This window comes from Phaseolus vulgaris, chromosome 3, assembly GCF_000499845.2.
Source record: "Phaseolus vulgaris cultivar G19833 chromosome 3, P. vulgaris v2.0, whole genome shotgun sequence".
In the NCBI taxonomy this organism is placed as follows: domain Eukaryota; kingdom Viridiplantae; phylum Streptophyta; class Magnoliopsida; order Fabales; family Fabaceae; genus Phaseolus; species Phaseolus vulgaris.
This window is the reverse complement of record NC_023757.2, coordinates 4,318,985-4,391,073: the sequence shown is the minus strand read 5'-3', so window position 1 is coordinate 4,391,073 and position 72,089 is coordinate 4,318,985. Positions and strand designations below refer to the sequence as shown.

The following is a 72,089-nucleotide window of genomic DNA, read 5'->3' as shown; positions in this document are numbered from 1 at the left end:
TAGTCCTCGGTCATCGACACTAGAGAAAGACCTCAAACATCGGCGCCAGAGAAAGACAACAGACATCGGACATCGGTGTCTAATAGTAATGGTGGGCCACGTAAGGTGGGCCCTAGAAATCATATCAGATACCAATTAAACACCCATATATAAGAAAAAACCTAAGTCACGAGAGGATCATGCATGAGGTATGTATGGTACATTCTAGTACGACACAAGCAAGTGTTCCTTGGAGGCCCTAAGGCCCATTAGGGTTAGGGTTTCCAAGAGAAGACTGCATGCATGGCACGTGAATACTTAGGGCACCCATAGAACAGATGGCCCCGCAACATTGGTGCATGAGTGACCTTGGCGGCCATACTGTTAGTCGTTGCACTCCAGTAAAGGGAAGTCTTATGTTCCAGATTACGCTAAGATTGTGTAATAGCGGCACAAAGACGTTCTCTCAGGAACCCTAGATATGGGTAACAGAACAGAAGTAACCCTAGTTACAACCTATATAAAGGGTGGTAAGAATCCTAGCAAGGTACAACGCTTCTAAGACTGAAACTACTTTATTCACTTACTGTTTCTTTGCCCCAGTACTGACTTGAGCGTCGAAGTGCAAGCGGCCGTCAAGGCGTCATTTTGTCTTTGCAGGTGAGAAGTTCTTTAACCCAAGAAAGTTCGATTCTCAGGTGGAGACAGGCGAGCTAGAGACCGTCGTTTGAGTCAACTGACAATCGAGTCAACCAGCGAGAACAAATATTATTTTTAAAGGTGATGTGATTGATTTTCAGAAATGTCTGCTCTTGTTCAGTTAAAGGTTTGGTCGTGGGTCACCTCCAAGGCTTCCTCATCTTTTTTCACTTATTTTGACTGGTGTCTTGATCCTTTGGTTTGTATGAGGTCAATTTGTTGACAGTTTTATTTTGACAATGTTGGGCTGTTTCTTTTTTCATTTTGTGGGTATTTTACCGGAGTTGTGTTTTTTTGTTGGTAGGAGGTGTTTGATTTTGTTAGGAGGAGGCTTAGGGTTGTTTGTTTTTATTTTGTATAAAAGTTGGATCAGCTCTAAAGTGATTCTTATTAATTTGTTTATTCTTTCATGCTTATAAAAAAAATATATATTGTAATATTCGTATACAATTCCCTGAAATTACTCTAAATAGTTTTGATCTTTTCTTAAAGTTAATTTTTGTTAATCTTGATTTGACTGTATTTGTTATCCATGAAAGAAAAAATATAAAACATATAGAAGTTGTTTCATAATATATTCTCTTTTATATGTGAGATATATATTTGATGCTCGAAGAGATACGATTCAACTTTAAATAAAATTACGTGAAAATAACCATTTTATTTTGTTCTCATGTGAAATTCAATCCTTTTTATAAATAAAATCGTTGATGAAAAGATAAAGACCGATCGTTTTTTTTTTCTTGTATATAGAATATCATATTATCTTAAGTTATACTAAGATTGTAATTTTAATATATATCTTATTTAATTTTTTATTTCTTCAAAAAATAATATCACTAAAACACATATTATTAAGAGTATAATTACTCAAACACATAACAATTTAAAATTAAAATATATTTATATTAAATTAATAATAAATACATCTTATTTATTTAATTATTTTTATTTAGGTCATTTTTAAGGGTGGATTGTGTAATGTGGTTGGTTCATATTCATGTTTCAATAATCACTTATGTGATTCAACCTAGAAACTAGCAGGTAAAGTGAAGACAAAATTAATTTTAAGGACACATCGCGAATAGGAATGGGAATACATATACGATTGTTTGGAAGCTTATGCTCAGATTTGATTAGACTAAAGTTTGTCTATTTCTCATATATAAGAAAAAGTTAAAGTTTGAGTTACAAAATAAAATAAAATATATATTTTGTATAATAAACTCTTATAATATTTTATACAATTAGAAAGTAAAAAGAGGTAGAGATATGTGTGATAAAAAATTAATATTATAAATTTTTAAATAATAATAATAATATAATTCTTCTTATTTATATTCATCTGTAAATTTTTTTATAATTATATTATTAAGAGTTAAATATATCTTTTTCGTCCATATACTTTCATATTACATTACAAGAAAATCATAAAATAGAAACTAATTTTTATAAACAAAAAATAATTAGTTGTTATAGTGACTAAATTAGAGATCATTTTAGAGATTAAATTTTTTTTTATTTCTAAATTAGTTTCTATTATTGTTAAATGGTTTCTAAATTGGTGTCTAATTAGCAACCAAAGTTTTTGCTACCAATTATTTAGATTCTAAATTTGGTAGCAAAAACTTTGGTTTCTAATTAAACACCAATTTAAAAATCATTTAACAATAATAGAAACTAATTTAGAAACCAAATTTTTTTTAGTCTCTAAAAAGAGTTTTAAATTTAGTCACTATAATAACTAATTATTTTTTGTCTCTAAAAATTAATTTCTATTTCATGATTTTCTTGTATTATTATATTAATGTTTCTCTTCGGTTTAAACTTTAGATCTTTTAGATATTTATAGTAAAATAACTATTAAAATAATTTTTTTGTCAGTTTTTTTTCATAACAAACATGGATTAAGATACTAAAATAATTTATGTTTATTTCTAACCAACATGAATATTATAATATTATAATATTATAATATTATAATATAATCTAAGTTGAAAATTTGTTTGTTACTTAAAAAAATAATAAAAAATTATTTTAATAATTTTTTTACTATAAAAAAATCTAAAGTTTAGACAAAAAGAATTTCATAGAATGAAAAATATACTATAAAAAAATAATTGGAAACCTTGTTTAAAGACTATAAATTCAATATTATTTAGAAAAAATGACTTATTAATGACTTATTAATTTTTTATTAATAAAAAAAATTGAAAGTAAAAGATAAATTGATATAAAGAACTTTGATGAAGTAGTAGAGAGCATAAATAGCTTTTGAGGGTGAGTTGAAATACATTTGGTCTGTCTGATTTCCCAGAAAAGGTAAGAAAGCGCGTTGATGCGTTTTATCTGAGGTACACCGTACAGTGTCTAAAGCACAAAAGGGGAGAATATGCCAAACAAAACTTAATCACAATATATCATTTTTAATATTCTCATTCGATTATGAATTGTAATGTATCACACAATCAATCAACTTATACAATATTATTTTTATTTATTTTTAGTTGAAAGTCTATATACATGCAATAACGTTAAACATTTAGAATAAGAATTTTGTCCCTTATGATAATTCTACCACTCTGACATGATCGTTTCCAATATATAGATATCTCATCCATGAAATCTCTAAAAATGTAATATATAATATTTATTTATAATTCACTTCAATTAATTGGGGTGAACAAAATATAAAAAAAAATCTAAAGTAGTTACAAGGTGAGATTAGATGTCACAAGTAGTAAAAAAAAAAGTTACAAGTATTATTTTCGCTCTTTAATTAAATTAGGTTAAGATTATGGAATGTACACTACAAGAAAATCATGAAATAAAAATCAATTTTAAATAAAAAAAGTAATTAGTTATTATGGTGACTAAATTAGAGACCATTTTAGGGACTGAATAAATTTTTTGTTTCTAAATTAGTTTCTATTATTGTTAAATGGTTTCTAAATTGATATTTAATTAGCAACCAAAGTTTTTGCTACCAAATTTAGAATCTAAATAATTGGTAGTTAAAACCTTGGTAGCTAATTAGATACTAACTTAGAAACTATTTAACAATAATAAAAACTAATTTAGAAACCATTTTTTTTTAGTTTCTAAAATGGTCTTTAATTTAGTTACTATTGTAACTAATTATTTTAGTTTCTATTGGATGATTTTCTTGTAGTGGTATAGATAAATATACACTAAAAAAATTATTTAATAATAATTAGTTTAGAGACAAAAAATAATTAATAAATATAATAAATAAATTAAAAATTATTTTATAAATTAAAAAATTATTGGTATCTAAAATCATTTATATTATTAATAAAAATTTATAAATTAATTTTTAAATTAATATCAAACATTAATTACCAAATATTTTAACTATTAGTTACTTTAAATTCTAAATTAATTTTTATTTTTAAATTAAAAAATAATTTAGAAACTAAAGTATTTAGCAGTTAAAACTAAAATTTTAATAGTTAATGTTACCAATTTAGAAACTATTTTATAAATTTTTATTAATGATAAAAATTAATTTATATACTAATAATATTTTTCTTTATAAAATAGTATATAATTTAGTTGTATGATGATTAATTATATTTTATCTCTAAATTAGTTTTTATTAAATCTCTAAAGTTAGTTGTTATTAAATGATTTTTTTTTTAATTATGATGTAAAGTAAGAATAGCTTGTAAAAAATTTACTTTGAAATGTTAAGTCTCAATATTAGAGTGTTGAAAAGTTTAAACACAAACTTTTGATTATACAATATTATGGCATTGTTTCTTTGGATTTTCGGTTTAGTTTTAAATTTATAATGGACCATGTTACATTTACTTCGGTACACTTTTTTAACCTTTATGCATGTTACAAACATCATAATTGAGGTTCTTTTATAAGTTGGACCGAATGAAAGGAAGTGAACTTTTCTCATTTCTAGTTTTGCATGCTTGCAAAATCAAAGGAATAGCAAAGTAATAAATCATAATTAAAGGGCATAAGATACTGAAAAGGATTTGGAGAACTATTCCAATAGAATGAAGAATATATTGTACCTACGAAATTATAAATATTTTACATTAATAATATGGATATTTCAATTGAACTACATGATCTTTCGGTATAGAGTTCAAAGATAAATGTTCATTTTTAAAATTTTATTGAAAAATTTGTTTCGATATGTCTAATAGTTAAATATCATTTAAGAGTTGAAGTCATTGACATTTTAAATATATTTTTCTTCTTTACTCTTCTAGTTTCTGGTATGTATTTTAAAGACAAAATCGTGATAAAACTTCGAACTTCAAAAGCAAATATTTTCATGTGATGTTATCTTCGTGACTTTGAAGTTGAAATATAATTATATAGTGTTGATTGATGCATGCACTAGCTGAAATATCTACAGCCCATATTCTTGTGAACAAGTTTGGCAAAACCCCATCAAATAGTTGTTGAGAAAAGAAGTGGTAACAGTTTAGAACATTCATGCAAAACATATATAGAGAAATGTATAATATGTACATGCGTGCACTTACACATATTTTCACATGTAAAATTAAAAGATTCCATGAGAAATAGATTTTCTTTAAGACTTTATGATAAAACGAAAGCTGCATGTCAACAATTATTAGCATTGCTCATCATTCTCCCATAATATGTCATTATTCATGAAAGTGAGATGTTTCCTTAAGAAATTGACTGGTCTTATTTTAAGATGATCAATTGAATATGTTTGCGAATGAAGGAATCTCCCATGTGCTGTACAAAACACCTTTACATTTCAATGTGACAGGACATTCTGTTCAATTAATACCTATGATTAAACTTTTAATCCAACTAATCTTGTTATGTTGAATTTATTGTAATTGAACAAGTAAGACTTCGGTTATGTCCTTCTCCACTACAAGTTTGGTAAGAGTTTACAACCATTTTTGCAAACTAAAGTTTCATATATAGTTTCTAAATATATTGAAAGTCTCTAAGTTTTTAAGAGTTATTATAAATTTCTACTATTGATAATTATCAATAGTTTGAAATTATTTAAAAAATGTTAGAGATCTCATATCAAGTAGAGATTTTCATTTTATATAAGTGGGTGCAAACCTCACTTCAAGAGCCGGTTTTATGGGGTTGGGTTAAGCTTAAAGTCCACTTTATAATATGGTATCAAAGACATTTCGAGCATATCCTAACAAGTGTCTGTTGGACTTATCAGATCATCCACTATCAGGCCGTAATCGAACCACCTATAATATGTTATCCCACGCACGAGCTGTCACTCTCAGCGTGAGGGGTGTGTTGGAGATCCACATCGACTAGAAAATTGAGGACAATTCATTGTATATAAGTGGGTGCAAACCTCATCTCATGAACCGATTTTAAGGGGTTGAGTTAGACTTAAAGTACACTTCGTAATAAAAAATCATATTAAATATGTATGAAAAAATATTATAATATTTAAAATAATATTTTATTTTAAAATATTAAAAATGGAGGGACTCGATTTTTATGGTTAGAACATGATTTAAAAAATGTGGAAATGGCTTAGGAATGAATTAATGTGCTTGATTTGTTAGGACATAAAACATCCATTCCAAGCATTATTCAATGGCAGACACTCTCTTTATAGTGCACAGGATAGACCCACCATGCATGCCCATTACCTAAATTGCAAAAGGAAATGTAATAAAATTCTTATCTTATGAAAGACACATAATGTTGGAATTGATGTCCTAAGCATACACAGCATTAATTTCAAACATGCTGAGACAACTAGTGTGAAGTATGAACAGAAAGGAAAAAAGAAGGATGTAGCTTAAAGTAGGCAATGAAAACAACACCCAACAACCATTTAATTCATTATAACCATCATCTTAAAGTATTTTCTAAAGATAACAAAGTGAAAATTAATTGAGACAGATCAAAGGAAGTTACATAAAATTAAATAAATAAAAATTATGTGTAGAATACACTACTTGGAATATCTATATGTTACAAAAACAAATTCTATAATTTTTCAGAAATTCACAATAAATGACTTTTAATAATAATAATATTTCATAATATTTATCTATTTCTAATTTATCATTTATTACATGTCCCAATGGTAGAGAAAGATAAAAAAAATACTAAACAAATTTTTATAAGAAATATTTGTACATAAAACTACATAAATAAAAAACAAACATTGGTGTGTGATAGTTTAATAACAAAATATCAATTGAAAAACAAGAAATTCTAAAATCAAAATGAGTAAATTGAGAATTTTAAGTCAAATTAAAATCAATTCACATCATAATCAATTTTCATTCTTACTCTTCCTTCTTTCATGTGCATAAATATTACATATTTACAATTCTTCTGCACTCTCTCTCTCTATATATATATGATAGGAATATATATAGTAATTTAGAAAAACTAAAATCACATAATTTTGTGCTGATTTCATCCTCTAACAAGGGCTGCAAAACGCAAAACTTAATCCAAGACTTGATAAAGTAAATTTAACCCTAGAAAAAAGGAAGAAGTGAGTAAATGAAAAGAGTGTGAGGTATAAAACTTTTGAAGCTATATATGGAAAGTACTGTCCATAAAAGATAATAGTGGACCAGGAAAGAAAGGATAAAAAGGTGGAAAAAGATAATAGTGCAACATGCATTAGATATTTTTGTCGTGTAGTGCATTGGTTGGAGCACAAAAATCACAAGTGGGTAAGCTTGTGAGAGTGATGGCCCCTATGGTCTTGTTGGAGCATAAATTGGTGGTAGGGGCTCTCTATTGCTAATGGAACTTAATTTCTAACCATAACCCAATAGGGTTTACACACGTTTAGATTTTTTTTAAAAATAATTATAACTCATTCAAACCAAATTGTATAACAACCGTTGAGTTAATTCAGCCATTTTTATATAAGTGGCTTCTGAATTTTAAAAAATAGTTTAATTTGTATTTAAAACCTTATTTTCACATTTATGTAAAAAGATGAAAGTTTAACCATTCGACACTCAAGACCTCCTCATTCATAATAATTGATCGAAGCCTCTTGAGTAACGTGGTCGACATAATTCTAAAAGATCAAATAAGTATCTCTCACACAACATGATTAACGTACGTAGTTAAGTACGAAATGATATCTTAATTTTGAGGTTAACATGATAATTTATCCTAATCTATTTATTACTTTCACCTATCTCATACCAAACTCCAACTTAAATATTGGAGTACATTTTAGGATTTGAGGTTTAGGATAAGTAGATAGGTGGATAATGATTAGAATTGTTTGTGATACCTAAAGTTTTATTAAAAATAATATAAAGAGTGAAAGTAACGATTTATTGTTTTGACTAATTTTAAGATAAAATTAACTAAAGATAAATTTGATTTAATATAATATAAACTCCTATTCAAATACTTTTAGATTATGAATTAACATTTAACTTAATCTTAAGTCAAACTTAACTAATCGTTGAATGAGGGATTTCGTATTTTAAAATTTATTGTATTAAAATCAATATTAGTACAACGTTATATATATAATGAATGCCTAAAAGTATTTGAAGTATAAATGTAATGTGCAACATTCTTCTTTCGTACGTCTATAGTTTAGGAAGAGTAACAATTGCGGTGGGGTTACTTTCCATGTCCATATATTTGTTTTTTTATTAAAATAAAATTTTATATTTATTATTATTATTATTATTATGAAGTAGACTTTAAGTGTAACTCAATCTCATAAAACTGATTTATGAAGTTGAGTTAGGCTTAAAGTCCACTTCAAAATAGGGTATCACAGCCAGAGTTTATCCTAGCGAGAGTTTGTTGGGTTTATCAAACAATCCGCTATCAGGCCGTTATCAGACCACTCATAATATGTTATCCCACGTACAAGTTGTCACTCTCGGTCGGTGAGGGGTGTGTTGGAGATCTCACATCGACTAGAGATTAAGACATTTCATTGTATATAAGTGGGTGCAAACCTCACCTCATAAGTCAGTTTTGTGAAGTTGAGATAAACTTAAAATCCATTTCTTAACATGGTATCAGAGTCATTTCAAGTATATTTTAGCGATTGTTTGTTGGGCTTATCAAGTCACTCCCTACCGGGCTCTTACCAGACCACCCACAATATATAGTCGAGTTTTTGACCATGATGAGGTTATTTTTTTTAGTTTTTACCAAAATGGGGTATGTTTAAAAAAAATTACAAATTTAGGCAAGTCGTGCCAATTTGGCACGACTTCATATGTACAAATCGTCCCAATTTGACACGACTTTGCCATGTCATACTGAAGTCGTGCCAACTTGGCACGACTTCTGTCCTGTCATACTGAAGTCGTGCCAACTTGACACGACTTCTGCAACGTCATAATTTTAATTTTTTTTAAATTTTATTGTTTATATATTGGGTAGTAAGTTATGTAATGTTAAAAATTAATTTGATACATAATTTTCTAAGAGTGTTAGTTTTAAGGAACAAAAAAATTGGATAATCGTGTATCATAATTATTCATTTTTTTTTCTGAAGTTTTAATTTTTTTTATCACAATTCAAATAATACATTTTTAAACCTGTTTATTTTTTTTAATGTCATTTATATTAAAATATAAAAAGGTATAAGTACTATAATTATTTTGAAATAATTAAATAATTTAAAAATAATTATATAAATTTTAATTAAGTCAAATAATATAAATAATTTGTAATTATTTTGAAATAATTAAATAATTTAAAAATAATTATATATTCAATTTTTTATTTCTTAAAACTAACACTTTTAGAAAATTATGTATCAAATTAATTTTTAACATTACATAACTTACTACCCAATATATAAACAATAATTTAAAAAAATTATGACGTGGTTGAAGTCGTGCCAAGTTGGCACGACTTCAGTATGACGTGACAGAAGTTGTGCCAAGTTGACACGACTTTAGTATGACATGATAGAGTCGTATCAAATTGGAACTATTTATGCATATGAAGTCGTGCCAAATTGGCACAACTTGCCTAAATTTGTAATTTTTTTTAAACGGACCCCATTTTGGTAAAAACAAAAAAAATAACCCCATCATAGTCAAAAACCCTATATAGTCACACACACAAGTTTGTAGCATCAACGTGAGGATGTGTTGGAGATTCCACATCAACTATAGAATAGGATATTTCATAGTATATAGTTATCCAATTCTGAACCACAACTAGGTTATTTTTTAAGGGGAAGGAGATTGAGTTAGTAGGTAATTTCTTTCTCTACCTCCATATATTTTTTCTGAATCCTATAAACATAAACAACAATTATTTTGCTTTTTTGGATTATATAATTTATACTTTAAAAATTATTTTTAAAGTGTACAATCCAAAAAGTTTTTTTTTTTAAGTTTTGAATTATATAATATAGAAATATTTTTTTCTAAAATTTTTTAGATTGTAAAAAAACATTATTTTGCTTTTTTGGATTATATAATTTGTACGTTAAAAATTATTTTTAAAGTGTACAATCCAAAAAGTGTTTTTTTTTTTAACTTTTGAATTATATAATATAGAAATATTTTTTTAAAAAAATATTTAGATTGTACAATTTTAAAGTTTTTTTTTAAAACTTTAAAATTGTATAATATGAGTTGTTTTTGCTTTTGAATTACATAATTTATAGTGGTACAACTTAAGCTAAAAATAATTTTTAAATTATATAATTCAAAAATCTTGTTTTTATAAAAAAAAAATATGATTTCTCAACTGTGTAATCTAGAAGTAAAAAATGACTTTCAAATCCTGTAATTTATAAAAAAAAATAAAAAAAATGAATTTAGAATTATATAATTAAAAAGGACAAAAAATGAGAATTTTTATATTTGTGGGATTGAAAAATAAAATCTATATAGATGTATGAAGTAATTGCTTCTCGCAAATTCTTCCTGCATCTAATCATATTTGAAGTTGGATCCAATTTTTATTTGAAATGATAAAAATACCCTTAAATAAAATGGGGAGCAGTCCGAATTTGAATTTTCAAAACATTTTTCTGAACTCTATAATATGTTTTCAGATTTTTTTCTGAAAAAACAATTCCAAAACATATTTTTTATTATGAAATTGTTTTTTCCAGAATTTTGATTTTAGATTCTATTTTATATTTAATTTCGAGAACACAATAATATATTCCAAAATTTTATTTTTTTGGAATATACTTTTTGGAAATTAAAAAATACATAAGGTGCAGATACGAAAAAATCAGGTGTAAGAAGAATTTGCCTACCAGTAAACAGTAATGGATAATCAAAACGTCCAATAACTTAATGGGCTTTTAAGGGTGTCCAATTATTCTACTTTACTCCAGAAACCCACCAATTAGTAGTTGGATTTTGGTCTAGAAAGTGCTTATATTTATAAAGTATTTTGGCATTGGATATTACAATATCATGTTCATTTATATTCTCAGAAAACAATATGATTAATTATCAATCTTAACTTTATAAAAAAAATTATGAAAACTAACTGAAAAAATAAACATGGTCTCATACATCATATATTTTCTTATAAAAGAAATTTGTATATAAGCATAAAATAGTGTAATAGTTTCCATTTATGTGTTGATGATTAGTTTCAAATGTTATGAGTGTAATTCATGTAATGAATAAGCTGTATTCTATTACTGGTGAAAAACTCATCCAAAATCGCATTATCGATAAGAGAAATTTTAGTCTCAAGACTAAGAAAAATTTGTGTTAAAGCAAAAATATGACTATAATCAAAACTAAAAAACTTAATTTGCACAATCAACATTTAAACCAACCCATACTATATGTTTAAGATATTTATAACTTGTTTTCAATTAATTTAAACTCTTGTAAGTTTTATTTATAAATTAATGATTTTAATTGTACTTTTAATTTTAATTATTATATTATTGTGTTATTAATCATATACCCTGTCTTAAAATATTTTGATAAATTTTAAAGTAAAAATAACATAAAAATAATACTTCTATCATATGTGTGTGTTTCTACTTTGTTTTAAAAGCATAAAACATTTATTTCATAAATGTTATAATACATATATTTTTTTTATAAATTAGTGTTTTAAAGAATACGACTTCAAATATTTTTTTTTAAAACAAGTTAATAAAAAAAACTCTGTCGAAAAAATTGTCATAAAGAATCTCATTACAAAATAGTTATAGAATGAATTTTAAGTGTTGGTGACACAAACTTGTAATGGAACAAACTCAATCACAAAATGATAACTAAATGATTAATGACATTTTTCGTCAAAACAAATATATATATATATATATATATATATATATATTAAAAATATCTTTATAAAGTAAATAACTAAAATAATTTCTATTATTAATAAAAAATTATAAAGTAGTTTTTAAATTTAAATTTAGCATTAGCTACCAAGGTTTTAACTACTAATTATTTTAGATTCTAAATTAGTATTTAATTAAATTAGTAATTAATTTAGAAGCTGAAGTAATTAGTAACTAAAACCTTGGTAGATAATGTTAGATATCAAATTAGAAACTACTTTATAAATTTTTATTAATAATAAAAACTACTTTAAATATCAATAATATTTTAGTTTATAAAAATAGCATCTAACTTAGTCAGTATAATGATTAATTATTTTTTCTCTAAATTAGTTGATATTTAATTATTTTCTTGTAGTGTTGAGTTAACAATGTAAGTGTCCCTAATTCCATTTTTAGTTAACTTTCTTAAAGTGACCATTAAGTTACTCTTAAGAAAAGATGCTTAAGCGTTCATAAATTTGATGAAGTGCGTTAAGGCACAAACGGGTTTAGTTATAATAAGACACAAATCTTAATATGAAAGATGTGCCCAAGAAATCCATGTTTTGATGATAACAAACAAGTCAATTTTAGTAAGTCTAATATTTATTTAAAACAAGTATATTAGGAAAAACTCAAGGCAATAAAGGATATATATTGAAAAATGAATAATGAACAAAAAATCCCATAACATCACAAGATGCAAGAAGTTTATAAAAATCAAACACACAACACAATCTATATGTGTGTATGCACCATATGAACGCAATCCAATTTTGCTCCTTGTTGACTTGGATGTTTCCTTTGAATGGAGCTGGATGAATGTTTGTACAACTTTTAGAAATCTCTAGGCTAGTCACTAAGTTCAATTGTAAATTTGGCAGAATTTCTTTACTCATTCAAAAGTTAAATTTCATGTACAAGACACTCTTCTTTGTAGGAGATGAAGCTTGCAAGAGAAGCTTCAAACCCTAACCCTAACGTCTATGATAAAGCTCGCAAGAGAAGTTTCATGTAGTTTGCATAGCAAGCTAAGGCTTTTAACCTAAATTGGTGCCTAAGTTAGGGTTTACTTTGAACTAACTTGGTGCCCAAGTTAGGGTTTATACCTTAAATGACATTACATCCTACACAAGATTAGGTTATTTGACCTATTTTAAGTTTGGTCCAAATACAAGGCCCAAAATGAAATTCTATGCTACTTGGCCAAAATAAAAAGGCCCAATATAATTCCTAAAATAGTATGTACAATTGTTTACAAGGCTAAAACAATTGAGTAAGAAAGTTAGTATATTACTCTCCATAAAAGGAGAGACTTCTGAAGCCCTTCCTCCTCCTCTAGTCTTTTAACCATAGCCCTTGTCAAAGATTCAATATGTTTATTCTCAAATGATCCTTCATCATATCACCTCTCTTGAAGAGGATTTGTCCTTAGATCTACTTCGTCAATATAGTCATCACCATCCACAAAAGGAAGCAAATAACAAACATTAAAAGTGGTTGTGACTCCATAATCATCTGGAAGGTCTAACCTATATGTATTATCATTTATTCGCTGAACTACTTGGAATGGACCATCTCCCATGGGACTAAGTTTTTACTTTCTTTGGTTTCAAAATCTTTCTTTTCTTAAATGTAGTCAAACCAAGTCCTCTTTCTCAAATGTTATTTTCTTTCTTACTTTATTGTTGTATTCAACATAATTTTGAGTTTTTTTTTTCAATATGGTTTTTAAATTTCTCATGGAACTTCTTGACAAACTCCACTTTAGAAACTCCTTTTTATGAAGTAAGGAAGTAGTTTCTGGAAGTGGTAGTAAATCAAGAGGTGTGAGATGATTAAATCCATATACAACCTTAGGAGAAATGTTAGTAGTTCTGTTGACCAAGCAATTTTAAGCAGACTCTACTTGAGAAAGATATTCATACTAAAACCTTTTATTGCCTTTTAAAAGTACTTGAATAAAGATTTGTTTACTACCTCAGTCGATCCATTAGTTTGACGGTGACATGTGGTAGAAAACAAAAGTGTATTTCCAAGCCTAACCCATAAAGTTTTCCAAAAATGGCCTAGGAGCTTCACATCCATATCGCACACAATAGTTTTAGGTAGACCATGCAACCTGATAACTTCTTTGAAGAATAATCTTGATATGTAGCTAGCATAATCTACCTTGCAACAAGGAATAAAGTGAGTCATCTTACTGAAACGATCACTACAAGATTAGACATCTACATGGCATCCTACATGGTGCCAACCAAGCAACCAAGTAGGCACCTACTCCTTCCTTTCTCCAAGGGCGATAATTCAAGTTCTTCCATGTCACATGCTTCTTAGTTAGGCACCTCCTTCCATGCCTCTTCAACAAACTTGTACCACTTGGCTTCATATGAATATAGACCTCCTTCAAGACATGGATTGCCATATGGCAATCCACCAATGGAGAGGATTTCTTGATGACACATGGCACTCCATGAATGGAGAGTTTCTAAAAGATCCAATAGTCATCTTTAGGAGACTTATGGCTCTATAAAAAGGGAGCTTGTCTAGTAACATTTTCATACTGGAATGGTGTAATGAATTTCTTCCTGTTTAGTTTCATAATTTTCTCAAGTTTCTATTTTCTCTTTGATGTGAGTTGATTTTAGGACTGTTCATTTAGGTGACACTTTAGATTTATGATTGAGATTGTTAGACAATTAATAGTGAGTAGATGTGAAGAAAGGCAAAAGAAAAACACAATTATAATGTGAAGATGATGACAAGATATGGTGAGGAATTAAACAATGAAAGCAATAACAAAAGGAAATGACATAATAGAAACAAGGAAGCAAAACAAGAACATATTTATGAATTGAATGGAATGACAATGGAAGGAAAAAATGAAGGAAAAGGAAGCTTATGAGAAATAGAGTTTGAGATGATGAGCACGCCACTTGGATGATGAAATGACTCCAAGATAAGTGTTGGAAGCCGCCACTTGAGAGCTCTCAAATTCTTACAAGATGAGACTAAAAGACTAAGAGGAAAAGCCTCACTAGCATCTCACACAAAATGTGCAAAGTAACTTTTCTCTATTTCATTCAACCTGTAAAATACACTAGGTAGGCCTCCTATTTATAGGTGAAGGAGCCTTGGAAAACAAGCTAAAGGGGTAGGATGGGAAAAGGGAAAAAATGGGCAGCCTTAAGGTTTGACTAAGTCAATCCCGCATCCTAAGCTTGTCCTTCTAGAAACTATGTCAAAATGTATTCAAATGGGCTAGGAACAAGCTAAAATGTTATCCACATCCCCTATTATGCTAAAGGAACCTTATTCTAGCTTATATTTTCTATTTGGACCCCCAAAGTGAGCCCAATTATTTACAACATATTTGTACTCATTTAAAAAGACCAGCAGGAAGAACTTTTGATATTTTGGTTTATAGCTTCTTCTTTTGCTTATTCTTTCTCGAGGCTTGGTGGGGCCTGACTTTGTATCTTGAGATGACTAACCTTTTTGGAAGTGTTTGTTGTGTCCTTAGTTACCTGTCGGTTTGTATCACTCTTGCTCTCACTCTTTAGTGTAGAAGTCTTAGAGATAGCTAGAAAGTTGGTCTAACCTCCTTCCTAACACCATTCTCATACAACACTCCAAAACCTATTCCATTTATTACCCATTTTGATCATATATTCCACTATCATGTCTTCTCCTTCCATCAAAATCATTCCAAATTGAAGAACTTAAGAGGGAACCAAGGAGAACTCCAACAATCAGTTTATTTGACTGTTGACTCTATCAATACTAGTAGTTGGGGTGACTTTCAAGAATACATTATCACCTTCTTAGAACTCAAGGGGTATTCTCTAGCATAACTTTTCTATCTACTCAGAGTTGTTTTCATTTTTTCGTAAATAATTTTTAATTTATCTCTGGTTTGTTGAACCATGTAAGAACCCAAAAGTGTTATGCACTTTGAGCCATATAATGCTTCATAAGTTTTCATACTTATACTAGAACGGAATTTTTATTATAAGTGAACTCTATTAATGATAAGTATTAGTCCCAATTATCTGCATATTTTTTATCACACACAATCTCAACAAATCTTTTAGATATTGGATGGTCCTTCCAGATTGTCCATCCGTCTGGTGGGCCAAACATATACGAAGTTTGTTTCTAAGGCTTGCTATAATTGTAAAATCCCTATTGGTTTTTGGTGTTCCAATTTGGCTTTTGACAAACTAAACAAGATGTTATATATTGAGATACTTATCTCTTCATCTTAGGCCACCAGAGCATTTTCCTAAGGTCCTAATACTTCTTTGTTAATCCTAGATAAATGATTAGTCTACTCTTATGTGCCTCCTCCAAATGTATCCTCTTAACTTCTATATTATAAGGAACATAAACTCTATCATTAAATCTTAAGATTAATTTCTTATCTATGTTAAATCTTTCTCCCCTCCCTTCTTTTGTCCTAGCAACACATTTTCCTTATGAATGAATTTATCCCTTACTTGAGTCACTTAGATTCTCTTTTTGTAGGTCACTAACAATCTAAATTCTATTTACTTCCATCCTATCATAACTTATGATAACTGACAAATTCATATCTCTAGATTTTTCTATCAAATTCATTTCTCTAAATTTTTCTATCAAATTCATTTCTTGTATCATTAATGTAGAGACTAACTCCGGACTAAATAGTTTAATTAATCCTAATTGAATCTATTTGACCGGGCTATGATTATTGAGACAATACATATTCAATAAATTCGACCAAAAAGTTGAGGAGCAATAGAAGCACGATTGTGGTTATTTTGCAGTGGAAAAACCAGTTGCCTATACTGACTAAACCATTTCCATGATTTAATGTTACAACACTATTTTAAAAACCCTAGACATATTTTTATAGAAAGGTTCACATTTGAAAGTTATTTTTCTGAGTTCATAAAAAAAAACCTTCACTTAAATCACTTCATTCAAACCCACCTTTAAAATCCCTTGACAGCAGATTATGCACGTTTAGACACAAAATATATATATGCAGTGACATGATATGATGATAGGTAGGTAGCCCTTGGATTGGGGCATGTGTTTGTGGATGAGTGTCGTTGTCTCATTGACCCTTGGTGAGTTTATGTGGGTAATGAAAGTAAGAGACAAGGTTGAAGGAATTCACGTTTGTGACAGAGGGAGAAGAGGAGAAGGTGTGTTGTCGAAATTTCCCGATATGGATAACAAGTTTGGGTAACAATAGATCAAATGATTGTGTCCAAATAAGTTAATGAACAGAACTAAACGTAGGAAGATGGTGCGAAAGGGTGGCGGTGTGGTGTAGGGTTAGGATTTCGAAAAAGACAAAGGAATCTGTAACCAAAAGGGGTTTGATCTGTTTAATATGAGGAGAATGAAAGATGAGAAAGGTATTTAAAGGAGTTAGTTTGGGAAAAGCAGGGTTTGATTAAAGAAGAATGGTTGAAAATGAATTTATGTGGCATGCAGAAGAGAAGAGAAGAAAAGAGAGAGGGTCATTCATCGGACTAGGTAGGGAAAGTGGTGTGCATTTGTTTATACAAGGATAGAAAGGTAGGGGCCTGAAGTGAGGAGATAGATTTGTTTCCTTGTTTGGGAAATTGTGGAATCGTCCCATCACAAAAGGACACCACAAAAGCCATCCCATCCCATCTCCTGCCATCACCAATTCACATGTCACTCTCCCACCTGTCACTTTCATGTTTCCTCTTCAAGTGCTGCACCCACAAAAAGAGGCCTTTGCTCACAGGGCCCCTTCCCTTCACTATCTTTTCTCCCTTCCCCTTTCCTCTCTAATTTCACCCTCTTCTCTCATCCTTCAACTCCTTTCCTTTGCCCTTTCCCTCCTTTTACATCTATCCAATCCAATCTTCCTCTTAATTGCTTCTACCCAACCAATGCCCTCAAACATAGGAAACCACTTAAGTGTATATAGTCCTCCTTCATCCCTCCACTTTTCCTCTCATTCTTTACTTCATTACCTTTCACTTCTCCTCACTTTTCATTAATCACTAAATATCTCTTTCCTGTTTTTCACCAATCTCCACCTTTTAATCAACCTCTTACATATATGTTTTCAAGTCACATAGCAACCACTTTTCATTAGGAGGGTTTTAGGATCAATTTTGTAGGTTAGAAAGCTTGATTAAGAGTTCTAGGCTGTAAATTTTATCACAGACTTTTTCATTTTTCTGGTTTTCTAAGCTAAAATACCTTAAGATTCTTTTTTAAACACTTGTACTTGTTTATAATATCAAATAGTAGAAACTATATATTATGTTTCAAGAGCCTAGTATGTATGGTATATCACACATGCACGTATATAGTGAGAGACAGGAATAATATAACCTAAGATATATACTCGTAATTTCTGCTATTAATTAATCAAGATGGGTAGAAAAAGTTAGAGAAAATAAACTGTTTTGTAATGAAATTTTATCTTCACTGAATTCTGGCTCTGATTCCCAGTGTTTTTTTTTTTGGTGTGAAGTTGACTTCTTTACACATACATAATTGGTAGTTTATTGCGATATTAATTTGGAAGTTGTTGTCTGAAACACTTTTCATCTTCTGTTAGGAAGTGTGGATTTAATTGAGGTTACCATATTTACAGGGTGGGCTTCTAATTCCAATGAGGTTCATTACCATTCACTTCAGTCGCTGAGAGCTGGTGCAATCACTGCATCTGAAATGCAATGCATTTATAATAATGGGACAGTTCCTATACTTTATTTTCCTTATTTGAGATGTGGAAGCATTATGGGTTGCAATTTGAGGGAAAAATAGTGAATAACTTGCAGAGAAAGTTATTTTGGAACGGTTGAATACTAGGGTTACTTAAGAAGTGTGTGTGTGAGTGTGTGTAGTGGTGAAAAAGAGGGGCCAGCATGTTTATTCATGCAATGGAAGTTTAGGGTTAGCTTCTAAAGTCATGAAATGTTCAACTGCACTTTATGATGTGAGAAGATTTAGGTGTAACCAAACAAGAAACCTCTCTTACTACATGCTCATTGTGTACTGCTATTCACTTCTGTGACTTATTTGCCTCCTCTACTTTAATTGCATTTTATTTTTTTTATGTTATATGCAATCTAATACACTCTATGAATGGTATGAATCACACCTACACATTATAAGGGTTAGGTTTGGTGGAAAAGGGTGATTTTCCTATAATGTGATAAACTGAGATTGGAATTTTTGTTGAAAAAACTCCTCACATTTAATACCATTGTCAAATAGGATTCATTTTCAAAGTCAATATATATGTGTGAGCAAGAACCATGCATAAAAGGAATATACACCCATCAAATTTTATACTATCATCTCACAATTACATTATAAGAAAATTATGAAATAGAAACTAATTTTAGAAACAAAAAATAATTAATTGTTATAATGGCTAAATTAGAGGTCATTTTAGAGATTAAAAATATTTTTGATTTCTAAATTAGTTTCTATTATTGTTAAATGGTTTCTAAATTAGTACGGTTTAGCAACCAAAATTTTTGTTACCAAATTTATAATCTAAATAATTGGTAGTTAAAACATTGGTAACTAATTAGATACCAATTTAGAAACTATTTAACAATAATAGAAACTAATTTAGAAACTTTTTTTTTAATTTCTAAAATGGTCTCTTAGTCACAATAACAACTAATTATTTTATCTTTAAAATTGATTTATATTTTATGATTTTCTTAGTGTTCGTTTTATTAATTTTTTATGCAATAACTTAATTTATATTTTAATTAAATAAATTAGTTTATTTAATCTCTCTGGCATCACATAATTTGTAAGGTTTTTTATTTTGATTTTTTTTATAAGGTTGGAGCATTCTAAAATACTTTTTTTTTTTAATGAAAGTTTTCATGTTAGGCATCACTATGCAACTTGACATCTCAGCTAGGCTGACACCTCAAGTAACAACAATCATCTGCCATCACATGAAAAAAGTATTATTAAAAAAAAGGAAAAAGAAAGAAAATACAAAAATATGGGGGGACTAGACCAAAACTCACATGTTAACAAAAACGATACATAGGTAGACTATACCTATTCATAAAGAATTCTAAGAACAGACTAGATGGAAGTCTATTATACCAATGAAATGATTGTCTATGAATGAACCCTAAATTAGCCAACTTATCAGCACATGCATTTCCCTCACGAAAAATATGAGTAACCCTAAACCTAATTGTCCTTCACTTCATCTAAAATAATATGAATAACTTTATCTAAAATACTTCACTTTAATTCATTTTATGTTTTATTGATAATTTTTTTAAAATAAATTAGTTTAATTTTTTTTATTAGTATTATTTAAAGTTGTTAAATGGTTATTTTCAGAAAATATGAGTTGTTGAAATAGATTTTTCCTAAGATAAATCTTAATTACACTTAAAGAATGATTTTTTTTTGGTTTAATAGGGTTAATATATATTTAGTTTCAAAATTATCTATTGTAAATATTAGTTACACGATTATTTTTTAATGAAATGATTTAACTTCATCTTTATTTTAGATAAATTGAACACGTGTTTAACACAAATATTATTGGTCACGTGACCCTGTAAGATAATGTGACATCTCATCAACGTGCTAATTAATTAACGTGGAAACAAAAGTGAGTGTCATGTCAATATTTATATTTACATTACATGTCAAGTAAATAGACTGTTCAAAATTATACAATTAAAATAGTTAAATCCAAATTCACGCAAAAAAAGAAAAAAAAGAAAAGATAAAAGGAATTTTAACAATAGTAGAGAAATTGAAAGGGCATTGAAGAAAAAAAAAACTAAAACGTATAAAAAGTTATACACTATTTTTTACAAGTCATTTCTCTCCCGTTACATTACATACATGAATTATAAGAACTTTTGTAAAAAAAAAAAATATGTGAGTGAAACTATTCAAAATAAAATTCTATAACGGAGACATCTAAAATATTTCTTATAATATATATCAATTAATACCACCAAAGTTCAAAATTTGAAGGGCCTGTTAAAAGTTAAATATGCTACATTTATACACTATGAACATCATTCAATTAAAATCAATTTTAAAAACTATAAAAATAATGAGTTACCGAAAATAAATAAATAAAAAGTTACTATATTATTTAAATTAGATTATAGAGATAAAAAATTATTTGTATTTTAAGTAGTTTTTATTATTAAAATAATTTTTAAATTTGTATTTAATTAGCTACCTAGATTTCAGTTACCATTAATTTTTCAGTACTTTTCAGTACTATAGTTAGTAGCTAAAACCTTGGTAGTAATTAATTATTAAATTATAAACTATTTATTAATAATAAAAACTACTTTAGATACTAATGATTTGTTTAGTCTCTAAAATAGTATCTGATTTAGTCAATATAATAACTAATTTTTTTTGTCTATAAAATTAGTTTATATTTAATGATTTTCTACTAGTGATAGAATTTTAAAAACAGAATTATACACAATGCAGAAAAAAAAAATTTCATGATTGAAAAAATAAAAAATTGTAAATATATTATTCTGATTCAAAGTTTAAATAATTTCGAAGGATAGCATTCAAATTGAGTCTCCTTTCATAATGAGAGATATATTTTACAAGGTATAGTTAGTTTTTTGTTATCCTCTAAATTCTAACTAATATTGTCTAATATTTAAAGTTTGTATATTTCTCAAATGATTTCAAGTATCACAATCCCTCTATTCTTTACTATGATTTTGTGTAGTTTTATTGAATCTACCGGTTATTGATTAATAGGTTCTAAAACCGACTTTAGATAAGTTGCATTCTCTCCTAATAAGAGATAAAACTAACTACCAGTATACACGATCTCCAGGTACACGGTTTCCAAGTTCTAGCAGAGTAGGCGAAGAGGTTTATTCATGAAAAAAAAATTACGATGTAAGTTGTGTCTAATCAATTTATGCCTAAGCATGAAAACATTAGATCGCTAATATGACCTAAGTTACTTAATCAGTTTGTGGTCGTTTGCTCTAAATGTTTTATTGATTGCTCATATTTCAAATTACCATACAAGTTAAGGCTCGATAATTGTCTAAGTTAAGGAAAAAGAGCTTACTTATAGTGTTAGGCTTTAAACAAATGTCAACAGAGTTAGGTTGGTACTACCTGGTAAGGCAAGTCTTTATAGATCTTGTCTGAAAACGTTGACCACCTCATAAGGTTCGTTTTTGTAGATATTGTCTAATAAGATCAGATTTTGGTAGATATCACCTAATAAGGTTGATTTTTGGTATATATCATCTAATAAGGTAAGTTTTTTAATGTTTCACCCGAGCTGGAAGTTGGTCATAGTTAACATTTTAATAATCCAGTCGAGCTGGATATGAGATTGATCACAGTCAACAATTTTAACAGTCTAGTCGAGTTGGGGTCGATGGTGATCACAGTGAGCAATTTTGACAATCCAACTGAATTGGGGTAAAGGTTGATCACACTCAACAATTTTAACAATCCAGTTGAGTTGGGGGTAGAGGTTGATCACAGTAATAAATTTTATCAATCAGCCTAGTTGGGGTCGAGGCTAATCAAAGTCAATCGTTTTAATAATCCAGATGAGCTACGGTCGAGCTGATCAAAGTCAGCAATTTTATCAATCCAGTCGAGAGTTGGGGTCGAGGCTTAGCATAGTTCACAATTTTAACAATCCAACCAAGCTAAGATCGAGGCTAATCATAATCAACAATTTTAACAATCTAGTTGAGTTGGGGTCGAGGCTAAGCATAGTCATCAATTTTATCAATCAAGCTAGGGTTGAGGTTGAGCACAATCAACAATTTTATCAATCTAGTCGAGATAGAGTCGAGGTTGAACATAATCAACAATTTTAATAATTCATTTGAGTTAAGGTCAAGGTTGATCGTAGTCAATAACTTTATCAATCCATCTGAGTCGGGGTTGAGGTTGAGCATACTCAACAATTTTATCAATCCAGTATGGACGGGGTCAAGGCTGAACTAAGCTTAGTTAATAAATTAAATAATCTAGTCAAAATGGGGTCGAGGCTGAGCATAGTCACTTTTATCTGACCCCGTGATAAACATTATTGTTTTGGTTCAAAGTCTAAATGAATTAAACTCAAAACATTCAAATTGAGTCTCATTGTTCATAGTGAGAGATGTATTTTATAAGTTGTAGTTAGTTGTTTATTATCATCTGAATCTTAACAAATATTATCTAAGCTTTAAAGTTTGTATCTTTCTCAATTGATTTCAAGTACCATAAGTAAATATCCATTTATTTTGGCTAATATTTTGGGTAATTTTATTGAATCTTTTTATTAATGATTAATAGACCCTATAACAAACTTTAGATAAGTTACATTCCATTTTAATAAGAGATCTAACTAACTACTAGTACATGTATAATTTTCGTAGAAAGAGTGGAGATGAAATTTTTGGTGATGATAAGCATAAATCACTTCACTTCTAAATCAACTTCAATTTGATTTAATTTAATTTTATGAAATCAAATCCATTGAAATTTAAATTTGCAAATAATCACTCAAATACGCATATATTTTATCAGTATGTTAAAAATTGGGATGAAATGCGCTTTTTACTCTCCAAAAGATCTCAAAATTCAATTTTTGGGGATGATATTATAATGTGGACATTAAGGTTTAGGTTTAGTGGAAAATGTTGGAGATAAGTGGAGTTGAAACTTGTATTTAATGTATGCAACCCACTTGAAAAAGAAAGATCAATCTTTTGAAAAAGATGTCCTTATATGTGTCATTGTGTCTATTTATTTGTTTGTGAAGGTAAATAATTTATGAATATTAAAAAATAATATTTTGAAATGTTTTTTTAACTATTCATAACTTTGTGTTGGGATAAAGAAAATTTCAATGGATTGAAATTGTCTTTTAATATGTTGAAGTTACTTAAAACCTCAAAAAGTTATGTAGAGATGTTTAATCGGTTAAAAATTTGTTATTTAACATGTTTAAATCTCTTTGTTTTAAAGATGTTGTTATTTGTTATGGTTTAGGGTTTAACATATTAGAGATTTAAATTAATACATAGTTATAGTTGTTCCTTTAATTGAATCAATTGACTTAGCTTATAAATATTAAAATAAATAAGGATAGTTTTGATTTAGTTGATGTTAATTTTATTTATTTTTAGTACTTAAATTTATTTAATTTAGTTTCGGTTAAGCTGATTATAGTTTTGTTTATCTTATTATCCCTTTAAGTTATTGTTGACTATGTTGATGCTAATATAATATATTTTTTAATATTTATTTAAGTTGGTCAAAGGTAATTTATGTGTTAGAAATCTCTTTAGATAATGAACAAGAATCATATATTATTTTTTAATCTAAAAATTCAACTTTAAAGATATGAGAAATCTTTCCATTCATAGTTTTTTCTCTCACTTTTATATAATCTTTGCACACTCATTTTCTTCATCCACGTGCATCTTCTTTATACTCATATTTTGATCTTCTTCATTTACACTCAGTTCCTTCGTTTATATTTATCTCCTAATCCACAATGATATTCTTCATCCTATAATTTTTTTCTAATTTTTTGTTTGTATTTAATTTTGTTGAAAATAAAGACGTTCTTATATGAGAAACTTTTTCAATTTAAAATGGCTGAGTTGATAAACTGGTACAGATTAAAAATAAATTTTATTTAGTATTGATTTAGTCAATACTAAATTAAATAAATTTTAAAATAAAAAATATATTAATGTCGACTTTGCTGATATTAACTTATTTTAATTAAAAATTAATTTAAAAATTTATAGTAAATCAGCTGACGCTAATCAGTCTTTAACAATCGACCCTAGTGAATTAATATTTATAATATTAGATTACTGCGATGCAAATCCGATACTATTAAAATGAGATGCTTTTAGTTATGCTCATCTATTTTCTTCTAGTGATAGTAGTGTTTTCACAAAACAATTAGAAAAAATATTTAATTTTTTATTTTTATTTTTAAATGAGTTACTCCTTATATATATATACTTCTTTCAGTTTTTTTATTTCAATATCGTAACTAATTTTTCTTTCTTCCTATTAATTAAATGAAGGGTATAACTAAAAAAATTATATATATTATTTTAAAATGAAAAGAAATGAGAGATACAAAGAAACGGAGGATAACTTTTAGCGAAATGTTACCACCAAGTGCCATAATGAGATTATGGTCAACTAATAAAAAACAATTTTTTTCCTTTGTTTATTGATTTCTTTTTCTTTATTGGATTAAAGTAATCCTAGATTTTATCACTTTTTAAAAAAAAAAATAGTTATGATTTTAGTTTCTCAAATTAAAGTAAATCCTTTGAAAAAATATTTTGATGTCTCAAATTTAAAAACATAATTTTATTTCTTAAAAATTATTGAAAATACTAAAAAAAATATGTTTATAAATTTTAGAAAATAAAAATCAAATCCATCTCAATTTTCAGTAAAAAAAATATAATTAAAAATTTTAAGCATAAATCACTTCATTTATAAATCAAATATAATTTAATTTAATTTAATTTTATGAAACCAAATCTATTAAAAATTAAATTTGCAAATAATCACTTAAATACACATATAGTTTATGAATATGTTATTTAAAGATTAGGATAAAACATGCTTTTTGTTCTTCAAAAGATCTCATCAAATTCAATTTTAATTCCTATAAAAAATTAATTACATTTTTAATTAGTCTCTATATTTTAACATAAACATAATTTCATTTTTCATTGATTATAAACTGAAGCCATATGCCACTTGTTGCAAACATTCGAACTGAACACATTACATCATTTGCATTAGATGTGAAGCAAAACAAACCACCATTTTCTCTCTAAAATTTCCAATGTGATTGTAAGATAATAACACAGATACTCAAGTTTTCTTTCTACAAAAACTATACATGCATACAAAATGACTCATGCTAATGAAATAGTAAATTTCTTAAATCTATGCAGATTCATAGATAGCAAAACCTAAAGACTGAATGCCCCTATAAACTTAAACTAACAATAAAGGCATTGATGATTAAGAGACTCAATAAACTTGTTAAAATTTAGCTAAAAGTTACTGTTTTTGTTTTCATTAATGGAAAAGCCACATAAAGAACAAAACTTGATTATCCACATCAAGGTACATTGATGATTAACAGAATCAGATAAGTTGTATTTGAAATAGGATTTTGTGTAGCTCATGTTACTGAGTGTAGATATATATATATATATACATGTATATATATATGTGTGTGAGATAAAGTAACGATATTTTGGCGATTGTAGATGGTTAATTAGTGTCAGTGCTCGGTGCAGGTCATGTCTGCAAACAAAGCGTGCAATATAATGCTGCAGCAAATTGTACTACTACAAGACCAAGTGGTAAAACTACTCTTCTTTTTGACGCTACCCCACAACACAACACAACACAACACAGCACAGCACAACACAACTTCATCTATCTATATATCTTCCAATTCCTATTCCTATATATCACCCACTGACCCTTTCAAGTTGCTATCTTAAACCCTACAACTGCAACATTTTCCTCCCTCTGCTAAACCTACTTACTCTCTTTCACGCTTCTCCTCCTAACCCTTTGTTCCTTCGAAATATGAACCACGACGACAAACTCACCATGGACCTGGTTCCACCATCTGAACACCTCTGCTACGTTCGTTGCAACTTCTGCAACACTGTCCTCGCGGTAACTTCATCTTTAAACACTGCAAAAATAACACATCAACCATCACTCATGCTCTTATTTATTTTATATACAACTTCTATGTATGATACAAATACATATCCAAGGTTTTGAAAAGGGTCAGCAAATATGATTTCGTTTCAACATCAAGGTCTGTGAGACCATTTGTATATACCTATTGGAAAATGATTGTGAAACATTTTATGAGGAAAACTAATTTGTTAAAAGAAGGAGTACAAGCAGTACTCAGAAGTACATTAAGAAAAACAATGTTTCCTAAAATTGAAAGAGGGGACTAGAAATATTTACATGTAGGGTCATGTTGATGTTTGTGTAGGTTGGTATTCCATGCAAGAGGCTGTTAGACACTGTAACAGTGAAGTGTGGCCACTGCAGCAACCTCTCCTTTCTGAGCACCAGACCCCCTAATTCTCAAAACCAAAGCATTGATCACACCCTCAGTCTCCAGGTTGTGTACCCTCAGAATTAAATATTAATATCAATTCATGAACAACCATGTACATTCTACACTATTTAATACTTCTGTTTCAGTTTTGTTCTTCTTGTTATGCTATATTTGTGCGTGTGTATAGGTTTTTCTTTGAGATCAATAGTAGAGTGATTGTTTGGTTAAAGAAAAAGTGAGAGTATGTAAGCACCATCTGTTTTGTTTCCAGCAGGGGTTTTACAGTAATGCCAAAAAGGGACAAGCATCGTCTTCATCTTCCTCACCAACCACATCCAACGAGTCAGTGTCCCCAAAAGCAGCATCTTTTGTTGTGAAACGTACGTAGTTACCATAGATCGAACAACCCTTTTCAGAACCCTCTCCAAACAAATATAACATGACACTTACATAATCATATGATGTGTTTTTCTCAATTCCAACCATGTTATGTGTTCTTGTTTTTTTTTTTCTTTGGCAGCACCTGAGAAAAAGCACCGTCTCCCATCTGCTTACAATCGTTTCATGAAGTAAGTGCAAAAGAGAAGTGTACTTTTTTTGTCTTTTGCTATCACAAACACAACCCACCCACACCATCACCACACGCTGCACTTTTGCATTCTCTCTTATACCCTAAACAGTTTAACTGAGTTTTTTTTTTCCCTTCTATTGGTTATCATGAAATCTAACTTTATTCATAAGTTTGACTGTTATGAAGCACATAATCATTTCTGAAAAGGCTTATTAGAAATATATATTTAAAAAGGTCATCATAAGTCATTTTCATATCAACTTAAACTAGTGTTTCCAAATGAATACTCAGACTCGTTGTATAACATTTACAAGTTGGTTGGTTTTTCTGTGCATGTCAGAGAGGAGATACAGCGCATCAAAGCAGCGAACCCTGAGATCCCACATCGAGAAGCTTTCAGCGCTGCAGCCAAAAATGTAATTATTTTTTCTTCCAACGCTCAGTTTAGGCTTTAGGGTTAGCACTGCGCATGCTTATAACTAGCTTAATGTTTCTTGAAACTCACATATATATATATATATATATATATATATATTCCTAATTTCTTGTGCTGCATAATTAACAGTGGGCAAGGTTCATTCCAAATTCACCAACCAGCTCAGTTTCTGCAAGTAAAGTTAATGTGAGAATTCCTTATCCTTATATATTACTAAAGTTTAATAATTTATTCAGTCTTTTACAATTCTATTAGCTTTATCTTTTGATTCTTATATTTTTGTTTTTACAGGTATCATTTTAGTTGCTTTTAGTCTCTATAAATACCATTTTTAATTTGTTTTTAGTCCCTGTTCTCTAAATTCATGTAATATTAGCAAAACATAAAAACTAATGAGAATGTTTTTGAAATATAAATTTTAAAAGATAACATTTGTTTAACTAAATGAATAATTTAAGCTATCATTAGTTTCTTACTTCACCAAGATTATTAATTATGTGTTAATTTTCATTAACTGGTTTATGCAGACAGATTGATGGAGCAATGACATGATGGGAGAGAATTGGAGCAAGTTAACTTAATTAGGTGTCACTTAGTTATATTTAACTAGCTGTTGATCATTTTCTACATCTATATCTTTTAATTTCCTTCTGTTTCGAGATGAACTTTGTGTGTCCATGTAGATCTAAAATGTGTTTAATTAAAGGAGGCAGAACTTCTGTGCCTATATGTACTTAATTAGTACTAATTAAATCTTTGTCGATCTAAAATGGTTATGCTAAAGTAAGTGTTATGTTCCCATAATTTTTCATTCTGCTAACACATTGTGAAATATTTATAGGATAAATAGGAAGAGTTTGAAAGTAATGTTGCATTTTCATTCAATAGCGAATTTTTACTTGAATAAATGTTTATTTTATCAACAGAGAAAGAATGAAATAAATAAAACATATTTTAAGAATGTTTCAACTTTATTATATTAAAACCTTATTATTGGTTGATTTTTAGTCATTTACTTCGGCCTCATCTTTAAAAAACAATTGTTATGTCCTTAAATATTATAATTACACTCAACCAAATCAAAACAACAAAACACAATAAATCTAAAGTAACTTCAAATAAGTTTATTATGGTCATAAGATTTCCAGTATAGTTTGTTATCAGTGTTTTGAAATCATAAACTTTTATATATATAATTTGCATGAGAAATGTACTTTTTTTATATATTGGAGTTGGATCTTCTTCTTTTATTATATTAAATAATATTCTTAAAATATAATAACCACCTATTACTTAAATATAGGTTGTATTTTCTTGGGGCCTTGCCCCACCTGTCACTAAAAAATAGGGAAAATTGAAATATCAATTTAATTTGTTCCATGTGAAAAAGGCCTTGATCCGTTTTCTCTCTATTTTTTAAAAATATTCATATTTTTACCATTTATTTTCTTAAAATCTAATGATTGTAAGGAATAATTAATCTCAAGCATTAAATTTTAAACAATAAAAAAAAGATAACAGTCGTAGTATTACTTTTAAAATAAATTAATATCTACATGTTTACTTTATAAAGTCCTAAACCCCAATTATATAGTCGTTAGTATAAGATTATCATAATTGGATGTGTCCAAGTTAACATTGAATTTTATATTTAATGCAATGGCATGTATACATAACCATGGCCATACATGTATGAGATAACTCTTAACTACTGATTTCTCGCCAATTCTCTACTTCTGTTCGGTCCATATATTATTATTATTACTATTATTATTATTACTATTATTATTATCATTATAAGTTTAATTATTATTACGGTTCTCAACTCATATCATTATAAATAAATTATTTTTCTATAGTTTGTGATAACAAAATTGTACCACACTACTAAAAAATTATTAAATAAAAATTAATTAGTTGGTATATTGATTAAAATAAATATTATTTTAGAGTCTAAAAAAATTATTGATATCTAAATTAGTTTCTATTATTGATAAATAGTTTCGAAATTGCTATCTAATTAGTTGCTTAGGTTTTAGCCACCAGATATTTAGATTCTAAAGTTGGTATCTAATACCTTAGTAACTAATTAGATATCAATTTAGAAACTAATTTAGATACCAATATTTTTTTAGTCTCTAAAATAATATTTAATTTAGTCAATATAACAACTAATTATTTTTTGTCTCTAAAATTATTTTGTATTTAATGATTTTCTAGTAGTGTAGATAGGCGAAACAATTAATATATATTAACATTATGAATATTAATCACCTGTGGATAATCATATTTTTTGCTGGTAACTTCTCTAAATGGTTATAACCACCACATCATGGTCGCGAAGTTCGACAATAATATTTATAACAAAAGTGATTACTAGTACACGACATATCTCTCTCAAGTCTATAAATAGAATCACAGGAAGTATTTCTCACTCACTCATATTTGATACTCAATTAATACTAAGATATTATTATACTCTTATTAAATTGAGTGTCAGAGAGTCTTCTGTAGGTAAACTTCTACTTTACTTTATTAGTAAAGTTCGACAATCCTTCAAGACAAAGATCTATCTCCTAGCGAGTATTTGTTGGGTCTATCGTGTCACTCGCTATCGGGCCGCTATCGGACCACCCAAAATATATAGTCCCACGCACGAGCTTCTATCTATCACTCTCGGCGTGAGGGGGGTGTGTTGGAGATCCCACATCGACTAGAGATTAGAGCCTTTCGTTGTATATAAGTGGGTGCAAACCTCAACCCTATGAGCCGGTTTTATGGGGTTGAGTTAGGCTTAAAGTCCACTTCGTAATATGGTATCAGAGCTATTTTGAGCCTATCCTAATTTGTTGGGCCTATCGTGCCACCCGCTATCGGGCCGCTATCGGACCACCCAAAATATATTAGTCCCACGCACGAGCTTCTATCTATCACTCTCGGCGTGAGGAGGGTGTGTTGGAGATCCCACATCGACTAGAGATAAGGACATTTCATAATATATAAATGGGTGCAAACCTCACTCCATTGAGCCAGTTTTATGGGGTTGAGTTAGGCTTAAAGTCCACTCTTTCTTAATATGGTATCAGAGCCATTTCGAGCCTATCCTAGTGAGTATTTGTTGGGCCTATCGTGCCACCCGCTATCGGGCCGCTATCGGACCATCCAAAATATATAGTCCCACGCACGAGCTTCTATCTATCACTCTCGACGTGAGGGGGGTGTGTTGGAGATCCCACATCGACTAGAGATTAGAGCCTTTCGTTGTATATAAGTGGGTGCAAACCTCAACCCTATGAGCCGGTTTTATGGGGTTGAGTTAGGCTTAAAGTCCACTTCGTAATATGGTATCAGAGCTATTTTGAGCCTATCCTAATTTGTTGGGCCTATCGTGCCACCCGCTATCGGGCCGCTATCGGACCACCCAAAATATATTAGTCCCACGCACGAGCTTCTATCTATCACTCTCGGCGTGAGGAGGGTGTGTTGGAGATCCCACATCGACTAGAGATAAGGACATTTCATAATATATAAATGAGTGCAAACCTCACCTTATTGAGCCGGTTTTATGGGGTTGAGTTAGGCTTAAAGTCCACTCTTTCGTAATACTATCATCACTGAAAACTCGAATTTGCCACCTCGAACGACTCAACGCCAAATCCAGAAAGAACATTTGACGCTTGTGGGGCCCTGGTAAAAATTTCCTAGGACCATAAATCGTATAGTTCCAACCAGAAGACAAGCAACCAGTATATCTCAGTCTATAAGGCATTCTTCGATCCTAGAAGCGCAGAAAGCTCACATTGACTAAGCCATGCAAAAGAGTGAAAACACAGTGAAAAATGTCATCAATTCTGTAATGCAAAAGAACAAAACTACGGTTCAAAATGTCATCATTGGAGTACATCAAGACATGGAGATTACAAACTCAACATCAAACCGAGATGCAGAACCTTTGACAACAACTTCGTGAGGAGATCCATGCTATTCGACATGAGATGCAACAAAACCGAATAGTTCATAGATTGTAACATCAACCAATGCCTGAGTGGGAAGGCTAGTGACACTGTAGGCTTCGTGCCTGGCAGCCAGTTGTTGTTGAATGTGATATAGGGTAGCTTCTAATCTTAACTGAGGTTGAATATATTCTGGTGTGATTGTCCTTCTTCTTGGCATAATGATTGTCATCTGAATTGGTGCAGTGAGTCAAGATGTATGATTTGTTAATGGGAAGGCCTGATCATACACATTGGATAGCTCGGGACTTGTACTCCAAATTCCTTGCACAACTTAGAGATTAAATTGGGAGAACCTAGAGGCTTTGCAATACCTCTAACACTAACTTGAGATATCCCACTTTGAGCAATCAATTCAGATACATCCACAATAATTTCTTGAGTTATGCCAAATTGAGCTTTATACATGGTCATTGGAAAGATGTTTGCAAACATCACACTTTTTAAAACATTATATCACTACAAGAAAATCATTAAATAGAAACCAATTTAGAGACCAAATATTATTTGTCACTATATTAATTAAATTATATATTATTTTAGAGACTAAAAAAATTATTAGTATCTAAAATAGTTACTATTATTAATAAAAAATTTAAACTAGTTTATAAATTGATATCTAATTAGCTACCAAGTTTTTAGCTAATAAGGTTTTAGCTACCAATTAACTTAGATTCTAAAATTGGTATATAAAACTTTGGTAACTAACTAGATACTAATTTAGAAATTAATTGATAAAATCAATTAACTCATTTATTTTATTTTATTTGAACTTGTGTAAGTTGGTTTTTAGAGAAACTCAATTAATTTGTTTCATTCTTATTTTTGTTTCATATAAGTGCTTATAGAAAAGTTTGCTTATATATATTAGTATATTTGGAAAATGCATATAAAATTACGGTGATATCATAGAAAAATTAAAGTTGATATTTTGTCAATTGATTATTTTTAATCATGAAATAAATTCAAACATATTTTTTTTTATCAGCAAAGAATTAATTTAAATTAAGGGGATACAAGAGGGGTATCCCAACCCTTTTACAAAATCGAAACCCTATTTTCTTCTCTCGCTCAGAGAAAATTCAAACACATTATTGACGTTTCAAACACAATAGTTGTCTAAAAGTGAAAATAGCGTATTCACGTTTCAAATGAAAAACAAAAACCGAAGTGGTTGTTCCTTGTAAAACAATGCTTCCAAGTTTTGGTTGTACAAGAAGGCTCAATACACATGATAAGTCGTAGATTATTGTTGAGAATTTAAGCTCCATTAATTCATATAGAATGCTCCTAAGCTCATTCACAAATTACACGAATGATATCAATTTTGAATTATTATTTTTTATTTCATACTCAAATTAATAAATATAAAAATGACATTATTTTATTTTTTTAAAATTGAAGAAAACAATAACATGTGGAAAAACATGCACCCAAAAACGATGAAGGTGACACAAGAGATGAGGTGCAACAAAGGAGATGAAGGCACACACGAGAAAGGAAGAGATGAAGAGAAGAAAAGACATGCAATAATTTATTTATTTCATATGACAATATAAGAATTAAAAACAAAAAAAAATTAACATAAAAAATAAATAAACTAACCCATTAATATGTGGGCTAACATGGCCTTACTCAGGCAAATTCTTCCTGCACCATATCAGTTTTAACCTCCACCATATCAATTTTATAAATTTCCAAAACTACCCTCCTGCACCATATCAATTTTAACCTCCACCACCATATCAATTTTTTAAATTTCCAAAACTACCCTTATTCCAAATTAAAAAATCCAAAATAATAATTATAATTGAGAAATAAAAAAATACATGCTGGAAAAAAAATTCTGAACACAACTAAACTGGATAAAAAAAATTCAGAATTCAAAAATATGTTCCGAAAATTGAAATCCAAAATATTTCAGATAAAACTTTCAAAAATAATTTTTCCCATTTTTGTATAAGGTTATTTTCATCATTTAGGAGGGGTATTTTTGTCATCTTCTAGAACTGATTAGGTGCATGCTGAAATTCATATGATGGAGGGAGAAATTGCCACAACTCTTTAGTATTTATTTTTGCAGAATGTATTATTATCTATTCTGGATTTTGATTTATGGAATAAAGGGAATTTTCGAAATTTTAAAATTGTATTGGGTGCAGGTCAAAAATGTTGGGTGTAGGAAGAATTTGCCCCTTACTCATACTACATAGGATCAAGCTAAAGAAAATTATTTAGCAATTTCTCTCTGCACCATATCAATTCCAATACCTAATATTCTATTGAGAATGACAAAAATGCCCCTCTTAAATGACAAAAATAACCTTACATAAAAAGAGAGTGTAAATAAAAATTACTTCCGTAACCTTTTGTTCAGAAATATTTTGGATTTCAATTTCCAAAACACACTTTTTAATTTTGAAAATTTTATCCGGAATGGAATGCATTTTTAATTTTGTCTTCCAAACTTTTTTGTCCAGAATGTATTTTTTATTTTTGAATTATATTTACTATTCTGGATTTTCAAATCCAGAATAAGGATAATTTTGAAAATTTGAAAAAATGATAGGGTGTAAGTTAAAATTGATATGGTACAGGAAAAAAATTGCCAAATTTTTTTTATTTAAGTTGATTTTGAAGCTTCGTCTAATCGTAAACATAAATTACATGTGAAAACCTTATATATACGGAATGAATTAAAATAAAAGGAAAAAGAATAATGTTTCTTTCTTTCCATTGTATCACTTCAAAGTGTTTAATACAAAAGAAAAAAAATTGACAAATAAATGAGTGAAAAAGAAGAAAAATAAATGAAAAGTTGAAGTTATTCGATTGAAAAAGTTGGAAAATATATAAATTAAAATTAAGCATTTTGACACTATTTAGTTTTTACAGAATATTATTATTATGATGTCTGTTATTTATTTTTATTATTAATTATTGATTTTGTCAAACAATGGATAATACTCAACACCAAACTCAAACTCATTTTGGACTACATTTGAGTGGTAAGAAAAGAGATAGGAAGAAAAAAATGAGAAAAAATTGTAGATGTAAAGTGAGATTATAGAAAGGAACTTGATAAAGTAAAAAGAGTAAAAGTGTGATGAAAGAGAAAGTTGAATAAATGTTTATAATAACAAAAATTCTTTAATCCTTTCATTATGTACATTGCATACCTTATGAAATGGTTACCATAATGAAAAAAAAGACTCCACTCTAACAAAAATAAATACCAATATCATGTATGCTCCAATAGTACATCAGAAACCCCATTGGAAAATCCTATATACAAGCCTTTGTTGTTCTTTCTTATATCATTCTATAGATTGGTTAACTCTTCTCTTCAAGAACGCCCTTCAACTTATCTACTACTGTCAAAAGAGAGGAATTTCCCTCACAAGCCTCAACCAATATTTTGAATCTGGACTCTAACCAACTCTTTTCAGGAAGCACACCATTCAGCTGCTCGTCCATGACAGATGTTGATGACTTGTTATGGTGAATGAGGTTCAATAACATTCTCTGTAATAGAAGTTCCATTAGTAATGTTTGGTTACACCACTATAATGCATGTGAAATTGTAAATACAGATGCAACAATGTATAGAGATAGGGAAAAAAATCTTAAGTTATACTTCATCCATGGCTATAGAAGATACTGCAACTAGGATTTATCTAAGCAGTGATGTCTCACTGCACAATCTTGAGATTTTATTTGGTAGGCACAAATGCTAGTTGATACATCCAAACAAATATGATGACAGAACAAGCACACACATATTCACATATACCATTTGATTTCCTTAATCAGATTCAGATTGGAATAATTAATGGAAGCACAAGTTCTGAATGGAGATTTGCCTCAACTACAATTTGTCCATCCCCATCAGGGTTAAAACTTTGGTTACCTCATGTTGCGATTTCCCAGCATAATCTCGCAAGAGAGATCTAACAAGTCTGTTTCGCAGCAATAGCTTATCCGTGGGACAGGCATGAAATATAAAAGAGCAAAGATGATGAACAACAAGAGTATATGCAACTGATCCTCGAATTGCAGCTCTGTCAAGGGCATCTGAAACCCACGACTTTGCATAAGCCTCCAAAATTGCTTCATTATCCTGCAGAGAGATACAGTACACCATTAAAGGTAATTTAGATACATTGTATTGCTGGAGCAACCACTAGTTAGGTACTTCCTGTTCTCACAAAAGCTTCCTTGAAGTGCATAATGCTACAGTACAACAAATAAATGTCAAACATAGAAAATTATTTAACACAAATTCTGCAACATGGCCAATACAGCAATAGATTAACATGACCAAACATTATCCATAAAGTGAGTGTTTGATAAGATCAATAAGAGCTTGTCTGTAATCACCATCTTCATTTTTCTCCTCTTAAAATTCTTCTTCATGTTCAATGAAAATAAATATTTTCTCTAGTCAAACACTACACCTCTGCTTTCACATAACCATCGCAAGGAGCAATATTATTATCTATACCTTCCTTCTGTTACATTTTTTTATTTTAACCTATATTGGTTAGTCCACTGCAAATACTAATAGTAGGGCTAGGCAAATATCTAGAGAAAAAAAAATCAGATAATACTGTTATGCATCCTTTAACATTTTCTGTGATTGTATTTAACATGTCGTTTTTGGGATTAGAAGTCCTAACAGGTAATCTACAAAAATACGCCGCATCTCTTAACCCCTAAAACACAAAGTAAATGCCATCAAAGATGAATAATGCATCCTTTTAAACATTTAAAAAAATCAATATTTTAAACAATTTTAGTTGATGCAAGAAAATCTTGTACTTTGTGGCATGTGCTTTTATGATTTAAATAAAAAATTTAAGCAACTACCCTTCTAAAATTTACAAAAGTATAATAAAATACAAATAAACTTATATATTATATTCAACCAAATATCTTTAATATAGAAAGAAAAGTCTTAAAAAACAAACTTTAAATCTAATTCAACCTCACAAAATGAATTTGTAAGGTGAGATTTATGCCTAGTTATATACTATAATTCTAGTTGATGTGATTGTGAATCTCCAACAAAACATTAAAATAACAAGTACTCAAACAGTATAAGAGCAAGCTAATGATTCATAGCAAAATAGTTTCAATATTATGGAATATGTTTCCTTACCTCGGTAGGTTCAAGGTATCCTTCAGCACTTGACAAACACTTTTCTAAAGGTGGCAAAAGCTCAAGAACACGAGCATTGGATAGTGTATTCCAGGCAGCAAGGCGAATGGAAGTTTCAACACAACGATGTAGATAAAGTGAAACTTGCCGGCCAAAAATCACATCACCATAAGACACAGCAGAAAACTGCTCTATAAGCTCTTCGATGAAAGTTGGGTAACTTTCATGAATCTCAGATTGGAACCGCAGAAACTCCTGATTCTTTTTATCTTCTGAAATAATGTCTTTACTTTGGTTAAACCTTGCCCTATCAAGAAGCTCACCATAAAGATCCTGCAAAGCTTCAAAATTATCCCTGCTCCGATCATGTTCAAGTATTTCCATTCCAACAACAAAATTGACAGACAAGGAATGTAACTTCCATGTTAATGATACATGATGAACAGGAGAAGGAATGTGCCCTTGATAATTGGACATTGCTTCAACACCTAAAACAAAGAAAAGTCCACATCTAGCAACTTCAAGCAAATTAGAGGGATTGTGTAGTACATCATCAACTTTGTGACTACCAGCTCGCTTGCTATGGAAAATTGTTGAGATTGGACTGAGGTAAAAGTGAGCTGGAAGTGGTAGTTTCTGGTGAGCCCATTCTAATGTTAAAGTATTACAGCATGGACTTGTCATGGAAGACATGTCCAAATCCTCATAAATGGTTTCCAAATGAGAACCAACCTTTGGAGAAGTCTTAATGCCAGAAGAACTACTGCCATCAACAGCTTTAGACTTCACCTTTTCAGACAGCCATCTGCTCCTAAAATGAGAGGATAACATATTGCTGAAGTGTATGTAATCCGCTTCTTCATGTTGCCAGCTAAAGGTTTTACCCGTCTTATTAGAGAGATAATTCTGTATACAGAGATCAAGGTGCTTCAATAAAGAGACCTGGAGCAGGAGATCCAATGTCTTCTCTACAACAACCTTATCTCTAGGCCCTGCAGTTAAACACAATCCCAAGCTGGCATTAACCCTTTGCACAGCGAAGGCTGTTTCTTCAGTCACGACATCTTTAGATGCTTTTTCAAATATTTCCAGCAAACAGACAAGAAATCTTGCATCTGTTTGCGCCAATAAAACTGTCATTGACCAAAATCCTCCACCTGGGGCACCCCATCCAATTCCTGCTCCTGGTACAGGTCCTCCTCTGCCAAATGACTCAATGGATTGTACGTGGTGCCACCCAGAAGAAACTGAAAACATGAAAACATCAAGCATATACCTCAAGTCAACCATAAACCCATTCACGATGCCACTCTTGAGTACTTTTCCTTCTTTCTCGAGACTTTGTTCTTCTTGGCTTGGGATGCCAATCTTGGCAGACTGTATCAGATTATCAATAGTAGTAATAATCTTCAAAATCCCATTTAGACAACAGGTGGAAGCTAAAGACATTTCAATATCATCCTTCTGCCTTAAATAAATTAGTTCCTTTATAAAAGATTCACCTTCAGAATCTCCACCACATTTTGTCCCAACAGATGCAGAAAAGCCCAAAAGCCAATGTTTGATCAACTCAAGTCCAATCTTAGGTACAAATTCTGGAAGCCATGGCACATGGCCTTCAGTTTCGTGTGGGCTCATAGTACCCCCCCATGTCATCCTTTCAAGCACTCTGAAAAGCATGTTAGTCACTGCAGTATACAACCACAACAAAGGAGTTGATGAAAAACCTCGGAAACTATAGTCGCATCTCCCTTCTTGCTGACCCTCAAAGAATTTAAATACTTCTGGATCACTTCTAGTTGCTATCCACCTTATGGCTAAGTCAACCATTGGACCAACATAACTCCAAGACCATACCTCTGTGTCACCAGCAGATTCTGGAAGTTGATTGTTTAAACATTGCTTTGAATATAAATTTGGAAGTCTTCCAGACAAAGACTCCAGAACAAGGTATGCTTCCCTGGAGATGGAAGTATATTCATTGAAAACATTGTTTTCAACAAGTTTTTCAAATGAAAGTGGATTCAACCAAAAACACAAGGCAGGGAACATTTCAGAGAAGTAAGACACACAATATCCATATTGGATGCAAACCCTCCAGAAACGCAGTTGTTCAACAATCAGAGCAGACATGAGTTTACATTTTTCCTTCCCTAACCTTAGCCACTGGTCAACAGAGGAAGGACTTTGATATAAATTCCAAATCATAGCCTGAAAATACCCTTTCTTTATAAACTCCAGACAAATTATCCGGTTTAACCGAGCTAACACCTTTTCCAAAATAAAATAAAACATTAGGAATGATTATCTAGATGCTGATGCAGAAATAACTTTACATCAGTAACAAGGGAAAATGTATCAACCTATAAAATAAAATGGAAAAGTCCCACTCACCTTGAAGAGTCTTACAGATTTTATCATAGAAGATCGAATTTCAAAATTGTCAGCAGTAAATCTATTCACAATTGTCTGAACAAGTCTTTCGCATTTCAGTACAGCATTAGCACATGTAGGTGAATGTCTCGCTATGGCAATAAGTATAGAAATAATACTTTCTTCTAAAGTTGTCATAGGATCTGTCTGCAACCATTAAAGACTAATGAAATTGACATGGAAGTTCAAATATTCAAATTTGTAAAATAGAAATATCCATAACCTTTGTACACATAATCTCATGACTTCTAATGTTTCAACATGATTAATTATTAATTAAGTTTTACCTCCAAAAGATAACGAAGTCTTGGAAGGATTCCCATGCGAACTAGACCTACAGTAAAATCTTGCCCAGCAATAACTACATCATCTTGAATAGTATGTTTTCCTTCAGTCTCATTATCATTATCCATTGAATCATCACTAAAAGGGAGAATATTGGAAGGTTTGGCACTGTACTTCCAGAAACCCCCTTGAAGAAATCCAACATTAATATCTGGTTTGCTCCTAAAAACTGGAGCTGTGCAAATATCCATGTCACAAGTTGCTATCTTCAGGAATTAAAAAACTAAATAAATCAGATGGATATAATTTTAAGCACAATAACTGTATCGAATTAAAAGATAATAACTCTAAGATGAGAAATTCAATCACCTCAGAGATATCACAGTAGTTCTCATTTTCATCACAACTCAATACACATTGAACAACTTTTGCACAGGCCAGAACTACAGAATTGTGATTATCATCAAGACATATCCTTCAAAAATATCAGAGCACAACTGTCATCATGTGATGCTCATATAGGGGACAAAATAATTAAATGACTACACAATTTGAAAGAATTGAAGTATTCATCAGAATATCTATCATAAGCTACTCAAAATAGAGCATCAAACACATCATAATAATACCATCTAGTCTCACCAACACTGTGGTATTAACTAAATGAGGAAAAAGGATGACGAGTCAAGTACACAATCTAAACTCCCACTCTTCCAATTGAATTTTAGAAACAGCTATGCATGTAATAAAATTACCCAAGTGGGGTCCATGAATGCAATCTAGGAAGAAGACCACAATAAAGGCCGAAAATAGGAAGATCCCATGTACACAACAGCGAACCCAAAACATAATAATTAACAAAGCTTATATAAGCAAAGAATTTGTTAATATATAAGAAAAATATACAAATATAAGAGGATAAGAAGCCTCAAGAACTAAAGACACAACAACCAAAAATTAAGGTAAAAAACAAAGATCAAGAGACATATAAAACATACCGATGTCTCCATTGATCCAACAAAAAAAAGCCTAAAAAGACCATAACCAGAACACCACAAAGAAGCTAGGAAAACTACTTGATCCCAAGTCAACTCCGTAGAAGACTCAACAAGAGACGAAGCTAGCATTTCTATCCAAAAAAGTATCTCGAAAGAAAAAGCAAGAACACCAAGACCTTTTGACTTCTCTGTTAGAATCAAATCCTCTAAAATTAACATACAGGAACTGCTGAAGATTCTTGGAACAAGGCCAATATTCACTGAAAACACCAAACAAATTATTCCAGAGAAAGGGACAACTTGGACCAAAAAGTAAAATTTACCTAAGTGACAACACCAGCTCAGGTTCTGGACCCAGTGCAAAAGCCCAAACAGCCTCCCAGTCAACTTTGTCCTCGGGTTTTGTCATATGCCGTGTTCTGTCTTTACAAATATTGTGCAATGCCTTATCAAGTAAAGATGACAGGAGATGCAATGCAAGGGCCCTTTGTCCAGGAATCTAAAAAAATTTGGCAAATGTTACATTACTAAAGGGGAAATATTATAAATTTTCTTTATCCAATATCTAATTGTGATTTGTGAAGCCATCCAAACTGTTCCAAATTCAGACATCCAATGTACTGCTATATCCAACTGAAATATGTTACAACAAATAACATACCACACTTCTAGTGAGTGCCACTGCTTCTTTAATTGTATAACCAGCAGCACCAGGGTCTCCCTCAGTCCGCAGATAGTCGCGTTCAGTGAGATTACCTGCATCATGACAAAGAATTGTCATGTAGAAATTTAAAAATTTATATGTTAACCTCCAGCCTATTTCCAAAATAAACATGATATCAATGAATATAGCATAAATTCTAAGACTTTATGGATATCAATACTTACTAGCAGAAATATAGAATTTTCCAGACATCCATGAATATAATCTGTATTCAGACCTCCATTCTGTTTTATGCAAATGCTAACAACTAATATGCTTAATATAGAACAGGAAGCTAATAGAATTTATGAACTTGGAAACATTTGGAAGCAAAGGAAGCTTCAGTAAGAACAGTATTGTAATTTCTAGTACAATTGGGGTAGGCAGGGGGGTTATAATATTCTCAGCCCACTGCTCTCAGACAGACCATAATTTAGCAACACCATTGATCTTAATGTTTCCTGTTTTGTATTTACCAGAAATATATTGCCTAAATCATACACATGGAAATGGTAACATGTTGATATAGATTAAATTTGGAAAAATAATCACAAACTTTACAAAATCTCTCTATAGAAGCCAGCTAAATTGAAGGCAAATATTGGATTGATGAATATTCAAAATGCGGCAAATGAGGCAAAATCATGCAATTGTACTAAAATTAGATTCTCAAACTGATAGAAAGGGGAATAATGAGAGAGTATGAAAATTTTATTATAGAAGGAATTTTAAAAATTAGTTAGCTGTTAGCTGTTGACAGCTGTTGTGGGAAGGGGGCTGAGACTTTCTTTTAGGAAGCCTATATATTGTTTTCTTATGAGGTAGATGAGGATGAGGATTGTTTTGTAACAGGGAATGCCCTGTGTGAAAGGAACTATTTTCCTTTGTAAACCTTGGTTTGGATGTTTTCTGAGAAGTAATACCGTTTGGAGGGACTACCCCTACAATTTCTTTTCTGCATTTTACCTTCTTTGTCAAAGCTCCTAACAAATTTGGTTTGACCTGCCAGATCATTGAGTGGCATAATGGAAAGTAGAGTGAATGCTTTCGAGAAATGGACCAGCGAACAGAGGAAGAATATTTCAAACTTGAGATCAGACATGACTCTAGTAAAAGAAAGCATACCAGATATGAGAGAAATACAGGAACTGTTGTTGAAATCAAGAAAAGAAAGAAACTGTCAGATGGAGGAGAAAATTCAATAGGACAAGAAAAGAGAAAAGGAAGACATTGACAATAATGGATTTAATAAAGATAAGGAAGAACCACTTCGCCCTAGGGTTAAAAGGGTGGAGTTGCCCACGTTTGAGGGAACTGATCCGTTAGGATGGATAGCTCAAGCTGAAAGATACAGAGGTACAAAACGTCTCTCATTACATTTTTGGAAATAAACACAGTTACTTTCTTCTTCTGGAAATTCATTTTTTTTAGTTTCAGATCCAGTTTCTAAATTAATCTGTCAGCAATAACTGACCAATAACAAAATTCTTAGCCAACATATATCAGTTAAATACAGAATCCAGAACAGTACAAGGAGATACTATAACATGCAGGGATCATACAAAGCATCATCCTAACATTATAACTCAAAAGATAGTTAAAAAACATAAGAATAGAAAGGTGTACCGTAGACTGATGACCGTTCAGAATCCACAACATCCCCATCCAAAGAAAATCGTAGCTCCCTTACAGCCTCTACTCTACTGCTCCAAGAATTCCATAAGCTACTACTAGCGGTGGTTGAAGTCTGTGAGCTAATTTTTTTATCATCTAGCTTTTCTTTGGATGGTGGCGTCGTCAATGTTTGAGAAACACCATTCTCTGTGTGCAGATGCTTGGCAACCTGAAGACTGTGACTATATCCCTTCAAAGATTCTGAGCCAATACCCACTTCTGACTTTAAAATATCACGTTTCTTCAATTTCTCCTGCCCCCTCTTCTGTAGTACTTCTAGTAATGCAGGACTCATCTTCTCCATTATCTCAGCCTGGGCTTCTGCAATCTCCTGAGCTGACATTTTCTGAATCCGAACTTGATTCTCATAATTAATTTCACTTTCCAGTGACATAGACTTTTGGTCACTTATAATACTATTCGAATTAGAAAAAGACGGCATGCTTGAATTTAAGTGAGTTTGCCCTGGTCTTTGCTCCTCTAGGGATCCAAAATTGTAATCAGGCATCCTCTCAGGGCAAATCTGGTCTAATCCAGAAGCAAATTCACTTTGCTCCTGATGATCCACCTTATTTGATGTATCTATATCCATAGTCTTGGTTGAATTGATAAACCCACCATCTGAGTCATCTAGCAGTGGTTTCGTATCCAGTTTCATTGGAGAAATGACATTATCATCAGAAGATGAAGTTTTCTTGTTTCTACTGTTACTGTCATTTTCATACTTCTTTTTCCCTGTAGTTTGGCTAAAGCTTGACACCCCCTCCACTGATTCCTTCCCCAAGGAAGAACCATCATCCGAACTGATCTCTTTCCATTTTCTAAAATCCAAACCCGTTTTTCTCCTCCTTTGTACCGGCTTAGCAAAGGCTGAAACTCTTTCAAACTCCTGGAAAATTTTATCTTCTTCATCCTCAACATTATTGTCACTATCCTCAGCCTCACCATCATCATCCTTTCCACTTCTCAGTGGTCGCCAATGCTGTAAAACCACCAGAACCTAACTATCAGTCCAAAAAGCTTACTACACTTTACACAAATTACATTCATAGTAAACCAAAATGAGTCACCACAACAGTACATATTTTCATTTTTCATAGCCTTTCTAAGACCTTTGAGGCTCAACAGACTTGATGAAACGTTCATTGGGTTACTCCTACACAGATTTTTTTCACGCAAAACCAGGTAATGATAACTAATTTATCCTCATATCTAACGGGAGACAAAGAAATAGAAAATCCCTCTATTTCATTTGTTGCGTTCACTCAAAAACACACAGAGGAAGAAAAATGCAGTGAACCACACCACAAGCCAAAACAAAGTAGAACTCCGTATATATCTCCCAGTAACACTCACGAAATCTTAATTCAAGCATACCCTCGTCGGTTAAACTCACTATAAGCATAGCAAAAATGAGAAAAGACTATTTTTTTTTTCTTTTCATACTTTACCCATAACAACACACCTTCATTCCAATTAAATTCAAGCAAGATACGATACAATATACGAATATTAAAGCTTTACAATCAAAAGGGTAGTAGCCAAAAGGGGAGTTGAAGGAGAATAAGGGGCACTTACAGGGCCATGTGAACGGTGGCGCGCAACGGGGAAAGGAAGAACAGTGGGTTTAGGAAAAGAGATGAAGGGTGTTGTGGGGTTATTGTGTGAATCAGAGATACCCTTTTCCACGATGGAACCAACCAATTGAGAGGCATCTTTTTCGTTTATTTGTAGTGAACTCGTGTTCAATATCTTCACTTTCTTAGGTTGTTCTCTGCCCTTTTGATGATTCTCCATAGCAATTAGCACACACTTCACCAACACAACACAACACAGAATGTGAGAGGGACTCAGAGAGAAGAGTGAAGAACAAATAATAAGTTCAGAGGCAATTTAGTATTTTACTCAGCTATGTGAGATACAGGTGGAGGTAATGGGTGCAAAAAGAAACACCCTCGAGACTTTTCAATGCCGATAGAAAATTAAACCTCCACCCAATTTTTTCAATATTCTTATGAAATAACGAAAATAACCTTAAATGAAAAAGAATATAAAAAAAAATACTTCTAAAATATTTTTTACAAAATATATTTTGGGATTTAAATTTTTAGAACACATGTTTTAATTCTGGAAATTCTTATCTGGAATATATTTTTAGCTTTTATGTTCTAGATTTTAATTTCTGAAACACCTTTTTCAATTTTGGAATGCAATTTTAGATTTTGTGTTCCAGATTTTTTGGGAACACATTTTTTAATTTAGGAAATTTTTTTCTGAAATATATTTATAGATTTTGTGTTTCAAATTTTTTTTTTTAATGTATTTTTTGCATTTCGAACTTCTTTTTTAGAAAGAGATTTTTACTTTTGAATTACATTTTTAAAATGTGGATTTTGAAATCCGAAATAGTGAGTAATTTTATAAATTTTGAAAGATAACAGGGTAAGAAGAATCGATATTTTCTTCATGGAACTCCTACTTTTCTATCCCAGTCTTCTCTAAATGCACATCCATACTTTTTTTTGTGAAAAGTATAATTTATTCATTTTAAATGATAAAATTTGAAAGGCATTTTTTGAATTTAAAAATACATTCTATATTCTAGAATTTAAAATATAAAATTGTATTCTAAAGTGTATAAAAAATATCTTTTAAACTTTACAATTTTTTATTCCAAACTGTAAAATTTGAAATGCAAATTTTATATTCAAAATTTTACCCATAAAATTTTGTGATCCAAATTATAGAATTTGGAATAAAAATTTACATTCTGAATTGAAACAATATGGGGTTTCAAAAGAAAGTATGGAGGTGCAGGAACAATCTACCATAATATAGAGACTCTTTCTTCCTACACCTCCATACCTTCTTGTGCCACCCCATACTAAATGTGAAAATATTTTATTTTTTTTTTTTCACTTCCTTGAATTTGAAAAGTCTATGAATTATATAATCCGGAATATATCCAGATTACATAATCCGAAAGTCAATTTCATATTTAGAAAAGACTTATGGATTATGTAATCCGGAAGCTAATAACACATATGAAAAAAAAGGCTTTCAGATTACATAATTCGGAAGCTAATCTTATGTATAGAAAAGACTTTCAGGTTATGTAATCCGGAAGCTAATCACAAAAGACTTCCAGATTACATAATCCGGAAGCTAATTCTGGATCTAGAAAAAGACTTCTGGATTATGTAATCCAAAATATTGAAAACGGTATTTTTGGAATACGAAAAATTTATGGGGGTGGCACAAGAAGGTATAGAGGTGCAGGAAGAAGCAGCCTAATATGGAGGGTAAATTTCCTTCATCCTATGCAAATTTAAGCCCATGCTATTTACACCTCTTTTTCTGTTATTTAGACTCCCCTTTCTCTTTCCTAAACCTCGCGGCAATGATTTTGGTACAATAAGGATAAGTTAAAATCAAGTTTGTTTCTTTCTATCAAATTAAAAAAATAAGATACTTCTCAATATCTTAATATCATTTTTTTTTTCTCACGAGGTTTTGGTTGAAAACGTTTAGTTAGAAAATACTTTTCCAAAACAATTTTTTTTTTGTGTTTCTTACACTTTTGAAAAGTTTTTAAAAGAACATCATTGATTTTCATATGCTAGAGTCTGCTCTCTGAAATGTTATGAAATAAAAAAATCTATTTCAGAAAGTATATTAGGAGATGTAAAAATAATGTCTATGAAGCCTTTCTATAATGTTTTCTTTAGAATTCAATATATAATTTTGTTTATATGTTTTAACTTTTTTAACGTTTTGGAAAGTACTTTTGAGAATACTATTTTTATTTTTATTTTCTGCAGAGTATTTTCTAAAATGGTAAAAAAATAAAATGTTAAAAAAATGTTTTTTCTAGATAACCATGACTCAAGAATTAACTTGGTTTGACCATAAGAAAAAATGAACTTGAAGAACAAAGCATTTGTAAATAACAACATCAGAAAAGATTTATAAGGTGATTCAGTCCCAACATTTGCTTTGAATATATAAAACTATCCTTTTTCAATCTAGTTTGAATCTCACTATTACTAATATCTATATTTAAATTATATATATATATATATATATATATATTTTGCATATCTTATATCCATCCAAAAATTATCATATCATTACTTCATTTTCAACAATATTAAAATTTTGATTATTTGTAGTCTTTTGTGGATACGACAAACCCTCTTATCAACTTTACTATAGTTAGTCGAGTCCACTTACTAAGAATATTAAATTAAAATGCTCTACAATTAGTGGGACATCCAAATTTTGAACAAAGTATCAACTACATTAGAGGTCCAACTATTTTACGAGAAATAGAAATAAAATTACATAAAATAAGTAAATGTATATCAGATTTTAATAGTTTTTAGAATAATTTTGGATTGAAAATTGCATCAAAATAATACATTAGATTTTTATTATTTTTAGAAGACTTTGAAGAAAACTCTAGTGAATAGTTAGAATAAATGAGCATCTCCATAACCCACCCCAAACATACAAGATGATGATTTCTACTCATTTAATCCCCAAGTACAGTATTATTTCTGGGAAAATATATACCCTGGAATTTTTTTTGGAATAAACCAAAATATTTTATTCTTAGAAAATATCTGTAAATAGCATAAGATGTTTATGATTATCAAACCAGATTTTAACTATTTCCAGGAATCAGAGTAGCTACAATACTATTCACAATGAAAGTCCAAGATTCTCAAATATAAAAAAGAAAATCCTGTCAAATGCTTCTTAAAAGTCAAATAATACGAAAAAGTGTTTATTCTAAAGAAAGAGAAACAGAATAAAAAAATGAACACATTGATGATTGTCTATATGGTTTTGTTTTTGTTTTAACTTGAAGACTACTGCATAATGCGTGTAGAGTTTGAAACCCTACCAGACAATATGAATTATATATAATATGATAACAGAGAGAAGAAGAACAGCATATATATAAACAATTCAAACTCTGTTGCAGGTATATATGAATAGTCTTCACACGTGAACTATGATGCTTAGAATATTTTACGAAGATGATTCTATCTTGCAACTAATATGTGCTTTGTAATGATGGAATCCATTACACAAAGTGCAAGTTGCATTATTCCATGCAAATTTAAAATGGGTGTTGCTTCTGGGAATTTGCTGAATTAGTTTATTATTGATAGTTTGATCTTAAGCTAATTTCTTATGGGGAGTGATGAGGCTGTAAAGGGGATTCCCTAGGGCAAAAGGGTGCAAACCACCTAGAACAATACCTAATATGGAACAATCATTCTAATTATAGCCATTCCTTTTGTAAAAACAAAGTTTGGCCTGGTCAAGAACACCCTAAACTTTTGAGACCTTATAGGCAAAAAATAAGGTAAAAAAGTTGCAAAAGGTGATACACTCTTCAAACAATACTAACACCATTCATGGATGTATATTCTTCATAAACTAATCAAACATTATTATCTTTGTTCTTTGGACCACCCAAGAGACAGCTACCTGAACCTTCAATTAATAAATTGTAAAGTAGATACTTCAACTATATCTGCTTTTGTTGTCCTCATTCCATTTTGCATCTTCTCTTTGAATCTACCCTTCAAGTCAGAACCTAACCTAAATCAATACCTTTTTTTAGGATTGATTAATAACTATTGGGAACTCTCTCCTTGCACATAATCTAACTTTAGTGGCATATGGTACTAAATGAAAAACTTAGAAAACTTTATATAATCACCATGCATATAAAATTTTATATAATTTGGACAATCATTGATATATTATCTACTAAAATAATATTAACCATAACATCCATAATGAATAATTAAGATTAAAATTAGATAAAACCAATATGAACCATTTATGTAATTTATATAACCAAGATTTATTCTTCTTGTGAGAACAATCCACATGTGCTAGGTCTTCGTGTACATGCACATGCACATTGGTTGACATAGGTTTCAATAACAATAAAAAACAGTTTGTGTGACAAATTGAAGTGGGTGCATAGAGAGAGTTGGATGTCACCTAAACAACACAAAAGACATGTTCAAAAACATGAACATGAGTGTCACTGACAAAAACAACAGTTCAAGGCCAATAAGTTAAGACTGTTACTACAACTAAACCCAAATAGCTTGGTTCTTTTTTTCTCTTTTTGAAATGCTCAAGGGGTATCTGTGCTATACAGTTGGATTATCTTGTCTCTCCTTTTTCTCCTCGTTATAAACACTCTCCACTACCATTGTTAGTTGAGATATTCCTCACTCCCCTACTCATCAATTATCTCATACTACACAAATGAATCAATTCACCAAGAATAGTCTCACACTACTAGGCCACTGTTATAGCATCACAACATAGGTATCAATAAAAAGGACAAGTTACTGACAGTTCAGGCTTAAACAATAAACAGCCTTTCATACAGTTGGGAAACAGTAGTCCTCATTTTCCCACTTCACCAAAACAGAATTTCTTTGCTGCTCCACCCTCTGGAGATGTGAGGACAACTGGAACAGATCAACTGTAGCTCCATGTTCCGAGGAAAGACGGTGTTTGACGTCGAACAAGTCTGATGGTTGGCAAATATCATCTCCATGATGGTCTTGAAGAGCATGACCAGCATTAGAGAATGGTGCGGATTGATTCTTGATAACTTCCTTAGAGGCTGTGTTGCATGAAAAGGACTCATTTGGGGCATATTTATCTGCAGAACTTGTTATCCTCAAAGATGTTTCGGAAACTAAGTCATCTCTGTCTTGAATGTGAATGCCGTGAAGGATTGGGGAACTGGCTAATGGATTTCCTGCTGCATGGCGTGATGGATACTGTGACTGGTCTGACAGAAGAGAGAGAGCACAGCTTGATAATTCCTGACCAAGTGTGACGGGTGCAGCAAGTTGGGAACTGTACAAGGAATCCTCTTCCAGTTTGATGCGTCCGTTCTGAGAATTCTGAGCATGCTTTCCAGGGAAAAGGATGCCACTTTGGAATATGTTTTGAAAGGGAAACTGGGGTTTGTTCTGTAATGAGGTCCCAAGATACTTGGTACCTGATAACACAATCAATGTAAGAGAAGTTCTTGACTCTTGGTGCATGTAGTGTAAGCGCATATACCCTTCCCATTGGAAAGCTGTGTTGGAACAAGTAAGATTATGACAGGAATAACAAGCATCACATCACCCAACAGGGGAAAAAAACAAGGAAACTTTTCTTGAGCACTTGTGGAGATGAGATGAAATTAGAGAAGGATCTTGTTTAACATCAATACAACAATAACAATTATTAGTGTCTTGTTTAAGTATGCATAGAGTACACTTCGGATGCATCTTATATTTCTCAGTGATTATAGAATACACTTCATCCTTGTAAGAACATTCCACCATGATTTATTTTTTTTAATTATGAATTAAATTAATCTTTTAAATATCTGAGGAATTGCAGAATGTAAAAGTCCTACAATGAAAAAGAAAACAACATGCTTCAATACTGGTATGCTTTGCTTGAACTTTGTGCATAAAAAATTCTAACAAATACATGCCAACATTAGTTAAATGGTCCACATCATTCCACGGGACCATGATATATGGAGATAACATAATTTAAAGAACCTGTAAGTGCTTCCTTTGTCTGAAATGTTTAAAAAATTCAGGCTTGCCTTTTCAAGATTTAATGGTTTTAATTTTAGTTCATGGAAGGAGTTGTATCATTATCTTTAGAAAACCCCTTTGATGTTGGCAAAAGGTCATTGGACAGGGAGCATAAAAGAAGCTTTCAGTGCAGCTAATATAGCCAACTTAGCTTGAGTTGACCAAAGTAGCATATGGTATTGGCATCTTACTGTTAAAAGAAGACACATTTGGCTTTCTTCTTTAAATGACTTACATTACCGTAATTGATATTTGATAGAACAGAACAATTGAAGAATATATTATAACAGAATCAAACAAACATTATTTAGTTATACACTATCAGACAAAGTTCATGACATATCTGCACTAATAGTGACCAAAAATGCAAGAAATCAATAGTTTATGTGTAGAGGAAACAAATAGAAAATGCCAAAACTTATTTGTATGTTGTTCCTTGGGAATTGAATAAGAGATTTCTACCATACAACCTGTGTATCATAAACTCAGGAATATGATCACAAAGAATAGAGCATACATTAAAAGAGAAAAACATAAGGGGAAAATAGTATACCTATCAATGTCATATATTGCTGCATCAGCATATCCAAGTAAGAAATTACACCAGTCTTCAAAATTCTTAGTTGTTAATTAAAAACAATATATTTTATTCAAAGTCCGCAATACACAGTTATTATGCAGAGACCCTATTGCTGCATCAGCTTATCAAAGTAAAAAATTTACACCAGCCTTCAAAATTCTTTTAGTATAATTCTTGTTGTCAGGTTATTGTATCGAATGCTTCCTATCAATATCATTTCTGCATAGTTAAGTTACATTGAGCCATGCATGAGAAATTATCAGCTACATAAATCATAATAAGAACCAACCAACACGGATTTTCAACATGCATTTTTCTTCCTAATCTTTCTTATCGAGTGCTATAAATTTTCCTAATTGATTTTTTTAACACGCCTCTATGAAACCTCTAATTCTTCATACTAGAGCATCAATGTTTGTCTAAACATCATGATTCTATGATGTCTCAACTTTCTTGAATGATATCTCTTCTTCTTTAATCAAAACTATCACTACCTTGTATCCGAAATCTTTTATCCCTTCCTCATCAATCTATTGCATGCCTCGTAATTCATTAAACTGTATTTCTGCTAAAGTTCAAACCAGAAAAGTTTGACAAACAAAATGTACTTAACAAACTGGACACGAAAAGCATCCACTAAAGGTGCTAAATGACACAACTCGTCATTAAATTACCAATATAAAAAATTGCACTTGGACAATAAAGTAGAAGTTTTAAAAGTTGAAGATTTAAATGATAATTAAGTCTTATCCAATGCCAAAGAAAGTAGTAACAGATACATTTTCATACCTTGATATGATTGAAGAATCTTGTGCTGTTTACCAGTCATGTAATCAAATTGAGGTTTCCTCCGGCGTTCATTGTGTCCTGCTAGGCGCCTGCGACAACTGCGCTTGCCATCATCAAACTCAGCTAGCACATGGAACCTAATTTAAAACAAAAACAAATGGTGTAATTCAATCCATAAGTAACAATCAGCTTAAATTTGCAAACATTCAAAAGTTAAAACAAAGTAGATATACCACCAGAAATAAAATACAGTCAATCAGTGGTTATATAAAATGATTGATTGGAGTTTAATAAATTATGTATTGTCATTTGTCATATCAATTTGAACTACATTTGTAGGAAAAGAAAACTTTTAAATAATTGCATTAATAGAATTGGGTAAACAAATGAAAGTAAAAATAAGGGAAGCACTAAGATTATTAGATTTGATAAAAGAGATTTCTGTTTTTATTTTCCCTTTTACTAATAATTACAAAATGTTAGCTTGTTTCTTTTCATTTTGTTTCTTACTCTTTTACCTTGTTTTATGTTTTCACTAAGAACATTTTGTGCGCAAAGATTTTAAAACAAGAAACAATATAATACTTTTAATTATCACCAAAACAAAAGATTTATTTAAAACCAAACAAACCCTGATATCTTTAGTTGAGTTTTTTCTAGCAAATAATTTGCTCAAATTTTATTTGCTTCTAATAGACAGGATTGGGGTGCTAAACAGATATAAGGAGCTTACAAATGGCATGAGTTTGACCACTAGATTGTACCAGAAGTAGTAAAACTTCAATACAACTAACTACCCATCAAAAGTAAACCAAAAATACCTGCTGCACTGCTGACAAAACCTTTGTTCAAGGCCATTTACAATAACTTTGGCTGTTTTGGAGTGAGCATCACAAACTTTATGCCTTTTGTGGTAATCTTTTGAGGAGCTAAGATCCATGTTACAACCATAAACTTGACATACAGGAGCCTGTGCAGATAAGCTGGAAGTGCGAGCTCTCTTTGAAAGCGTGGTTTGATGTATAGATGTCAAAGTAAACCCTTCTTTTGTAACTTTATCACTGCTTGCACCTTTACAATCTGCTAATCTCCCTAGCTTCAGATCAATCAGTGAAGAATCATGAATCTTTGCTTCAACTAGAGAACTTAAATGCTTTGAATCAGACTCTTCTTCCCCCATAGTAGAATCCAAAGCAATGACATGCGTGGAGGAATTCCCTCTTTTACTAGAATTACTATCTAGTTCATAGCTTGATGTCTCTAGAGGTTGGCTACCATGAAAAGACTTCTGCAACAAGTCAGGGAATCCCAAGTCCACAAACTCCATGCTTTTAACTACCTCTCTGTCTGAATTAAATCCATCTCTCTCAAAGTTGGATTTGTTGTCCCATTCAACCAATGTTCTTCGACTTCTCATAAAAGCATCAAGTGAAAAATCCATTTCATCAGAAAACAAATAGCCTTTCTCTTCAGGGACATAACTCCAAGATTCCATTAGAACAACCAAATTGAAGTCACAGATGCTGTGAAATAATGAAGAAGCCTACCACAAGAAAAAGAAATACATTACTCTCCTGCCAAATCAAAACTTTTACCAAATTCAGGCATATCTATATACACATATAAATACACACTGTCAAGACATAACTATAGCTGTAGACAAATAAAGTACATGTACTAATGAACACTGGGGAAACAAAATAAAACAAACAGCATGACATCGGTGTCAAATATAACAAATTCCCACAAACTTGAGAAAGCAAATTTTTCACCAAAAGAAGAAAAGGCGAAAGAAAAATAAAATCAGATCCCACTTTGTTTTCTAGACAGTAAACTCATAATCCGTGACCTGCTACGAGCCAAAAATAGCATCCAAAAATTTCAACTTTTTACGACAGGGACATTGACACTGAGGTAAGCCAAGCACCCAGAAACAAAAATTCAAAAGAGTAAATCAAATCAAACCAAACCCAGATTGCATGATTAGATATCTCCCAAGTTCCAACTCCTTTTACGCTCAAACCCCCAATGGACAGAGTAAAAATGTTGGTAGCTCAAACAGTGCTGGAGCAGAATAAAGGTGGAAAAGAATATGCCCATGAAAGAAGAAGCTGAAAGGACTCTTTTTTCTTGATAGGAAAAGGGAAACAAACCGCCAAAAGAAAAATGCAAAACAAGCGTGGTGCTGACACAGGTTGAAGAAAATGAATTGGCCTTCTCACACTTCCTTGATTCTACTCTAAACAGTTTCTTGGGAACCAAACGCCAGAAAAAATGGTATCTTGAAATAACCTGACAGATTAGTGGCACCTTGTGAGTGGTTTTGGTTTTGGCACACAACAGAGTGAACAGTGAGAGAGAGAGAGAGAGAGAAAGAAAGAGAAGTTCTTTTTTTAGAGTAGTGGTAACGTTGAAGCAGATAGAGCATGAGTCAACATGATTTCTTCATCGACTACCAAACCAAAAGCATGTTGAGGTCTTTTGTAGCTTTTGAGACAGCATGGGAATTCCATTCTAGTACATTTGATTTGGTTCTATTTACATAAACATACCGAAGAAGTTCAATATTATTATATTCAAAAAAATGTGTTTTTTAATTTAGTTGTTGTTTTGTATTTATGATAACTAAAACTTTGAGTAAAAGTTAAATTAGTAGTTAGAAGTAAAACTCTAAACAACATGGTTCATCATGATTATGATTTTTTTTTCACCCTCAAAGGAACAATCTCGTTTCTCAAGGCACTTTTTTGCAAAAGTAGAAAATTTCCCATTAACAAATTTAGTTTGGTGGCTCTCTTAACTCAAACTATTAAGTTTATTAAAAGTCACTTGTGTTAGTTTTTGGGTGATGAAAATGATGTGTTTGGTGTTTTAATGGGTACCTTTCAGCCAATTAAGTTCTTAGTTATAAATATTAAAGACTGAGTTTAATCATTCCTCTCATTTCCTCGTACAAATTATACGTAATTTTGTTCTCTTTAAATTTGTACAAATAAGCAAATTTAATACTAATAATTTTTTATTCATGAAATTCCCATATTCTTATTTTTATCTACTTTTTATGGTTTGTAATAGATTTTGGATAAAAATCAATTTTAAATAACTTAAAGTTAGAAAAATGTCAGAAATTTCAACAAAAATTTTAAGATTTTTTTTCTACCAGCATTCTATTTGAGTTCTTTTTAAGATAATCACATTATACATTTTTCGATTAAAAATAACTAATAGGAAGTCAATGAAAAAAAAAAAAGAATTTTACTTGAAGTTTAAGACTATTTATTTTTAAGAGCTTTTTAGAATGATTTGTATTTTTTAAGGATTTTTTTTAACTAGATTATGTTCATGGGGTAATGTACACAATTCTAAGATAAAAGAGAACTAAAGTTTGGGTCACGAAATTCTTATTTGAGAAAAGGAATCGATAAAATTTATGTTAAGGGAGTTGTTTTAAAGTTAATAACTAGGATGTATTATATACATTTGTTGTGATGATTGTAAATTGTTATGTTTGATAAGATCTTGCTTTTGTGTATTGTTGTAGATACCTAAGTAAGTGTTTGATTGTCTAGTAATGTTTTGGGGAAGGGAAACTTGCTTGTTGAGACAAAAATGGAGATTTCCTCCATAAGATGTATATCATTCTTGCCCAAATGAATAGTTTTCACTTAAGCAAAAATTGATGCTTATGTGACCCAAGGTAGTGATATTTTCGCTGAAGTTAAGAGTTTTTTGCTCAAGCGAATAAGTTTTTGCTCAAGTAAAAGATGTTGGCAATGCTTGTGTTACCAAGGCAATAAATTTTTTTATTATAAATAAAATTATAATGTTTTGAATTATTACTCACCCTAGACGTTTTTGATATCCTAAGAGAACAGACTAATCACTAGCACTGACTTGAGCGTCGAAGTGCAATCGCAGGTACCCTCGCCGACCGGCGGAGCACGCGCATGGGAGAAGAAGAGCTTTAAAGAATTCAAAGATTACCAGCACGACAACAAATTGTGTATCAAGTGAATCAACATTACTCAAGCCTCAACATCCACACAGGATCGTACCAGTGTGCCTGCAATAATCAGAGCAACAGCAGGGTGTCGGTGCCAGTGTCAATGCCAATGCCAGAATACACAAAGCCACCTGCTCAAATCAAATCTTACCTAATCCAACAACAAATATTTTTCTCTCTTTTTCACTTTTTTTAAATTAATTAATTCACACTTCCAACTTTGAATCAAACATAATCTTTTTTAATAAAATATTACCCCTGTAAAAATGTTTTATTATTATTACTATTATTATTACTGCCACAATCTTACTTGGCCGTTTCTAGGTTCGTGGTCTTCTTTTTTCCTAAAAAAATGTTGATTTCCGTAAGTGACAAAGGTAGAGGGTGCGTGGCAAAGTTTTCAAAACCTGTAGAAAAAATAGATTTGGATGAAGCGAATGTTTTATTAGATAAGATAGAACGAGTTAACCTTACTGCAAATAATTTCAAAATTAAGTATAGAAAAATTAGACCAGACAATCAAGATATTCGTGAGCTTGTGTATCGCTATGATACGAGACCTTATGAAGAAATTTTTGTTCATGATTTTAAAGCAGGGCTTCAAGGAAATACTCCTAATAGTGAATATTTTAATTTGAGTAATTTTGTTAATGGAAAAGGGAAACCCCTGGATTTTGATTCCCCTTCCGGTAATACTTATATTTTTATAAGTACTACGTCCTCAAAAAAAATAGAATGCAACCCCTTCCAATAAACTTCTCAACCAGAATAAGCTTTTCATGCTTGTGCATTCTCTAGTTTACCCCTTGCATACTGTGACTCTTGTGCCTACTGTCACTCTGTAGGATCATTTCTCATGTTTGTCTTGGTGCAGGTATGGTGCTCAATGAGGAGAAAAGTAACAGACTGACTGAGGTGATCGATCACCGCCAAACGACCCTTGATGGTGCAGGTGGCTCAGCCCCCACTGTTTCTCTTCCTGCTGCCCAAGACTTGCCCAATCCACCCTCCCGCTGACAAGAATAAAGGGATGGTGGCGATCGATTCTGATGACGAGGACACTGTGGAGGGCATCGTCTTCAAAAGGAAATAGGTTGTCGTAGCGACGACCTCACATTTTGCTATCGATGGCTGTCCCCCATCATTCAGGGACCAACCCCCCAGCGCCTCCTCTTCCCGCGAACTCCTCGCGCTCGAAGGCGGTGGGGAGAGCGCTCCTGGGGGTGACCAAGTGTCGCCCGCTCCTAAGCTTCCCCCTATTCTCCAACATGCCCTCAAGAGCTTCCAAGAGAAGGAGGCAGTGAAGGCCTTGGGTTGGGACTGGTTGAAGGAGCGCATGGGCCAAGGCCTTGGGGAGTTCCTCGTCAACTCCCTTGCCTTTGTGAGCCAGGTGGAGGTGAGGACGAGGGAAGAACTTGCTCACCAAGCCCAGACCTTTGCCGATCGTGAAACTACCTTGACCTAAGAGTTGAGTTGTCTTCGCATATCAGAGAAGGTTACCAAGAAGTGGCTCTTCGACAAGGTTCAGGAGAACCTTCAGCCGGAGGCGAAAATTCTGCCTATGCGCAATAGGGTCATCGAACTGGAGGAGGAAGCTGAGGGGATCAAGGCCAAGATGGCCAAGCTGGAAGAAAGGGTCACCCATCAAGAAGTCCAGCTTGGTCGTGTAGAAGGCGAACTTGCCGAAAAGGTTGAGCAATTTAGCAAGACTGAAGCGAAGCTCATCGAGGATGCCTCTAATGCCTACGGAGTAGGGTTTGAAGATGCTCTTGCTCAAATTTCCTGTGTGCACCCTGAGTTGGACATCTCCCCCTTTGCCGTGCCCAAACGGGTCGTTGATGGGCAGCTCATGCCCAGAAACTAATTTGCTCAATGCCTAAACTTTGGCCCTCTTATGAACAATATTCAAGATGTATATTCCAAGTGCGTGCTATGACCTCTGTGCGGGAGGCGACCCCATTTGTGAGGTGGTACTCAGCTCTAGGTGCCCACGCACTTCCACATGGTCTCCAACAAATCCATACAAAAAGCTGGTGTAAGGCCTCAATTGGTCAAGAGACAACTGCAACTTGTTGAAATTCGACCAGTACATCACGTCTATCGAGCTTCTCTGGTCCACCAGGACTCGATGCACCTTCCTCCCTCCAGTCACTACTGAGATCACCACTGGATCACTGTCGTGGGGGACGAAATTTCGGAGGTCGACCTTGACGAAGACGAGGTCGATGTCAAGGGCCTGGTCCGCCTCTACCGTCATCACCGCTCGTGCATACTTGTTTCGCTGAGAAGCGGTGCATCCTCCGCCTGACAAACCTTCCGAAATGGTGTGAATTTCACCATGAACGGGCATCTCGTGCCCCTGATTACCTCTTGGCGCTGCCAACGTCTGGGTTCCCTGTGACTCCAGCAAGTAGTCCTTCAGGAAGTCATTCTTCACCAGTTCGTTCAACTGGTGTTCGAGTGCCAAGCAGTTACGTATGGGATGACCATACGCTTGGTGGAACTCGCACCAAGCGTTCTAGTTAGGCCCCAACCTCTTGTCAGTGTTCGCGAGCATCTTCAGTCTCTCCGCTATGTTGGGACAATGATCAGCTTCTTCAATTCCACCAGGAAGTTGTGTCTTGGGGGCCTATCCTCCCTCGCACGCCCCCTGGTTTGAGCCTTCCTATGCTCATAGGGTTTCTGCTTCGCTGAGGCCATCTTCTCCGTCGTTGCCTTATGTACCCTCAGATGCTGAGGTTGACTTGGCCCTCGCGGACGAATGGGGACAATGTTGTTGCGTTTCTCGGTGAGTTCCACCTCTGCGATGATATGGGCTACCGCTCGACGCCTGATCTCACTGAAAGTCTTGGGGCGGCTCTTGGTGAGTGACTCGCTAAAGGGTCCCGACATGATTCCCTTTCTGAATGCGTGCATCATCATGTCCTCATCCTTGGTATGCAGCCTCACCACCTGTGTCTCGAATCGGTTGAGGTAGTCCTTCAAGGACTCACCTTAGTACTTCCTTACGTCGAAAAGATCGTAAAAGACTGGCGGAGGAGCCCGATTGGCTATGTATTGCTCCCTGAACAACGTAAAAAACTGCGCGAACGTCGTCACATGCCCGTTAGGGAGGCTGACGAACCAATCTAACGTTGTGCCTGTTAGTGTGCTCATGTACAGCTTGCAATGCACTGCATCAGAGCCCCCAGTCATAATCATCTGTGTGTGGAAGGCCCTGAGATGAGCCTCTAGGTCCGCTACACCTATAAAGGTGGCCTTAGGACCTACGAATGTGGCGGGTATCACGACGTCCAGGATTGACTGCGAAAACGGCATTGAGAAAGCCTTGGGTGGTGTGGGCGGTGCTTGTTCATCCACCACACGTTTCCCTGCCTGCTGCAAATTCTTGTGCAGTTCCTCGTTAGTCCTACGCAAGTCTTCCTTTCTGGCTTGCGACGCAGCCAAATCAACCTGTATACGTTCTTGATCCATTTTTTATACCGCCATCGTTTCCTAAAGGGCGCGCATCGTCTCCATGATCTGTTGCATGATGACGCTTTCGCCTCCGTTCGGTGCGACAAATCCTTGCCTCGTGTTTCTCATATTGATGGATCTTCGCTCTGTACTTGTGAATGAGACAAAAATTTTAATCGTGCCCCATGGTGAGCGCAAAATGTTCCTGCCAGTTGACTTGATTGCCCTCGTGCGCCTAACGACGATCACACGCCCAATTCTCTCTCTGCCTTGGTTTGTGCTTTCCTTCGATCAAAACACTCTGCACCTGCAAAGATAAAGGGGCGCCCTAGAGGCTGTTTGCACTCCGACGCTCAAGTCAATACTGGGGCAAAGAAAACAGAAATGTGTATCAGAGTTCTAGTCTCAAGAACTGCGTACCTTATAGTTTTATCTAAAAGTGAGAAAGACTTTATTTCGTATTCAATTCCCAACCCTTAAAAAAGGTATATTTTGTTTATCATTGTGAAATGCGCCCTTACTACTTACACTTAACATTAACAAAATCTTCAACAATAGCTTATGAGTTGACTTTACCACCTCATTTGCCAAATCTACACAATGCATTTCATGTATCTCAATTAAGGAAATATATGCATGATCAATCATAAAGTTAGATGATGTGTAGATTAAGAGAAGATATGTATGTGGAAATCAAACTAGTAAAGATAGTTGATTATCAGATAAAACAACTTTAAGACATAACGATTAGTATGGTGAAGGTAATGTAGATCGAGACAAGTGGTGACTTCACATAGGAGTTGGAGGATTAAATGAGAAAATTTTATCCTTACTTATTTGTTGGTAAGTCAATTTTCTGAACAAAAGTTCTTAATGTTGGGGAGATTGTAACATTGTGAAAATAATATAAGATAGAAAACTATATTATTATTCAACTACTTCTTGAAATCTATAAATAGAATAGTTGAGTACTTCATTTTCACAAAACTTTTCTCTTTCTACCACCATTATCTCTGAGTTTTTTCTAAGATAATCATATTGAAACTCTATCAATTTTGTAGATCTTAAAGAAGCAATAGGAATGTAACAAAGAAAAATAGAGTTTTACCCGGTCAACTTTTTCAATGGGAAAGTCTAAGTCTATTTATTTTTAAGAATTTCTTGAGGGTTTATGTTTGTTGAGGTTTTTTCTAATTGGATTTTGTTCATGGGGTAATATTGTTCAAGATTCTAAGATATAAAAAAAAAGAGCTAAGATTTGGGTTCTCTGCTTGTGACAAGGAAGCAATAGAATCCAAGTTCGGAGAGTTGTTATTCAAAAGATAATAACTAAGATGTATAATATATCTTTGTTGTAATGATTGTAAATTATTATTTTTAGTAAGATCTTACTATTTTTGTATTGCTTTGGATTCCTAAGTGTGTTTGATTATTTGGTAATGTATTAGGGATGAGAAACTTGCTTTTGAGATAAAAAAATGGAGGTTTCCTCCATTGGAGGATTTCTTGTTTGAACATTTTCTCTTAAGTGAGCAAATGTTTTAATAGGTAATAGGGATGATACTAGAAGATGATTAGTAGCTCTATACATATATGTATGCTTTTATATCTTTGAAATAGAATCTCGTACTAGTAACAATTCCTTTTATAATGTATATATGTTATATATAACATGTGAGTTATTATTTTTCAATACAAACTAATTTTTGTACATATGATAATACTTTTAATTTATAGAGTCGTTACACACACAAAACAATAAAAATAAAATATCATAAGATAAATTAAACAAACATACAAACTAGTAAAAATCAAATTCTATATAAATTAAGACAAAATTAAAATACATATAAAATACTAAAAATCAAACACTATATAAATTAAGAAAAAAAAATTAAAATACATATAAAATAATAAAAATCAAACACAATAAATAAAAGTTAACATGAAGAAGACATGAATCAAATGAAGTGAAATTGTTTTTAGTTTAATCCGTAATATTGAATTTAAATCTTAAGTAATTTTAGGCAAATGAGTTAAATATTCAAAGGAAAAGTTAGTAAATCATAACAAGGTTATCTAATTGGTTAAAATATGTAACTATCTCTCGTATCTAGTTATTTACCCAATTTAGATAAACTTGTATCAAAAAGGTACTTTGGTAAGAAAAAAAAAAGTTGATAAATACTATGTTCTTGTTCAAAATGAAAAAAGTGTGAGATGATTTAATACTATGTTAGACACATTTCTTTTATGGGTTAAAGTTTTCTAAAAATTTCAAAATCAAAAAATAAAAATCATTAAATAAGATATGAGATCTAGTATATAATTTATTGTAATTTCAATAAATTTTAGTCAACATAAAGTTTATTGCCAACATTTTTCATCCAAAATTTATGTATACTAATTATTTCTTAAATTTTGACATTTATAACAAAATATTTCTTATTTTATAGAATGACAATATTCTAACATTATAACATTTAACATGAGTTATAGAATAATTTATGGCCCTTCATAAAACCTAAAAAATTGTGCCTTATTTGAATAACATTTTTAAAGATCACCTATTAAACCCTTTTAGGGATTTTTCATATCTTTGAAAAATGAATTTGGAAAATAGGCATTTAGTTTTAGAAGGTAAAATTTGATTAAAAATGTTGTAGAAAAATGGTTTTGGTGAATAAGTTTGTGCTTCCAAGTAACTTAGAAAAAAAAATATTTTAATGGTAAATGAGCATAATATCTAATTAAAATGGGCACCACATGTTTGTGGTTTAAACATAGACACGATCCACCTAACAACATTCACACAACACATATGGCCAAAAATATTGATGTCATTGCATGAGCAATGCTTCACCAACTTATAGTATATATGGAGCCACTTAATTTATGGAATCATTTAATGATACATGTGTTTTTTCATACACGTGTTATAAGTTTTTAAACTTTTAGTATATAAATTATTTTATCAATACAATGTGATATATTATTTTTTATTTAAAAATTGGACCAACTAATCAAGTAATTATTTCGAAGAAATCATAAAATTAATCCCAAGAAAAGTTTAACACTAAAAAAATTATTAAATAAATTTTATTTTTTTTAAATAATTAGTTATTTAAAGACTAAAAAATTAGTAATATCTAAAATAATTTTCATTATTAATAAAAATTTTAAATTTATTTTTAAATTATATAAAATTATCAAAATTTTAGTTACTAATTAATTTAAATTTTAAAAATTAATTTAAAACTAGTTTATAAATTTTTTTATGAATAGTATAAACTACTTTAGACATCAATAATTTTTTAATATCTAAAATAATATTTAATTTAGTTAATATAATAATTATTTTTTAAATAATTTTTATTTAGTAAATTTTTTTTATAATGGACTAAAGAACTAGAAAATGAATCTAATATATATCAATTAAAAAATATTTAATACTATTTACTTGTTAAATGAGAAGTGTGTGAGTTGAGTTTTTTTTTTTTAAAGGAGTTTGGCTATGTGATTCAAAGAAGGAACTTTGATTTTTGCATATTTGGCTTATTCACAAAGGTAGACAACTTCATATCATTTACCCTAAAAACACAAAATTACAAAAAATAATAGTTAATGCCCAAATAAATCCAATTATATGAATATTAATTAAAACAACAAATTTATTTATTATTATAGTCCAATAATCTATAAATAAGACTAGTGAATGTGAATAAATATATGCTCATCACTATGCTTTCTAAATAAATAAAAAATGAGTTAAATTACTTTTTGTTTAATTATTTCAATTTGTGTCTTAATTAGAAAAATTAAAACTTAAATTCTTAATTGTAATCATACAAAATTAAAACATTCAAGTAACAATGCATTTTGAATACTCTAATAATGTTAATTAAATGTAAATTGTTGTCCTACATGGATTGTATGAGAGATTGAAGTAGTAGTTAGAATGAATTAGATAGAAATAAGTAATAATGAATAATGATATTATAAGTATAATTAAGAATAAATGAAAAGTTGGAGCAAGGTGGCACATGGGAGTGGGTATTTTGGTGGCTGAGTTCATCCTTTACACTGTTAGAAAGCATGCTTTTCCATTTTCAATTTCATGTCCATCACCACTACCATAACAATTAACACACTTTCCCCTTTTTCAAAAAGCAATGTCAAAAATAATTCATAAACATATATGCTTTCAATGTCTAGGGTTTTACTTGGTAAATTAGAAGAAACCCCTCATAAAACCAAAATAACAAATGCATAAGATATGGTTTATTCTGAAAAAAGAAATAAGATGAGATTATTTTGTATGAAAGAAATAAAAGATTTTTATATCTATATATATGATTTTGGATTTAAATCCTAACTTCAAGCAAAATAATAAGCAAAATAATAATGATAATATACATATGAAATTTATTAATTTTTACCTATTTTGTGAGGTACTTCAAAGTTCCAACTATAAATTTTATACAATATATTTAAAGAGTGTTTTGATTTTAAATTTTTTAGATAATATTTTGAAGATAGTTATTGTATTTGAAGTTTTTTTTTTTTTTTTGAAGTTTTATTTTCCTATCACAATTTTGTTTTCGAAAAGGATTTGAGTAAATTAAAAGAGAATGTATATATAAAAATTCTTGAATTCAATCATGTAAGACTTTTACACATACCCAATAATACAAGTCCTTTAGTAGAGGACACAAAGATAGGAATGTTTATTTTTTTTAAATCTCCTTTTTTTTTATTCACAAATGTTCCAATCTCATTATGCTAAAATTACATTATTAAAGTAAAAAATAAATATATGTATATATATAAATAAATAAAAGAATCAAATTATTTTTAGAATAACTCTAAACATTACCATTATTTTTATCTTTTTTTTTTTTACTATCAGTTAAGGAGTTAATTATTAAAAACATCATATTAAGAGAAAATAAAGGATTTGAAATAGAATATCTTTTAAAATTATTTAAAAGCAACTTGATTTTCCTTTTCTTTAATTTATATATATATATATATATATATATATATTATATATAAAGAAAAAAATAGTAATTTTAAATATTAAATTTTAAATTGATCGGATAACTTTTAAGGAAATCAAATTACTAAATATTTATATGTATATACATAGATTAAAAAATTAAAAATTTTACATGATATCCACATTCTTCAATTTCTGTCACTTTGATATGAATTCTAAAGATTGTAAATTTTAAATAAAAATAATATATCACTTGTTTTTTAATGCATGTTTTTCCTCCAGAAAAAAAATGAAAAAATATATAAAATATGGTTTTTTCCCCCTGAAGTGGAGGTGTAACAGGGATCCTAATTTTAAAAATAAAATATTAATATTTCTATTTCAACAATGTGAAAAAAAAAGAGTATGATTATATTTCTGACTGATAAATTTATTACATAAAAGTTCAGCATGCGTTTAGATTAGTTGATTTCAGAGAAACATTTTTTTTATCTAAGTATATAAAGAATTAAAGAAAATAATGATTTCAAATTTAAAAATCTCAATTAGCAATGTGTAAATGATTAAACAAATTAACTACTTGCACATTTTTAATGTCTTATTGTGAAATAATGTATTTAATTTTTTGAATTTCGCACCCTCACGTGTCTATAATTTGGACTAGATTTTCAAAGGCTGGAATAATAAAAGTTAGAATTATTTATGGGTTTTATTAGGTTCTGTAGACAAAACTTTTGACTAGAGGTATTAGTTTTTTTTCTAACATAGTATGCACAAAAGAGGAAAAAAGTATATAGGTATTTATAAGTTTATGAATATTTTAAAATTATTTATCAATGACAATATAAAGAGATCAATGTTTTTTACTATATATGGTAAATTTTATTAAAAATATTTAATCAAAATGTTTAATGTGTGTAATTCATAATTTAAATAATTTAAATGAAAGTAACCTTGAAGGAACAATGTAGATTACAAATTTGCCTAAAAGAAAAGAAAAAACATAACATATGGTGGAATAATTAAAAGGTGTAGTTATTTTTAGTGGATAACTACCTATGTTGTTTTGTTGTTGCTTTAAATACACAAGATTATCTATTCATTTAAAATATTATAACTTTTAAATATATTTAAGAATAAAAAAAAATACATATACTTGAAAAAGGAAAAATTTCAATATATATTATTATAGAAATGTTGTGATTTTATATGTTTATATGATATAAATATATTCATTCTCAAAAGAACACCTTCTTCAAAGTAAAAAATATTTGTTATAAAATAAATAAATTGCAGCACCATAAATTTAACTTAATTGTTAAAGTTAATATGATATGATAAGAAAGTAAAATAGAATAGATAAGAATATAATAAGATAAAAATATGATGGTTTAGATAACATAAATATATATATATATATATATATATATATATCATTCACATTATTATTAAATAATATTACAAATAGATATCTCTTTTAGTAGGGATTTAAAAATATATACATATACCAAAATAAAATATCAAAAGAAAAAGATAAAGTACACTTACTCAATGTGAAGTTCTATCACTTGCAACATCATATGTTTTCATGTAACACACAATCATTACATATTTTTAAACAAAGTCGGGTAAGCTAGAGATTTTTAAAATATTTTCAATATAATTTCATATTTCAGGAAATACAATTACAAACATATGAATCATCGCACTTCATCCATTACACTATGCTAAACAATCAAATGTGTCTGCAAATAACTCATATTCAATACTACTCATGTCAGAAATCCACTAACATACATACATGGACATTTGAATGTACATCCAAATATTGATTTAGACTAAGAGATTTGCACCTGACATACTACTCTTGTTGTGATATCTCTCCACATTGCTACATGAGCATATGAATCAAATCACCTATATGACATGATTAATCCATATGGCCTTCCAGATCAATTATTTTTCAAATCACAAACTCAATTATATAACCCTCCTTCGACTTTCACCACATGATAATCGTCATCTAGATGATTTCAATATACTAGTAGAGTCAAGATAACTCCTTTTAGACGAATTCCTAATCAATGCACATCTTAACAATCTCAAAACGATATTTTTTTTTCTTATGAAAATACTGTCTTGATCACATTTCTACACGATTCATATTTTATATCACACATCAATATACAATTTAATCACACAAAAATTTGGATTGTTAAAACAATTAGAAAATATATAAAAAATCACATAAAATCAATGTTTCAAATACATATAAAATTAAAATTTACATATAATTAAAGCAATAAACAACCTTTTAAAAATAAAATTTTTATTTTTATTTTTTTAGCTTGAGCTAAAATGGCTTGTGCATGAAAGAAAATTGCTTCGCTCGAGCGAAAATAAGGCCGAGACTAGGTCTAGGTTCAATTGCAATACAATTTTCGCTTGAGAAAAAGATTCCTTCGCTTGAGCTAAAATCTTTTACTTAAACAAAAATATCATAATTTTGTCTCTTTCAGCCAGTCAACAAAATCCTAAAACAATTTTTAATTTTTTTACTCATCATCAATATGAAATTTTACAATTTTATAACCAAAAGACTTGTATGGTTTTAAAGTGCTCAAATATAACATGTATTCTCATTGAAATCACAATTCAATAAATAATTCCAAGAAATTAAACTTCAAAATTCAACTCAATCAATCACAAACAATGAACTACTTTTCCAATTGGTTAAACTTCAAACAATTTTTATCAATCAACATCTATTTCACTCATCAAACAAAGCTTACAAGAGAAATTTGGAACTTGTAACCACGTCATCTTTACATCCAAACCCTCTAACCTTGAGTTCTACGATAAAACTAACTTCTTTGACTTGATTAGAAGTATGACTACTCACAAAAAGCTCGAACTTCAAAAGAAAGCAGAGATAACCTAACTTGCACCACAAAATTCTGATCAATGTCTGGACATATCAGTAAGATCCTAAACTAATATAGACTAATTCTAAAGTCACAAAAACCACATGCAAAACACGTTTAAGGAGGTACACATGAAAACTCAAAATTAACTTAAAGAAAAAAGGAGCAGAAAAGAACTTACACTAATCAAAGTTCTAATCGACAACTTTACTCTACTTTAGTCAGTTTGATAGTCAATCTCATGAAGGATGGACTTGGATTTTTAGAAAGAAAGCAGAGGAGGAAAGAAAAAGACTTTCTAATACATTTGAGGTTTAAAAATGAAACTCAATTTTTTTTTTTTTTATCAACAATGAATAAATAAAATTAAAGGGGATACTTCAGGGGTATCCCAACCCATATACAAAACCAGAAGTGGACTAAATCATCCACAAACGAAATTCTCCTTTATGGTTGGGGCAGACCAACCTTAAAGTGAGAAAACCATACCCAACAAAAAATAACCAACATCGACGACCACCGACTACACATATGGAGAACGCCGTTTCATCGATCGGCGATCATGTTGACAGAACGCCGCTTCATCACCCGGCGATCATGTTGACCTTTGCATACCTACGGCGACCACCGACTACACACATGGAGATCGCCGTTTCATCGACCGACGATCATGTTGACCTTGTATAACTTCAGCAACCTCCGACTACACACAACCGACGATCATGTTGACCTTTGCATATCTACGGCGACCACCGACTACACATATGGAGAACGCCGCTTCATCGATCGGCGATCATGTTGACAGAACGCCGCTTCATCAATCAGCGATCATGTTGACTTTTGCATGCCTACGGCGACCACCGACTACACATATGGATAACCCCGCTTCATCGATCGGCGATCATGTTGACAGAACGTCGCTTCATCAATCGGCGATCATGTTGACTTTTGCATACCTACGGCGACCACCGACTACACACATGGAGATCGACCGGCGATCAAGTTGACCTTGTATAGCTTCAGCAACCTCCGACTACACACATATGGAGAACGCCGCTTCTACGATCGACGATCATGTTGACCTATGGAGAATGCCGCTTCATCAACCGGCGATCATGATAGCCATACAAAAAACCATTCCCAAAGTGCTACAGCTGCATTCTTTACCAGCATTGGCATGTGAGACTCTCCTCTGCCCCATCAAGAAACAACAATCTACCGACCTTATATCAGCTTTTCTTCACCCTCAGATTGCGGGTCCTTTCCCTTCCAGCGCTGAACCAGGGTACTTTCCTCTCCATAGTTCATCCTTCTAGTTCTGCTTCACAATGATGTCTGCCCTTTGTAGCTCCCCTTTTTACAGCCCTGGTCATTGTGGCTTATTACCTAGCCCCTTAGCCTCACTGCTATACAGACCATACTTATTTCACACTCTTTATGCAGATAACCGGGTTAATGGTCCAATCTGCAAAAGAGTAGTTAAATGACTTGGTCCTATGTTTTAGCCAAGACCAGGATTTAAGCTGCGCCATCTGAATCACCTCCTCTACATCCACAACTCCTTGATTGTACAAAATGGAATTTCTTTGGTCCCAAATACCTCTTATAACATCTGGCCATATACCTGTCCAGACCAGTTTCTGTTTTCCACTGGCCTGAGTACAGAGAAAACTCTCAAAATGGGGTTTAATCTCGTTACTCTGCACTAAAACAATTCCCAACCACTTTTGGCAGAGGGACCAGGCACGCTGTGCAATCACACACTCAATGAAAAGATGTTGTGCTGACTCCTCCTCACTCCAGCACAGAACACAAGTTGTAGATTCCATCTGCGCACCTCTTCTCACAAGGGCCTCCCGTGTTGGAATTCTATCTATGAGTACTCTCCACGCTGTGAACAGCACATTAGGGAATGCTGAGGCTTTCCAAAGGAGGTCAAAACTTACATGTGGAATCCCTCTTAAATGCTTGGCTAGGCAAGTGTACGCTGAACTCACCGTGTACCTCTCTAGCTCCTCATCACCCCATACTTGGGTGTCACTTATATATCTCTTCACAGCAGACCCCGAAACTCTTTCAAGTAGACTTCTCTCCATCTCGGCTTTCCACTCGAATTTCTCCCTCCTCCATTGCAGCCTCCATTGCCATTTCGAACCCTCCCACCCTCCAGCTTCCTCAACTTTCTGCTCCTGATCCTCCTAAAAACTGATCTTATCTCCCCTTCCTAATTTCCATTGTAGCTCTTCTCTAAACCATCCATCTCCTCCTCCCTCCCTACAGATCTTCTTTATATCCCTCCACCACCATGATTGGTATTTCACTGGGATCCGTGTGTCGTCTATCTGTGGACCATACTTTGAGAGTAGTACCTCCTTCCATTTCCCTTTCTCTTGTGAAATAAGCCGCCATCTCCATTTTGCTACAAGGGCAAAGTTCAATTTTCTAATGTCCTTAATTCCCAGACCACCATCTTCTTTCTGTTTGCACACGTCTCCCCAACTCACCCATGAGATCGACTTTTTTTCTTTTCCAACCCCAAAGGAATTTCCTCTGAGTGCTGATTATGCTTTTGTAGACCGATTCTAGTGCTTTGTATACAGAAACTCAATTTTTCTATTCATATAAACTTTTTAATGCAATGATAAAATATTAAAGTATAATTTTAATTATACCACTTTTACTATAAAACTATTTTCTAAGTCCTTAGTAATAATTTTATGTAATTTTTTTTAATGATAGAATTAATATAATATAAAATTCATTTTTAATTTATATTTTTTAATAAAATATGAAAATCATAAAAAACGTATAATTTTAACTAAATGACAAGTAGCTATACTTTATTTATGTAGCTACTTTTTATATTACAAAATATATATGATTTTAAAATTATAATTAATATTTTAAAATATTAAAATAAATATTTAATTTTAATATTTTAATAAATAAAATTTTAATACTGATTAGTTTTAAATATATGGGGTCCGTTTAAAATATTATTGATAATTTTTTTTTGAATGCATATGTTTTTATCATACTTAATTGTGTTGTGATAATAATAATAAAATACATCTCAAAAGTAAAAAGAGAAAGTCTTAAGAATATATAGTGGTGAGACAATTCATTTTTTATATTAAATATAGATAGTTTTACTTTTTATTTTAAATTTATTATAGTTGAAAACTGTTGTTAATGATATGTGGCGGAATTCACCATAAATTATTCACTATGTGAATAATCACATTTTTACAATAATTTTGAATTTATATGGACGAAAATACAAAGCATGGTCACGTTTGTGTGTTGATATTTTTTGAAAAGATTATAAAAAAAAATAAAATTTTAAGGTATATTTTGAATTATTTATTTATTCTATTCAATATAAGAGATATTAAAAATAAAAATTGAATGAAATGAAATTATTTGCTTTATATGTGAGAAAAAGTAATGCTTGGATATCTACTGTGGAGGCCACTTCCTTCATGGTTGCCTAATAATCATGTTTTGCTTTGGTTTTTGACATGATAATTAGGTATTAACACCTCAGCTTTTTTGTTTCTTCTTCTCACAAAATTTTCCACTCTTCATTTCTTTTCACTCAAAATTAAAACAAAAACATCTCCTACCGTTAACACAAACACAACCGTTAACACAAACACAAGTTTGTCCTAAAGTTAACACAAACTTATTTGTTGATAAGCAGTTAACTAAGAGTCATGAAATAGAAACCAATTTTTAGAGATAAAAAATAATTAATTACTATAGTGATTAAACTAAAGACAGAGACTAATTTTTTTTTGTTTTTAAATTAGTTTCTATTATTGTTAAATGGTTTCTAAATTAGTATCTAATTAGCAACCAATGTTTTTGCTACCAAATTTAGAAACTAAATAATTGGTAGTTAAAACCTTGGTAGCTAATTAGATACCAATTTAGAAACCATTTAACAATAATAGAAATTAATTTTGAAACCAATTTTTTTTAGTTTCTAAAATAGTCTCTAATTTAGTTACTATAACAATTAATTATTTTTTGTCTCTAAAATTGGTTTCTATTTCATGTTTTTCTTGTAGTGATTGTTCCATATTTCTAAAAAAACAATTGATGTTATTTCAAGCCATCATTTATAAGACAATCTTATTATTGTAATCTAAAATTTTTACTTGAAGTTTGTTTTGACAAGCAACTACTATGTTGAGCATATTCTTAACAAACAAATGCTAATAAGATTGTAAAATTGTTGCTCCCTTGAACCTAAAATTTTATGACAATCATGTATGTTTTCTTTCACTTTCTTGTGACATGGTTAAGATGTTT

The 72,089-nt window shown here is 31.1% G+C and overlaps 5 protein-coding genes across 9 annotated transcripts; 1 reads left to right on the top strand and 4 right to left on the bottom strand.

Moving 5' to 3' along the window:
* Window positions 1-26,270: 26,270 nt before the first annotated feature.
* Window positions 26,271-28,858, top strand: LOC137805770 (protein CRABS CLAW). 3 transcript variants are annotated; one of them, XM_068605693.1, is made up of 7 exons: window positions 26,271-26,695; window positions 27,030-27,161; window positions 27,370-27,478; window positions 27,619-27,667; window positions 28,010-28,085; window positions 28,235-28,291; window positions 28,637-28,858. In XM_068605693.1, exons 1-7 carry the CDS (start codon window positions 26,603-26,605, stop codon window positions 28,655-28,657), a joined length of 537 nt encoding a protein of 178 aa, XP_068461794.1. In that variant the 5' UTR covers window positions 26,271-26,602; the 3' UTR covers window positions 28,658-28,858. The 3 variants fall into 3 exon arrangements, with proteins under 3 accessions (XP_068461794.1, XP_068461796.1, XP_068461795.1); XM_068605695.1 differs by having other exon boundaries at window positions 26,395-26,695; window positions 28,633-28,858; XM_068605694.1 differs by having other exon boundaries at window positions 26,405-26,695; window positions 27,373-27,478.
* Window positions 28,859-35,225: 6,367 nt separating this feature from the next.
* LOC137806350 (transcriptional elongation regulator MINIYO) lies at window positions 35,226-45,364 on the bottom strand. The gene is made up of 10 exons (XM_068606401.1): window positions 44,951-45,364; window positions 43,325-44,354; window positions 41,657-41,751; window positions 41,319-41,494; window positions 40,367-40,472; window positions 40,000-40,263; window positions 39,674-39,859; window positions 37,280-39,550; window positions 36,029-36,238; window positions 35,226-35,643 (listed from the first exon to the last, which is right to left on the bottom strand). The coding sequence occupies exons 1-10, from the start codon at window positions 45,167-45,169 to the stop codon at window positions 35,452-35,454; spliced, it is 4,749 nt and encodes a 1,582-aa protein (XP_068462502.1). The 5' UTR covers window positions 45,170-45,364; the 3' UTR covers window positions 35,226-35,451.
* A 3,824-nt stretch (window positions 45,365-49,188) lies between these two features.
* LOC137806349 (squamosa promoter-binding-like protein 6) lies at window positions 49,189-54,906 on the bottom strand. Of its 3 annotated transcripts, none has more exons than XM_068606399.1 (4): window positions 54,544-54,906; window positions 53,212-53,933; window positions 52,391-52,527; window positions 49,189-50,423 (listed from the first exon to the last, which is right to left on the bottom strand). In XM_068606399.1, exons 2-4 carry the CDS (start codon window positions 53,883-53,885, stop codon window positions 49,792-49,794), a joined length of 1,443 nt encoding a protein of 480 aa, XP_068462500.1. In that variant the 5' UTR covers window positions 53,886-53,933; window positions 54,544-54,906; the 3' UTR covers window positions 49,189-49,791. The 3 variants fall into 3 exon arrangements, with proteins under 3 accessions (XP_068462500.1, XP_068462501.1, XP_068462499.1); XM_068606400.1 differs by having other exon boundaries at window positions 54,701-54,903; XM_068606398.1 differs by having other exon boundaries at window positions 54,683-54,901.
* A 3,417-nt stretch (window positions 54,907-58,323) lies between these two features.
* LOC137808839 (uncharacterized) lies at window positions 58,324-59,867 on the bottom strand. The gene is made up of 3 exons (XM_068610117.1): window positions 59,403-59,867; window positions 58,977-59,345; window positions 58,324-58,842 (listed from the first exon to the last, which is right to left on the bottom strand). Exons 1-3 carry the CDS (start codon window positions 59,865-59,867, stop codon window positions 58,324-58,326), a joined length of 1,353 nt encoding a protein of 450 aa, XP_068466218.1.
* A 9,326-nt stretch (window positions 59,868-69,193) lies between these two features.
* Window positions 69,194-69,868, bottom strand: LOC137808838 (uncharacterized). The gene has a single exon (XM_068610116.1). It carries the CDS (start codon window positions 69,866-69,868, stop codon window positions 69,194-69,196), a length of 675 nt encoding a protein of 224 aa, XP_068466217.1.
* Between the last annotated feature and the right edge of the window lie 2,221 nt (window positions 69,869-72,089).

Bases quoted from the DNA above. Each gene is read 5' to 3' on its own strand.
- LOC137808839 (XM_068610117.1), bottom strand. From the start codon at position 59,867: ATGGATCAAGAACGTATACAGGTTGATTTGGCTGCGTCGCAAGCCAGA. The intron at 59,346-59,402 runs GTAAGGAAGTAC...TTCGAGACACAG, and splicing joins TCTTTTACGATCTTTTCGAC to GTGGTGAGGCTGCATACCAA. The intron at 58,843-58,976 runs GTCCCAACATAG...CTCGAACACCAG, and splicing joins AATTGAAGAAGCTGATCATT to TTGAACGAACTGGTGAAGAA.
- LOC137806350 (XM_068606401.1), bottom strand. From the start codon at position 45,169: ATGGAGAATCATCAAAAGGGCAGAGAACAACCTAAGAAAGTGAAGATA. The intron at 41,495-41,656 runs GTATGTTATTTG...AAATTTTTTTAG, and splicing joins TGGCACTCACTAGAAGTGTG to ATTCCTGGACAAAGGGCCCT. The intron at 35,644-36,028 runs GTAACCAAAGTT...CTTCTATTACAG, and splicing joins CTGGGAAATCGCAACATGAG to AGAATGTTATTGAACCTCAT.
- LOC137808838 (XM_068610116.1), bottom strand. From the start codon at position 69,868: ATGGAGAGAAGTCTACTTGAAAGAGTTTCGGGGTCTGCTGTGAAGAGA.
- LOC137806349 (XM_068606399.1), bottom strand. From the start codon at position 53,885: ATGGAATCTTGGAGTTATGTCCCTGAAGAGAAAGGCTATTTGTTTTCT. The intron at 52,528-53,211 runs GTATTTTTGGTT...GTTTTAAATTAG, and splicing joins TTTTGTCAGCAGTGCAGCAG to GTTCCATGTGCTAGCTGAGT. The intron at 50,424-52,390 runs GTATGAAAATGT...TTGTGTTATCAG, and splicing joins GATTCTTCAATCATATCAAG to GTACCAAGTATCTTGGGACC.
- LOC137805770 (XM_068605693.1), top strand. From the start codon at position 26,603: ATGAACCACGACGACAAACTCACCATGGACCTGGTTCCACCATCTGAA. The intron at 27,668-28,009 runs GTAAGTGCAAAA...TGTGCATGTCAG, and splicing joins GCTTACAATCGTTTCATGAA to AGAGGAGATACAGCGCATCA. The intron at 28,086-28,234 runs GTAATTATTTTT...CATAATTAACAG, and splicing joins TCAGCGCTGCAGCCAAAAAT to TGGGCAAGGTTCATTCCAAA.